Here is a 72,089-nt window from a genome sequence, read left to right as displayed (position 1 = left end):
GCCATAGCATATGAGAGCCGAAGGCTCAACACAGATGAACCGGTCTTAGGCATTTATGAGAAAGAGATGTTAGTTGTTCTACATGCCCTAGACACATGGAAGCACTATCTATTGGGGACTCCATTCGTTTTACGAACAGACCATCAAAGTCTCAAGTATTTCATGACGCAAACAAAGCTTTTCGACAAACAAATGAGGTGGGAAAATTTTCTTTCACAATTTAATTTCCACATTGCTCACGTTGCTGGTAAGCACAATCAAGTGGCTAATACACTTTCACGACAACCAAAAGTTAATGATGTGTCAATAGCAACTCACAATGATCTATCTTCTATGATAGATGAGTATGCTACTGACCTTGACTTTAAAGACATAATGTCAGCCCTTGCTTTGGGGAAGAAAGAGGAACCATTCACCTTGCAGATATGGTTATCTTCTCCATGGCAATAGGCTATGTGTTACCCACTCCCTTCATGAGAAAGTCATGTATGAATCCCATGCTCCTCCCTATGTGGGGCATAGAGGCATTCAACCTCCTCTTCGAGGAGTAGAGACGCACTTTTATTGGCGTACCATGAAAGTGGACATACAAGAGTATGTTTCAAAATGTGTGGTATGCCAACAGACTAAGTACAATAGAGGGAAGCAACTTGGATAACTCCAGCTGTTGCCAATTCCTAATTCACAATGGGAGAGTATATCCATGGATTTTATCTTTGGATTCTCCAAGTCTATCCATGGGAATACGGGAATATGGACAAGAGTCGACAGGTTTAGCAAGCAAGCACACTTTATCCCTGTCAAGAAGACTATTAAGACACACCAAATGGCAACTCTCTTCATATCCCAGATTTTCAAACACCATGGATTACCAACATCCATCGTGTCAGATAGAGATCCTAGAATGACCAGTAATTTTTGGAAAGGTCTCTTCAAAACTCTAGCTACAAGATTTAATTTCTCTTTGGCCTATCACCCACAAACGGATGGCCAAAGTGAGATAGCTAATCTTACGATTCTTGATCTACTAAAGACCTATGTTACAGAAGTAGATCAATGCTCACAACGAAAAAAGTACTTACCTCTTGTGGAGTATGCGTGTAATAATACTAGCCATACTTCTATGGGAAAAGCACCTTTTGAAATCATAGAGGGAAGACCTAAAAGTTCCTTGCTACTTAAAGTACATGGGAAGATCTTTGCTGCTGATGATGAGTATAGTCGTGACCTGCAAGCATCTTTTCAAAAAGATTAAAGAGGCTATATCCATCTCCCAACTAAGGCAAAAAGCTGCTGTTGACAAGCACAGAAGGGCCTTAACGTTTAAAGAAAATGATTGGGTCTTACTTAAGTTTCCTAAGGCTCGATTGAGGCAAACAACGGGCAAAAATCCTACGGGCCATTGAAAGTATTATGCTAAACTAGCAAAAAGATACTATGGTCCTTTTCAAATTTTGAAGCCAATCAATGAGGTGGCTTATCAACTCAAGTTGCCTAACCATTGGCATACACAATGCTTTTCATGTGAGCCTACTCAAGCCCTACAAAGGAGAGCCTCCAAATGAACCAACTATTGAAGACCCTCCTGAAATCAAAGATCAAGAAGAGGTACTACAACCCGAAGCTATCCTTCGGCATGAAGACAAGGTACTACAACATGGTAAAGATTATCCGATGGTATCTTATTAAGTTCAAAAATTATCCTTTTGAAGATGCTAGATGGATACAAGGAATCCAGCTTAAGGATAGTATGAACCTTGTCAACGCTTACAATGCTACATTAGAGTAATAAAATGTACATGTTTCTTTTAAATGATCAATGTTTTTATCTTATAAGACTAATTCTCTCTTTACTGTGCACAAATTTAAATAGTATGCATACTAAGAATCACGTTTGGGATGAAGACATCTCTCAAACACCATGTAGAAATTTGTCACTCTACTTGGGAGGATGAAATGGACTAAAGAGCAGACATGCTTGCGTCAACTATGTCTCCCAAGCACCAAATGGATTAGTCATCCATCTTGGAATGATGTCATAGGTAAAAAGGGATCCTCTACTCGCTAAGACAAATTGACTAGTGACTATGGATTTATCTCTTTTACCTCATAGTCGAGGACGACTATGATTTCAAGAGAGAGGTAATGTCATTAAATCTAATATCTAACCGGGAACAAGGGTTAGAATATAGACATGTTCTTACGGATCTATCTCAACACGGGGCCAATGGTAAAGGGGCCCAAATGAGAGATGGTCTGTCAAAGAGCAAGGTTAACTAATGGAGCTTAGAAGACCTTAGGGTTAGCTTCATTAAAGACCTCCAATGGTTAGTGTTGAAAGTCCTTTGACCTTAGGCAAGCTAGGGTTGAGCTTGAGGTGGAAACCCGACCTAAACTTGCCTTTGACCTTAGGCAAGCTAGGGCTGATCTTGAGGTGGAAACCCGACCTAAACTTGCCTTTGACCTTAGGCAAGCTAGGGTTGAGCTTGAGGTGGGAACTCCACCTAAGGTGCTTGCCATGCTTGATGGCTAAGGTACTTAAGGTACTTGTCATATTTAATGAGGAAGGTGCTTGAGAAGCTTCCCATGCATGGGGGGTAAGGTGCTTGAGTCAAAAAGAGACCCTACAAACTTAATAAGGAAAGTGCTTGAGAAGCTTCCTATGCATGAAAGTCCCAAAGTTAGGGTAATCTTTGACCTAACCTTCCACTCATCCAAAGGGCACCCCTTTTCTCAAAGGGCACATGGAACACATGTCGGACTCTCATTAAGCTTAACCACATGTTGTGCTTGAATGCTATTGGTTGGGCTAAAGAGGGGTCCAATGAGCTTCTAATTCCATCCAACAAATATCTAAATATTTTCAAGCTCTCTCTCTCTCTCTCTCTCTCTCTCTCTCTCTCTCTCTCTAAGCGGTAAGGAGGACACTTGTCAAAAGACTACCCATGTACTTGAATGCATGTTGCATGTGATTGGCTAGGGGGAGAGGGGTCCAATGAGCTTGCAGCATGTGGAAAAGTCACAACTCACCCCAAGCAAGCAAGGGGGGTGCTAGGGGGATATACACCACACACACACACACACTCATTTGAAGGAGCCATTCTCACTTGGTGAAAGTTGAGGAACTCCACCTCCTTCTCCAAGCTTGTGAGAAGTGAGAGACTACACCAACTCTTGGCTATGGAATGCAAATCCAACCAAGAGCCATGCTTCAATGCTTAAGCTTGTCATCTTCTCCATCTTCATTACTATGCTTAAGAGCCATCTTCATTACTATGCTATTATGTATGCTAGCAAGAAGGGTGATGATAAGTGAGGAGCTATTTCTTTCTCCTATGAGATGTTTCTTCTTCCTCTTCCCTATCCTCATTTCCCGCTAGCTCTCTCCACCTTTGAAGGTGTTTGAGGCCTTGGGACTGAGTCTTGGGATAGTTAATGCTTTCTACAAAGTTTATGTTATGCTTGTGATGCATGAAGCTTTCCATCTTCATTGCATCGCCTAGGTCACAAGGAACACAAAGATTGTATTGTACCAAGTGTCTCTTGATGGGAGAAACTATAATACAAATGCCTATTGGAGGGGGGACCGGCTCCATATGAATCCAGTCCTCAATTATTTTCATGTTCTCTAAACTCTCTCTCTCTCTCTTGCAAAAGTATTGTTCATGCTAAGTTAACTAAGTACCATGTTTATGTTGCTACCATCAATTAAGTTCACCCGCTATGCTCACAAAGTAATCTCACAAAAGTGCTTCATCTAATTTACTAATTTCGCTACTCTCAAAATTCATAGGCCATTTCCATTACAACCTTTGCCTTTGAAATAAGAAATGTCCTCTTCTAAATCAAAAAATGGTTGATCTCTATCTGTGCAAGCATAAATGGGGGAATCATGATGAGGAATGTAGCAACCGACTACAAAAATGGGTGCTTTTTTTGGTATCATAATTTTCAGTCTCAGTGACATAATGTTTGTGCTTGTCATCTTTCACAATTGATACAAAATCTTCCAATCCTTTCTTAGCCATACATGCTACTCCTCCTTGTCCTCTTCGTTGCTTGAGATTCTTTGACCATATCATAATATAATCCTCCAAGCCGTTAATCCTTTGTGTATCATGCTCCCAAGTTTCAACAAGAAGTACAACATCGGCTTTGCTTGTTAGTTCATCAATGCCAACCCCCGCATTCCATGGGTATCCATTGCAATTCCAAAAGCATATTTTCAATTGTAACTCGGCCTCATAGGTCGTGCATCCCTATTTGCTCGAGAGACTTGCCTCCTCCTTGGGCTCATTTGCTTCGTGAGAGATCTCCTTGTTTTTCTTATTATTATTTTTGTATGCCTTGCGACACATATTTTGTTGCTTAATAGTGCGATCTTCACATACAAAACATTTTGTATCCCTCAAATAGATTCAACTATTATCAAGGATAATCTTTCATTTGGTCTCATCCAACATGGTGCATACAATTGGTCGTTCTCCCGAGCGAGGAGCTCCTTGCTTACCCACTATATGTGCTCCATAGACCATAACTCCGGACATGCCAAAGTGGGTCTCTAACTTCTCTTTGGGAATTCCATGAATATCAATGTTCTTGGAACCTCGCTCCCGTTCCTTCAACTCATCCACATCCACATTCTCAACATTCTTTGTTTGAGCCATCGCTTGCATGAGTGAGGAATTAGGAACCACATTGTTATCGGATACATCAACCCAAGACTTGTTTGTGCATACATTTTTCATGCCGCATACAATCCGACTCATGGTGTTAAATTTTTCCACTTTCAATACATGATCATACTCTACTTTGCTCATGTGCTCCTTCAAAGCATTCAAGCCCACAAGAGAGCATTTACATTCCTTGACTTCCTCTTCAAGTTGCATCAAAAGTGTTGTTTGCATCTCAAGTGTCCTTTTGAGATTCTCATTCTTAACCACAAGTACTCTTAGCGTGCCATTCTCCATTGCAAGTGCACGGAAGTCTTCGCCTTGTTTGTTTACGATCTCTTGCAATGATACGAAGTATGCCATGATCATGGTTTTCAATGTCGTTGATTGAGTGGTTGTGTTGCTATCTTCACACTTAGGAGATTTGGGATCATTTTCCACAATGGTTGTGGACCTTGTTGGAGAAGAGGAACCCTTGCGAGTGCCGGAAGACATTGTATGTAAAATAAGAAATGAAAGTCAACTTTCTTAAACCTATTCACTTTAGAAATGCTGCTACAAATATGCCTTCCATAACCTCAAAATTTCTATCTTTACATCAATGCGTAGAAGGCATCGTGCTCTTTGATTGAAGCTATAGATCACCCAAATCGGAGTTCGGATGAAGAAGTTATGATCAAAAGAGTGAACTACTATCTATTAGGTCAAAAAAAGGTTGCACTAGAGAGAGAGAGAGAGAGAGAGAGAGAGAGAGAGAGAGAGAGAGAGAGAGAGAGAGATAAATAGTTCTATTATCGTCCTCGGAGGTCAAATATGACCTATGGGACCAAATGAACATGTCACCTGGTGTGAGTGGAGGTCATAAGTGACTCTCGATGCTCAAAAATGGTTGAAATGAGCCTCGCAATAGAGAGTCCACATCGTGGTTGGGAGACGAAGGTATGTAGGGAGAGCTCATAGCTGAATATACGGGAAAAATAAGACCTAATGTGGTCAAAAGTTGAGCACTCAAGTAGTGTGTGGTACTCACTCTCTCACACTTGATGAGGGCATAAGGTGCAAAGTCGATGACACTCCTCGCCAATGCACGACCGTCCTGTCTCATAGTGTAACATTTGATGGTCTAGTAACTTGTGTGTAGGGGAAAGTAACATGAACATAGTGAGAATTTCATTAGAATAACTTCCTAATGAGAATAACAAGAATGCTTGGGTGGAGAGAGCAACAAAAAGCATAACACCTAGTTAGATAGCATGAACAATACTTCAAAAGAGAGAGAAAGTAAGCAATTGACAACATTTGAGGACCGGATTTGCATGGAGCCAGTCCCCCTCCAAAAGGCTTTGTATTAGGGTTTCTCCCATCAAGAGGGACATTTTACAATACAATTTCTTGTGTTCCTTCAATACAAGCTAGTGCAATGAAGATGGAAACTTCATGCACTACACAAAACACTTATCAAACACAACATCAATTCCCTCACGGTCTCAGACCCAAGACCTCACACACCTTTGAAGATGGCGAGAGCAAGCGGGGTATGAGAGTAGTTGAGAGGAAGAAGGAGTATTCTTACGAGAAAGATGTACATCTCCTCACATAATCACTCATATTAGCATAGCTTAGCTTAGAAATTATCATGGTAGAGGAGATGAGCATGCATTGAAGCTTGGCTCTTGGTTGGATTTGCATCACAAAGCCAAGAGTTGTTGGTGTAGGCCTCCCTTCTCACAAGCTTGGAGTAGGTGATAAGCTTTCCATTAAAGCTTGAGAAGGAGAGAGAGTCTTCTTTTCTTCACACATGGATTGTGTGAGTGTGTGTTTCAATAATGCCTTGCAAAATCCAGCCCCCTCTCTCTCTTGGTCGACCCCCCTTGATAATTACTCATGCTAGCATCCTATTGAACCTCCCAGGCTTAGCCAATGACAATTAAGCAGCATAAGTGATAGCCTTCTTACATGTGTCCCCCTTTCCCCTTTTGTGAGAGCTTTAGGTAATTTAATAATTCAACTAAACTCTCATTGGACCCCTTTGCCTCCTGGCCAATAGGAATCAGGCAAGCCATTGGGCTGTTGAATGCTCATTGGTCCCCTTGGGAGACTGTCCAATAGTCTTCTAGAGAGCTTAATTCTTATTGGTTCTTTTAATAAGTGTTTTTAAATTAATTAAACTAGATTTACTCTAGCCTAATTCTCATTGGTCCACCTCCAAGGCCATCCAATAGGATTTGAGTACACCTTGTGGGCATCTGGGCTAGGGAGCTGACAGGTGTCCCTCTTTCCCCTTGTGTACAAAGGGAGCTTGTGTGTGTGTGTATGAGTTTCTCTCTCATCCCCTACTTCTTGGGCTCGCCCCCTCCTATGTGGTGCTTGACAAAGACTTTTGGGACACACACAAAGCATCCAATTTTCCCTAAAGTTGACCTTTGGACACAACCTTTGAATTTTGGAACCTTAGCATTTTGGAAGTCTTAATGGGCTGAACCTTAGGGTCTTTTAAGCCCATTGTTGCACATGGATCTTTTAGAGATGGCCCTCCCTTTGGATCCCTATTTTCCCTCCTTTGGATCCCTAGTTTGGCCGATCTGCTAGCTTAACCAATATTCTAGCTTTTTCCAATGGCACTTCCCCATATTAAATGATCAGTTTAACATGAGAAAATCATTTAGGAGAATTAGATATTAATTATTATGACATTACCTCTCTCTTGAAACCATAGTTGTCATCGACTATGGGGTAGAGAAGATAAAGCATATTCATTAGTCCTTTTCTTAGCGGGTAGAGGATCCCTACGTTACCCTATGACATCATTCCACAATGGATGACTAGTCCATTTGGCGCTTGAGAGCCTGAGCTTGCCGCAAGCATGTCTGCACATTAGTCCTATCATCTTCCATAGTAGAGTGACAAGCTCTACTTGGTGTTCGGGAGACGTCGTCTCCGCAAACTTGATATAAGCATGCATACTACTTCATTTTTGTGCACAATAAGAAAAAGAGAGTCTCATAAGACAAATTTTTTGTTCATTTTAAACATTGTACATTTGCTTACTCTAGGGAAGCATTGTAAGCATTGATAAGGTTTAGGTTATCCTTTAATTGTATGCCATCCGTTTAATTTGATCTCTATCAAACACTATGGACATTGGCAAGCCATGGTACTTGAAGATTTGTGAAATGAAGAGGGTTGCCATTTGATGGGCTTTGATAGTCTTTTTGACAGGTATAAAATGAGCTTGTTTACTAAACCTGTCTACTATCGTCCATATTCCCGTATTCCCATGGATAGACTTAGGCAATCCAAAGATAAAATCCATGGATATGCTCTCCAATGGTGAATTAGGGATTGTCAAAGATTGAAGCAATCCAAGTTGCTTCCCTCTATCAAACTTCGTCTTTTGGCATACCACACATTTAGAAACATACTCTTGTATGTTTGGTTTCATGGTAGGCCAATACAAATATGTTTCAATCCCCTTTAGGTATTGAATCCCTCTATGCCCTGCATAAGGAGGAGCATGAGATTCATACATTACTTTCTTACATAGTGAGCTAGTAACACATAGTCTATTGTCATAGAGAAGGTAACCATCTTGTAAAGTAAATGGTTCCTCTTTCTTCCCTAGTGCAAGGGATGAAATCACATCTCTAAAATCGGGATCAATAGCATACTCATCTATCATAGAAGATAGATCTTTGTGAGTTGCTATGGAAACCGCATTCACTCTCGGCCGTCTTGAGAGTGCATCGGCTACTTGATTATGCTTGCTAGCAATGTGAGCAACATGAAAATGAAATTGCGAAAGAAAATTTGCCCACCTCATTTGTTTGTCGAAGAGATTGGTCTGCGTCATGAAGTACTTAAGACTTTGGTGATCCGTTCGCAGAATGAAAGGAGTCCCGAGTAAATAGTGCTTCCATGAGTCTAAGGCATGTAGAACTGCAAGGAGTTCCTTTTCATATATGCCTAGAGATTTCTCAACAGGGTCGAGCCTTCGACTTTCATAGCCTATGGCGTCCCCTTCTTGAAGCAAAACAACTCCAAGGCAACACGACAAGCATCACATTGGACCTCAAATGGCTTTGAGAGATCTGGTAGTGTAAGCACATGTTGAGAGATAAGCTTTTCGAAAGCATTGTTCTCCTTGGCAGACCATGTGTACCTAACATTTTTCTTTGTTAGGTCATGTAATGGCCCTGCTATTAGTGAGAACTTTTCTATGAAGCGTCTATAATATGCACACATACCTATAAAGCTTCTTAGCTCATGAAGATTCCTTGGTTTAGGCCATCCTTTTATTACCTCTAACTTTGATGGATCCATTTGGATGCCATCTTGAGAGATAATGTGACCTAAATACCGAATCTCTTGTTAAGAAAAATTCACTTTTCTTTCGATAACATAAAGTTTATTCTCTCTTAGAACTTGAAATATTACCTGGAGGTGTCACGTGTGTTCGTCTAATGAATTAGAGTAGATGATGATATCATCAAAGAACACTCCAGTAAACGTTCGGTGAGGCTTGAATAGCTTCTCCATCAAGTGGTTGAGTGTGGCTGGTGCATTGGTCAAGCCAAAAGGCATGACAATGTATTCATAAAGACCAAACGTAGTGCGAAATGCAGTCTTTACAATGTCTTGATCAACTATCCTTATTTGATGATAGCCACGTTTTAGGTCAATCCTACTGAAGTAGGTGGACCCTTGTAGCTTATCAAATAGGTCTTCTACCCATGGAACGGGAAACCTATTCTTGATAGTGATCCTATTTAGTGCTCTATAGTCGACACACATACGATATGTGCCGTCTTTCTTTTGCACCAGTAGCACAGGAGAACAAAATGGAGATGAGCTGGGCCTAACCATGCCCTTCTCAACTAACTCATGCACTTGTCGCATAATCTCCTCTTGTTGAGCTTGAGAAACTCTATAAGGATGTTTGTTAGGCGGTGAACTTCCTGGAAGAAGCTCAATTGCATGTTCATCATTGCCTCGTTTAGGAGGTAGCTCACAAGGGATGTCGTCCTTAAAGACATCTTGAAACCCCTTGAGAAAATTGGATAGCTCTAATTCCTTTTGATTGTGTATATTTTCTTTTGCTAAAACATTAGGTTCATTTTGAGAATATTTAACAAAAATCATGTACACGAAAATAGAGCTCTTTATTGACTTGTTGAAATCTTGTGTATGTACAATGGGTATAGTGTTACCCATTTCCTTAGCATCTATATACATATCTTTTTCCTTGAACTTAAAGGAGATTCTCCTTTCAGGGAATTTAACATTGGCAGCCATGCGATCAAAACATGGTGCCCCTAGGATTACATCCTCATGCTTGAGAGGAGAGATAAAGAAGTCCTCTTTGTCCACATAGCTTTGGACATGGAGCCTCAATTTTCCGATTAAGGGAGTGATTGGAGTTTCTTGCCCCTTGAAAGCACCGTCTGCGGGTAGGACACCTCCCATCTCGTAGGTTTGTATGCCTAGCTTGGTGGCCAACTCTATAGATATAAAATTGTGAGTAGAACCGGGGTCAAAGAGAATAAAAGCATCATGTTCTCTTACCTTTCCCCAAGCATGGCATAGAGGAGATCCTTTGTGGTGAGTTTCCCCCTCTTGGATTTTGACCAAGGTAGCTCTAGGAGGATCATGGCGGTTGTTCTTTTAGGGACAAGCGCGGTACGCATGCCCTTGTTCGCCGCACTTGAAACATCGGTTATCCTTGCGATAACGCTCAAGCTCTTCAGGAGATAGTTTATTTTTGCCATTATAAACTCCCTTCTCTTTAGCTTTGTTGAAGTTGCCCTTAGGAGACTTTTGGACATTGTCCTTCCCCTTAGGCTCATTGAAACCCTTGTTTTCAGGGGGCTTAGAATTCCTCTTAGCCCCTGTTTGGAAATTGATTTGAGAGGCCACCATAGTATGATGTATTACCACCGATATGGTGGGTGGCCTTTGGGAGTTGACATACTCCGCCATTTCTTCGATTAAGCCCGCACAAAATTGCTGCTTTTGCTCTCTAAAATCCAACTTTTTCAAGACAGTGGCTTTGAGTTGTAGGTCCCAAAACTTGTCTATATATTTGTGGATGGATTCATAGGGAGAGTGCTTTAAGCTTCGCCATTCGGTGAGTACTTTGTCTTTGGCATCGGTGGCCAAAAACTGCTTCATAATGGAAGCTCTTAAAGCTTTCCATGTTCGTGGAGCTTCACCGTTGGCCCATAGGCTAGACCACCGTTGTCTGGCGGACTTTTGAAAGTGCATAGCTTCATGGCGTAGCTTAGAGGACTCCGTGAAGCCCTCATCTCCGAACGCCACATCAAATTGTTGGATAAAGGCCAAGAATTTGTCCATAGCACCAAAAGTGCCATCATAGGTAAGGAAAGAGATGCTCTTCCCTCTCTCTTTGAACTTCTTGAGCTTGGATGACCTCTTCCACGCGGCATAGGATTTCCTATGGCCTCTTCTTTTTTATGGTTCAAAGTTGCACCATCACTTTCTTCAGAAGATGAAGAATTTGAGGAAGATGGAGAAGAGGGTGACCTATTTCTTGCCTTTTTCTTGCCTTGATCTTCGCCTCTGCCGAGGTGGCGGGAGACTCACTTCTTTCTTGTTCCTTCGGTGGAGGCTCTTGAATTCTCCTTTGAGAAGGAGATGCGTCATCAAGGAGCAAATGTCTGAGCCCTTCATAGGGATACTCTTCTTCTTCCCGAATCGGAGAGAGACCTCTTTTGGAAGTCTCGCAAGGAGGCTTCCTAGGTGTTCTCTCGTCATGGTGGGGAGCTTGGAGAATCCCATGAGCACAAAGCTGTCGTTGCACTTCACTTTGGAGGGATGGATTGCCCATGGCTTGTTGAAGCCTAGAAACAAGATAGTTAACAAGCATCGGGGCATCATTAGTAGCTTGCTCATTAGCAAAATCAGAATTATCAACATTAATTTCACTCTCTTTACTATTGTCAGCCATTCTAACAACTTTTAGGTGTAAACTTTTTAGGTGTACTTTGGCACTGCAAGCCCTAGTTGCTACTCCTCTTTACCCCTTTAGAAAAAGCACTCAAGTTACTGTACCCGTGGCTCGAATACAATTAATTGCAAGGAATAGAAGAGAGAGTCGTTCAACACCAAAACAGCACCGGCTCCTATCAAAGCTTCTAAGAGCTCAATAGTGGTTAAGCCGTAGGCAAGCCTTGTAGGACTCCACTATTAAGACCATAGCTCTCGATGGTGATGCCCCGTTAACTGCACAAAGGCAGGCACACTGCAAGGCTGAAAAATCCTTATTCTACTTACTCACATGCAATTAATAGTACCAACCATTTATAGCTTGCTTGAGGACCTCCCTTCTTGAGCAAGAAAAGAGAAACCTTGTGCTCTGATACCAATGTAACATTTAATGGTCTAGTAACTTGTGTGTAGCGGAAAATAACATGAACATAGTGAGCATTTCATTAGAATAACTTCCTAATGAGAATAACAAGAGTGCTTGGTGGAGAGAGCAACAAAAAGCATAACACCTAGTTAGATAGCATGAACAATACTTCAGAAGAGAGAAAAATTAAGCAATTGACAACATTTGAGGACCGGATTTGCATGGAGCCGGTCCCCCCTCCAAAAGGCTTTGTATTATGGTTTCTCCCATCAAGAGGGACATTTTACAATACAATTTCTTGTGTTCCTTCAATACAAGCTAGTGCAATGAAGATGGAAACTTCATGCACTATGCAAAACACTTATCAAGCACAACATCAATTCCCTCACGGTCTCAGACCCAAGACCTCACACACCTTCGAAGATAGCGAGAGCAAGCGGGGTATGAGAGTAGATTGAGAGGAAGAAGGAGTATTCTTACGAGAAAGATGTACATCTCCTCACATAATCACTCATATTAGCATAGCTTAGCTTGTAGACATGTAGTAGTGTTAGTGTGTATACGCGCTTCACCAGGGGCACTTTTCTCCCACTGGGTTTTTCCCCCTGGACATCTGGTGTGAAAGGACACCTTATCTCTTAGGGTTTCATATAAGCTTTGTAGCTCTGAGTTTGTACAAATTATTATTCTAATACAGAGAGAGAGACTACAGAGATCTCGTACACAAGCTCTGTGTCTTCTCCTTCTCCATCTTCTTCCTACTCTGAGTTGCTGTCTTCCTTCTGTTTCCTGTTTCATCATCTTCAACATAGCTTAGTAATTATCATGGTAGAGGAGATGAGCATGCATTGAAGCTTGGCTCTTGGTTGGATTTGCATCACAAAGCCAAGAGTTGTTGGTGTAGGCCTCCCTTCTCACAAGCTTGGAGTAGGTGATAAGCTTTCCATTAAAGCTTGAGAAGGAGAGAGAGTCTTCTTTTCTTCACACATGGATTGTGTGAGTGTGTGTTTCAATAATGCCTTGCAAAATCCAGCCCCCTCTCTCTCTTGGTCGACCCCCCTTGATAATTACTCATGCTAGCATCCTATTGAACCTCCCAGGCTTAGCCAATGACAATTAAGCAGCATAAGTGATAGCCTTCTTACATGTGTCCCCCTTTCCCCTTTTGTGAGAGCTTTAGGTAATTTAATAATTCAACTAAACTCTCATTGGACCCCTTTGCCTCCTGGCCAATAGGAATCAGGCAAGCCATTGGGCTGTTGAATGCTCATTGATCCCCTTGGGAGACTGTCCAATAGTCTTCTAAAGAGCTTAATTCTTATTGGTTCTCTTATTAAGTGTTTTTAAATTAATTAAACTAGATTTAATCTAGCCTAATTCTCATTGGTCCACCTCCAAGGCCATCCAATAGGATTTGAGTACACCTTGTGGGCATCTGGGCTAGGGAGTTGACAGGTGTCCCTCTTTCCCCTTGTGTACAAAGGGAGCTTGTGTGTGTGTGTATGAGTTTCTCTCTCATCCCCTACTTCTTGGGCTCGCCCCCTCCTATGTAGTGCTTGACAAAGACTTTTGGGACACACACAAAGCATCCAATTTTCCCTAAAGTTGACCTTTGGACACAACCTTTGAATTTTGGAACCTTAGCATTTTGGAAGACTTAATGGGCTTAACCTTAGGGTCTTTTAAGCCCATTGTTGCACATGGATCTTTTACAGATGGCCCCCCCTTTGGATCCCTATTTTCCCAACTTTGGATCCCTACTGTGGCCGGTCTGCTAACTTAACCAATATTCTAGCTTTTTTTCCCCTGGCACTTCCCCATATTAAATGATCAGTTTAACATGAGAAAATCATTTAGGAGAATTAGATATTGATTATTATGACACACAGCGTAGAGAATGGGAGCTAAGACGAATGGAGGCAATGGTGCGTATCGCACTCAATGGGATGGGCTCAAGGATGTAGGGATTCAGTTATCGCGTTCAGAGAAGAAGAGAGATTTGTAGTTTGGGGCAATGTGTGTGGTGTAATGGTTGAAGCGAGAATCTCCTGATTTCTCCCAAGCCGTGATACATTGGCGTTGTAAGAAGGCCTCATTAACTTGGGAGCTGATTGACGCGTCCTTGACCAAGTGACATGCATCCCATTTTCCAAACCATTTCTTGATGTCAAGCATCCACCCCGAACTTAGTATTTTGCTCTTGCATGTCTTTTGGACCTTTGGATTTGCTTCATATGCGATTCTAGGAAGTCGATACAAAGGGCTACGTTGTGTCTTAAGCATGTACTCCACAACCCTTTGCATGCCCAATACCTCAATGGGAAGCGATCCAGACTCAAGAAGTAAGAGCATGTAGGGTGTTTGTGTCTTGACTTGGAGAAAGTTGGTGAGAAAACGCTTTTGGACATTCTCAAACTCTTTCCAAGTAGACTTCCCGATGCTACCACCCCATACATCCACTCCATAAAGAAGCACCGGTGTCACCAATGTGTCAAAGAGGATCTTTTTGAGAGCCCAACACTTGATCTCTCCAGCATTGCACATGTTCTCAAATGCATAATAAGCCCTCTTTCCGGCTTCCAAGTGATGCATTACGCAATCCTTCCATCTATGATTGGATGGAACCTCAAGGCCAAGGTACTTGAAGCTATCTACCACTTCAAGTTGCTCATTGTTGTATACAATGCACGGATTTTCATCATCGAGGGTCTTTACAAGCATAACCTTGGTTTTGGATCCATTCACGATCAGCCCGCTATGTAGGCAAAAGCATTCCAAGACACTCATAAGCTTTTGTGCATCTTCTAAGGTATGTGCCAAGAGCACTACATCATCGGCATAAAGCAAAAGCATGATCACCGCATTTTCAATCTTAACCTCTTCTATGTCTTCTTGTTGCATAAAATCAAGAACCATGCATTCCAATTCATCAATGAGTAGCCCAAAGAGGGCTGGGCAAAGTGGGCATCCTTGTTTGACACCAATGGTGCTTGCAAAAAATTCTGAAATTCCATCTCCCATACGTAGTCGACATATCACTTTTTGGTAGATGCGAAAGACTACATGCATAAATTCTCTCAGCACTTGAAGGCTTTGCATACGTCTCCAAAGATTTCCTCGCGGTACCATGTCAAAAGTTTTCTTGAAACCCACAAAGCAACAATACAACTTTTTTCCTTTCAATCGAGACGCTTCCATAAGAATTTGAAGAGTGATAAGGTGATCAATAGTGCTATGATGCTTTTGAAAACCTGCTTGGCCTAGTGCACATTTGCCGTTCTTTTCAGCCCATTCACTTATCTTCATCTCCATGATACGTCCAAATAATTTTTCCATCAAAGAACCAACCATTATAGTGCGATAGTTGTTCACATTGTTTACATCTCCTCCTTTGTGCAAAGGTTTGATCCAATTTTCACTCCAATCATGAGGCATGCCATCCTGAAGTGCAAGGTTAAACATATCGCATATCCAATATCGTGTTTTCTTGCTTGTCCATTTAATCATTTCAACCTTGACACCTTGAATGTCCCTTGCCTTGCGGGTAGCAAGTTTCTCAAGCGCGCAACATACATCTTCAATGGTAAAGAAGGAAGGCATAAACGGAAGGGAGCTACAACACTCCATCTTATCAACATTGGTTTGCTCATAGAGGTTCTTGCAATGTGTATACATATCCTCAAGAGTCAAGTCACCAAAGCTCTCAACACGCTTGCCTTTTAGATTTTGCCAAAACTTGCCACATGCATGTGCTTTCTCTTGCGTAAAAGAAGTTGTTTTTTGACTTCCCACATTGTCCTCTTTTTTTTTGAACAAGTGCTTTGTATGTGTGTGAATGTTCCAAGTAACCTTCTTTGTCTTTGCTTGCATCCAACCTTAGCAAGTGTTTTTGGGCTTGACTACTTTCCATGTCGAACCATTTCTTCTTGGTGCTACCCTTCTTAGATCTTTTGCAAAACATGTGTTTCACCGAAAAGCATTCCCTCGCACAAGAGCAAATAACTTCTTTGAAAACTTTCCACTTGCATTCTAATGTTGGGCTTTCTTGATGCTCTGTCATGCTTAACATTTGGTCCACCATATCAACATATATAAGTGCTCGTTTGAAGTCTAAACGTAGGTACGAATGATTCACATCATGATTGGAGGCTACATGCTCGGGTCTTTTACCACACTTGAGGTCAATACATAGCATCCTGTGATCCGATTCCGGATTTCATTCACTAAGTGTAAAGCTTTGTATGCATTCTAGAGTGGCTTCCGAAAACAACATATAGTCGATCACACTATCACCATTGTGCTTTTTACATGTAAAGTCATTGGTGCCTTGCCATAAAGATACACCATTTGCAATGAACATTCTGATACTATTGCACATATATAGAAGTGACTTTCCATAGTGATCCAATTCTTTTGCATCATTAGAACTTTGATTATACATGTATGAATCATCCATTCTTCTTAATACATGCGGGCAGAGAGAGAGAGAGAGAGAGAGAGAGAGAGAGAGAGAGAGAGAGAGAGAGAGTATTATCGTCCACGGAGGTCAGACATGACCCATGGGACCAAAAACAAACATTACAACGGTTTTGACTAAGTAGAGGATGATGATGACCATACATATTAATTAAGGATTAAAAATCCATTGGGAGGGTAAAGAAGAAAGGAAAATGGGGAAAACAAAAAACCTAGGGAGGGTCAGCTGTGGAGAGAGCTAATTTTGGGTCTCGAAATTCTTGGATGATGGCTTTATCACCTCCATAAACTGCCCATTTACACACACACACAGAGAGAGAGAGAGAGAGAGAGAGAGAGAGAGAGAGAGCCACTTCCTGCGATCTCTCGTCGCACAATGTGTGAGATATCTCGCCGTCGCCCAGGAACTCGCCAACCTGCCAACACACCCAAAAAAAGGTGGAGAGAGAGAGAGAGAGAGAGAGAGAGTTTTTACCCATTGAAAGGGCACCACTTTGGTGACCCATAATTCGACGCAGTTCTAACTTAGCTTTTCAGCATGGCAGGCCAAAAAATTGCCTTTGAAATTTAAATTGGCCGATTGAAAACAGAAGAATCATGTGAGATTCCACAATAAAGGATGTCCGTGTTGCCACTGAGCTTTCAAATTTTAATCCTCTCGCTAACCAGCCACCTGTAGACAGGAAGGAAGGAAGAAATGGTTGAAGAGGCAACTCTATCGTCTTCGACACGCCCATCTCTGCAGCAAAGATGGAAAGAGTTGCAGGGGAGGCTGAAGTCTCTAGCGCAAGGCAACGAGCTTAATGCGTGGCTTCGACAGCAGTCGGCCCCCGTAGAGATCGCCCTCACCACCGCTATAAATGGTACCCAGGGAGCTGCGCTCGGAGCCCTCATGGGCGTTCTTACCCGTGACATGCGCACTGCATTTCCCACCCCTACTCAGGGTCTCAGCCCTGAAGCTATGGCTTCCTTTCAACAAGCCCAGGTCCCTTTTTCTCAAGCTTTTGATATTTTTTGATGAAGTGTATTTGTAGGCGCACTAATTTTTTTGGATGCTTGATACAGTCGTTATGATTTCTCTTATGTGAGATTAAGTTGTTTGAATGTTTCTACTACATGGCTTGATGATTTGGTGAGCTATCCTCACGACTTGTATTACAGATACCAATGTCCATCTTGAAGTTTGATTTATATGTTACAATCGTCTAATATGCTGATCTCAAATTTTGAAGTTTTTGAACATCTGATATTACATCTTTCTATCTGATGTGGTGTGTGTTTCCTATCACGTACCGTTTTTTGTACTCCTTTTTCTTTTTATTGCTTTGTGTGGTAGTGGGATTTATTATCGTTGAGTGTCGAGACATTGGTGGGGATGTTATGCTATTTATTGATGCAATAGGTGATGGAGCTGATGTGGTTATATTTCGGGATTCATTTAGGTGTAAGCAACAACTATATTAGATGGAGATGCTAACTTTGCATTGCAAAGTTTTTTGTCCTAGTTGAAAGTCGAGACTAGTTGATGAGTGTTAATCCTTCCCTATTGTTTATGGTGAGGTACGTCTCAACACCTACCTTTTTGTTGTGTAAATTGTTCTAATTGATGCTTTCTTTTATGGACATGCTAAAACCACTTCGCCACCCAAGTAAGTCAGGAGAGCCCATGGTATAGCGATTCATGAGAATGTTCGCAGCCTGCATTTGAATAGCCTCTCTATGCTCTTTCTTGTAGAACTAGACTGTCCGTCTCCCACCATCAAGCAAATTGTCCATCAGTGGTCCTTAAGTTTGCACTAAAGAGCATCAATGCTCAGGTGGATGAATTGGGAGGGCGCAAGTCTTTGATGGTGAGCTTACAGCTAAACAAAGTGCTTGGTCAGTTATTTCCAGTTGTGTTTGAAGTATTAAAATCATTCAAGTATGCAAAGATCATTAGTTCATTGTTTTCTTTCGGCCACTTGCTGGAAGTGGTTATAAATGTCAAGTTTGATAATCACAATGGTGAGAGAGCTGTCTCTAAAGCTCTCTCTTTGATTCGGTAATTAGAGGTTGCTTTTGCCAAAGGTATCTTCTCGGAGAAGTCCAAGTTATGACATGTGGCTATGTATCTCAAAGATAGGGTGAGTAGTTGGTGGCTTCTTAAGATCTTGGCAGGATAGAAGCAACTCAAAAGTTCTACAAACAATTTCTACCTTGCAGCTCTAAATAGGATATTTGCAAAGAATGGGATTGGCTATCTGAGAAGGAGGTATGGGGCAGGAAAGGGCAGTAATTGGTGGCTTCTTAAGATCTTGGAAGGATAGAAGCAACTCAAAAGTTCTACAAACAATTTCTACCTTGCAGCTCTAAATAGGATATTTGCAAAGAATGGGATTGGCTATCCGAGAAGGAGGTACGGGGCAGGAAAGGGAAACCATGCATGATCTCATCATCACTTTGACGGTGCGATCCGATACCTCTTCTTTGGAGCCGGATTATGAAAGGCTTGCCAAGTCCATCGCGGAGGCGACCATTGCTACATGGACAACCAACGAACCCATTCCCAAGAAGATTACCTTTAGTAAGTATGACGATAAGATGGATGCTATTGTCATTTATTTTTGGTTGCATCAATTTACATCCTATTTTGCGGTTGTTAAAAAGTCTGATATAACAAAGTTCTCTGGCTTCCATGCATCTCACGTGTGATGCCATCAACTGGCTCACAAGGCGGCTTATCTCGAGTCTCTTCATTCCTCTTTTGAGCTTAGTTGGGAGGAGTTCGAGGAGGATCTCAAGACTCGCTTCTTGCCTCTGCAGTACCTGAAGCGATTATAGGAGGATTTTCGGGCTTTGTCTCAACAAGGTAAACTTGTGATGCTATATGCTAACTGTGTGTCCTAGTTAGGTGGACAATTGAGGGAACCGGATGAGGAAAGGTTGGAGGCCAAACAAAAGAAACTGTTGGTGGAAGATTATGCTTATCAATTTAGGAACCTGATGAATAGGTTGCAAGCAAACCAATTGCAATCCTGGGAGAAATTGGGTAACTACTTTTGTAGGGGATTGAGGAAGCAACTGAAAAGTGCTATTGTAGGACATGCACCTCTCACCCAACAGGATTTTGGCAACCTGGTAGATGTAGCAATGAGAGCTGAAAGAAGATGTCACAAGACGGGCACCACGTGCCAATAGAAAAGAACAAACTGAATAAACTTTTTAGCACTTCAATAACAACTGAACTGAGAGAGAGAGACGACACGCGACACGGAGTGGCGGAATTCCACCCAAGAGAGTATTGGCCCCAAACCTTGGCGCCCCTTTCGGTATTTCTTTATATTGCATCAACACAGTACAAGCCGGTACCAGTGTAAGGTGCAACGGAAGTGAATGTTGAACTTTGCTCAAGATGAGTGCTCCGAACTGTGCTCAAGGGTTCCTTTTACTTACGGAAGGGAGAGCCTTCCGTTCCTTTAGTGAGAGAGTGCAAATGATCACAAACAAAGTGGTGAATACTGTGAATGAAGGTATCGAGACTGAGAGATAGAGTGAGAAGAATACGACACCAGAATGTTGTCAAACCCTCCTCCGAAGTCCCCACTCTCTATGGCGAGAGCGGTCTACTATTGATTGCACAAATCTCTACAATGCTTGGACTTGCCGACGATGTCGACGACGACGAGACGGGCTGAAATCTGAAAACGCTAATGGCTGAAATCTTCAAATCTTTATCTGCTGGATTCTGACTCTATGTCGATGACGACAAAGTGAAGACGACGCGCTGAAAACGCAGATGCTGAAATCTGTGTTTTCCGGGCTGAAACTGCAAACTTCGATGGATCCGACCGTGCGGCGAGGATCTGCTGTGGGAAAGGTGAGATCTGCGAGGTTTGGGACTTGTGGTACTGTGTCTGAATGTTGAAAACTGAAAACGTTGGTGCTAACTGAGGTTCTGTCGCGATGGATCTGCAAAACGTTGAGGTGCTCTATTGATCCTAAACGCTAGGCTGAATTCTGTGTTGATCTGCAAAAACGCTATTGATCTACTGATGCAAACTGTGAATGCTAGGGCTGATCTGTTATCTTCTATTGCTAGAGGATCTCCAAATGCAAAACGCTGGCTGATCTGCAATGTTGAAAACGCTGCCTCTTTTGCCAGAAAGTGCTAGCGCTAGGTTTACTTATATACATGCTTGGTAAATTTGCCCTACCTAGTTCCCAACAAAAGGCACTTAAAAATAATAAGTGAAAATTGGCTAAAATAGGAAAAATAGGTCCATGCACTGTAAAAATGCTCCTGATGGGTTCAGATGGAAACCTGATGATCATGCTGTGTGCAACCAAAGGATATGCATCTATTCTAAGTGTTTGGACATGCATGGTTTGCGAACAGACTCACAAAAGTGCCAGAACACTTCTTAAGCTAATTGAACTGAACCCATGTCATGAAGTAGCTTGTCCACCTACATAGGGTTAGATGTGCACGTGACATCCAGACTCTGTACCTTCTCCAAGAAGCATGCCAGAGAATGAGCCCTAGCCTCATATTTAAAGGCACTTGGCCTGAAAAGAAATTACAGTGAAAAGCTTCAAACTCAAAAGCAACTGGCCCAAAAGCAATGCCCAAAATTTGCCAGCGTTATTGAGTTCACTTCCTAGTATCCACCAACTTGCTAAGTGCGACGGGGGGACCTACATGATCTTGAACTGAGCCTAGACATCCTCTTACTATACGAATACGAGTGCTGATCAACTTCCCATCTGCGGGTGAAACTACCGTTCACATTGGTCATACAATGTCCGACCATTTGTAACTTCAAAAAGAGGGTCTCAAAAATAAAGTAAAAATTATTGGAAAGAAACCAACAACTAAGGTTAGCAGTTGCCACATCCTCGTGACATAGTTAATAGTTGCCACGTCCTCGTGACATACCCCCCTCTTGAAATCGCAAACGTTCTCGATTGCATACCATAAATACACGCCACTGATGATCGTGTGTTATTAGCACTCTTTTATCATCGCATGTATCCGCAAGAAAGGTCGTAACACATAGATACAAATGACTTAATGAGACCTTCATACTTTTGTCATTTCCATCTATTACAGTGAATTCATATGTACATTTGATGTGCTAGCTCTATCATTACCCCTCCTTTGCACACGTTGGGTTGGGGCATAGGTAGGCTGTAACCCAAAGGCTTCAAGGTAGAGCTGCAATACATTTGGTGACTTAGACAGTTCATGATATAAAATCCTTCTGTGTCTACATATGACTAAATATGCAGAGGTAGCTTTCCAATAATGGAAGTAACACACTCTGAGCGGCTAGGACATGCCAACCCTGCCTCTGCTGTGTACCCCATCTCTGCAGCTCTGATGCCCAGCTTCATAGCTAACTCTGGTGAGATAAAGTTTTCTTTGGCACCTGGATAAAAAAAGATGAGTGGCATCTGATCTCTAACTTTACCCCATGCTCTGCATAACTTGTTGGCATCTGTACTGGGCCTGTCACCCACTATATCTGGCACAAACTTGCCGTGGGTTTAGGCTTCTTGCCTTTCTAGTCTTCTTTATCATCTGAGTGAGTCCGTCTTTTCCTTTGTGGACAATTGGTAGCAAAGTGACTAGGTTGCTCGCATATGAAGCATTTGTTTTCAGCCATTAGGACCTTCTTTTCCTCGAGCGACTTACGCACAAAAGGATTCCTTTTTTGTTTCTTTGCCTGCGCTTCAAAGTCCCGGCTGAATCCTTGTCTTTGTTGGCCTTTTCTGACCCTTGTGACGCTTCAAGAGCCCTTTTCACAAAGGGCTTCTTCGCTGAATTTTTCTTTTGTTGCCCTCCTTTCTCGTTGCTCGGAAACCCACTGTCCTCTCCTTTCAACAAGGCAAGATTGGTGTTAGCAACTTCCATGAGTTGGGTGAGGGTAGCTACTCTGTTCTTGGTACAGTAGTCCCGAAGCCCTTTAGGCAGCCCACAACAATACTTCTCTATTTGCTTTGTCAATGGCTCAAATCTTTAGGAGGTCACTGAGAGTAACGCTTTACAAATCTCCGATTGTACTCCAGCAAGCTCTTGCATGCAACCGAAGTAAGCTGGTGCCAATCTATCATGACGTTGGCTTCAAATTCATTTGACAACCAAGCATATGCAAATATTTGTTTGAAGTAGATCCAAGTGGCGGGTGCCTGTCCTTGCATTAAACAATGTCGTCCACCATGTAAGCCCATTGTCCTTCAAGAAAGTGGCAGCTTTCCTGACCTTAGAGGCCTCTGTAAAATTCCCTCCTACATAAGTTGTATCAAACTGCTGGAGGAAAGTGAGAGCCTTTGCTTTATCCTTGAAGCCGCTGAAAGTGCTAAACTTTACAGCTGCACCAGTTTGTTTGTAAGCTTTCGGCTTTTCCAGTGCCTCCAAATTGTCATAAGGAATAGTCTGCAACATGGGCACTGTAGTAGGCATCATCGACACATCTTGGCCATTAACATTTTGCGTCAGAGGTGCCATATCTGGCTGCTGTCCAGAAAAACCAGCCATGCCAAAATGGCCCTATGGCACCCCAAACTGGCCGTGGTTGCTCTGAAAACCTTGCTGCATGCCGATGCTACCATACATGGGTTTTGGCATCATGCCTTGCATACCCCTAAACACTGTTCTTGGCATGTACGGCTGACTTCCAGGCACATAACCAGCCATACTCTGGAACACAGATCCACCCCCAAATACCCAGGATGTACCGTGGGTGGTGGAAAAACTGGATGCATTGCCGGGTAACGAGTTCCCTGTCCATTCAAGACAACATGCGGGCTCTAAAAGGTGGCGGGCTGAACTGGCATAGCCTGTGGAGTAGGCGTCCTAACCACCTATTCAAGGACGGGAGGAACCTGTTTTGGAGCCACTGACTCCGCAACATGCGAGTGTTCCCTATTGTAAGGTGCATCGGAATGAATGTTGTATTTTCTCAAGATTAGTGATCTTTATTGCTCAAGGTTCCTTTTAGTTCTTAGGGAAGAAGAGAGTCTTCCGTCTTATGGAGAATGCTATGATCACGAACAAAGTGAGTGGATATTGTGCGTGCAAGTGAATGAGACTGAGAGGAGGAGAGAGGAGATACGACACCCGAGAGGTTGTAAAACCCTCCTCCGAAGGCCCCACTCTCGTTGGCGAGAGTTGTCTACTTTGATTGCACAAAGGTGTACAATGCGTATGCAATGGACTGATGCAATGGGAGTATGCCGATGACGACGACGACTTGATGGCTGAAATCTGTGATCTTTTAATCGCTGAATTCGGGACTGTTTCGGTGGCTGAAAATGACTGTTTTGGCTGTGTTTTTATGGCTGAAAATGGGGGAACATTTGCAACCGGCTGGGGGCTGATCTGCTACTGAGTCATAGGCTGAAAACTGCGAGGATCTGCTGCTGGTTGGCTGAGAATCAAAACGCTGATGTGGCTGAAAACAAAACGCTGGAATTTGCAAGTGGGCTGGCGTTTTTATGAAGAAAACGCTGGGCTGGTCATGTAGCGTTTTTGCAAGCCAAAACGCTAGGCCTTGGGCTGATCTGCTGGGGGACTATCGCCAGAAGGGGGGAACTTCAAGGCGATGGAAGATGCTGTGAAAAACGCCAAGGGAATGGGAGGTGATGGCGATGGATCTGATGCTGTGGGGGGGTATTGTTGAGAAGTTGCCTGTTGAGCGGGAAGCTCCTGCTGCCTCTTCTGCCAGAAAGTGCTAACTTGGGTTTGCTTATATATTAACTTGGCAAAATTGCCCTACCTACTTTTATTGGAAAGTCACTTAAAAATAATAAGTGAAAATACCAATAAATAGGAAAATAGGCTAAATGCACAGGAAAATTCCCCTAACTTATGCTAAATGGATTCTGATGGGAATTCCGATGATCATGCTGTGTGCAACCGGAGGATATGCATCTATGCTAAGTGACTGGGCATGCACAGTCTACGAATAGACTCACAAAAGTGCTAGATCACTGCTAATCTAACTTGATTGGACTTGACGGAAACCCTGCTATGGTGTAGCTTGTTCACGGACACATAGGGTTGGGATGTGTCACGTGACATCCTCTCCTTTTCAAAGTGAGGTACTGGTACCGAACTGTATGGCGTCGAGGGAGATCGCCAACAGCATCCGGAATCCTGGAAGTGACTCTTCGCCGGCCCACTCTGATGTGTGGGTCGTGCGGTACTTGAACTTTGTATGGCGTCGAGGGAGATCGCCAACAGCATCCGGAATCCTGGAAGTGACTCTTCCCCGGCCCACTCTGATGTGTGGGTCGTGCGGTACTTGAACTTTCTAAAGGTCTGCAATGCTTGCTTCTTTGGGCCGCGCTGAAAGCGACACAATCTTCTGTGGCTCCTTCCTTGTTTCAACTTCGTCTAGAGTCCTGCTTCTTTCGTCTTCAAGAATCTCCATGGCTGAAAATTCTTGAAACCATCTCCAACACAAAACCATGAACATACCCATTCCATGTAAAGTGAAGGAAAAAAATCTTGTCTTCTCTAAAGACTGTGTATGCAATGTAGATGAACATAGAGACGGAGTGACAACCCGTCCATCAAACACATGCAAACAATGAGGTCGAATCTTTTTTGTTTGATCGAAATCAATCAATAGTGGCAAATCACAATAGAAATGCCCATGCTTGGTGCTCATACTATCATGTGCTCTTTCGGAAACTGTGTCATGCCAAGGAAGAGACATGAAATGTGACTTCCGTACATATATACTTTTCAGCTTTTCATGAACAATCCGCATACATTCGTGCTCATCCATGAGAGAAACGTGCTCAACATACCATATGTCATGCCTAGAAAAAGGGATCACATAACGATGTTGACTAAAATACAGGAAACCTTCACGAATGAAACACTCGAACAATGCGTGCGTATCAATCATGCGAACACACAATACTTCCTGTGATGGTTCTTTGGACCAAGGCTCGAGAGCCAAGATCTCTTCTTTGGGATCTATCGAATCGTCTTGTGGGGGATCTGTGGACCTCGACTCGAAAGCCAAGATCGATTCTTGGTGATTGATCGATTCTACAACGAGGTTAGCTTCGCTAGAAAAAGCATCAACTAACACATCATCCTTGTGAACAATCACATCATCTTCATGCAATTCATCATGCTTGTCTTTTTCATCCAAATCATCATGTAAATCATTATCATTCAAATCATCATGCTTCTCCTAATCATGCAAATCCTGTGTGTCATGCTGTGGAGAAAAAGAGATATAGAGAATCTCCTTATCCCGAATCCTTTCAACCTTGTCCTGCATATTAGCAATGAGAGATGGAGAAGGAGCAATGTCCTCTCCATGAATGACAATAGGAGAATCACTGTCGACATTGAGAGTTATAGTGTTAGCCGAAAAATTTATGAAAGCATTAGTTTCACGAAACCATTTAATGTCTAAAATCATATCACATCTTGAAAGAGGAGAAACAACAAATCTTCTAGTGAAGGCAGTCGGTTGAATCACAAACAACACATCAAGGCACTCCTCCGTGATGAGAACGTCCATACCGGGACGAAAGCCAGAGACCTCGATAGGAGATCTCGGACTAACTTCGAGGTGGGCTTTCTCAACAAGAGAGGAACTGATCACATCATGCATACTACCTGGGTCAAACAATATGACAAAACGGTGCCCCGACGTACGACCATAACATTTAATGAGAGAATCATCAATGGGAGGGTCCTGAGAAACTTTGGGCACAATCGTGTTATCATTCATTGCATTGACAGATGTAGTGGGTGCTGTGGGTTCTTTAGATTCATTCGATTCAAGCTTAGGACATGTTCGTTTTATGTGACCCTTAATGTGACAATGAAAACAACTACCTTCCTTAGAATAAGTGCTTTGTTCTTCCGAAGTGATGTAACCTCCTACAATTCCTTGTGCTACCTTTTCATCTGGAGTAAGCTTAGGTTTAGCAGTTGTGTTAGCCTTACCCTTAGATTCAGTGGAAGAATTCTTTGATGAGAGACTGTTGGAAGATTGGTTAGAAGAGTTATCATTCTTACCATTCTTACCGTTCTGAGGGTTCTGAGAAGTCTGCGAGGTACTTGTGGAAGTCTTGTTCTCCTTAGGCTTTCCCTTGTTGTGCTTTATCTCCTGTGCGAGAGCAATCGCTACCGCCTTGTTGAGATCGATTGGATTGAATACCTTGATATCGTACTTGATATACTCGTCCAATCCAGAGAGAAAAGCCTCTTTACGCTCATCGTCCGACATGCGTAATTGGGTACCTAGCTGCAAAACACGATTAGAAAAAGACATAACCAGCATACCATTTTGCTTGAGAGCGCGCCAATCGTCCTTCAATCGTGCCATGTACTGAGGTGGCATAAACCGCGCCTTGAGCTTGTCTTGGAAATCAGCCCAACTAAAAGAGAGGGGCGTGAAATCGTCGGTTGCCTCAAGGTGCGCGGCTAGCTGTGCCTCTTGCCATGCGTGGTACCAATTGATGGCATCACTGGCAAGGTATATAGCTGCCGTCAGAACTTTGCTATTTCCTGTCTTCTTAGTTGTCGCACAATAAGCATTAAATTGATGCAACCAAGAATGAATTACTGTAGCATCCATCTTACCATCATACTTTACTGAAAGTCAACTTTTCTGTGACTGGATGATTGGAATCCGCGTCGTGGCTTGCGCCACTTGACGAACTCCCACGATCTTTGGGTGGTTCGGTCTTCGAGGCTAGGATGTGGGAAATAAATTCTTGATGACGAATCTCCCTTTGAGCCTCTCATTCATCGCGCTCGTGTTCGAAAGCAAGTCGATTTTCTTCTTGTTTTGCGGCAAGAGCAAGGTGCTCACGGTCCTGAGCAAGACGATTTTCTTCGCAAGTATGGCGTTTCTTTCATCGCGCTCGCAGTCCTTGGCTTCTTGTGCACGGTCCTTTGCTGCTTGTTCTTCTGCTTTGATTGCGAGTTGTGCCAATGCAACTCGATTCGTTTCTTGTTGTTGTGCCATCATGTCCAACATCGACTTGACCATCATCTCCATAGGAGTGAGGACAACTCGTGGCGTAGATGGCGAAGGGGGAGGGTTGGAAAAATCTCCTGGTGGGGAGAATCCTTCGTCGCCTCTCTCATGCTCATCACCTGAATGCGAAGTATCCATGCCGCTTCGGGTGACGACCATGCACTAGGATCTTTGGTTCTTAAGTTCATGAGGAACTTGGTTCTTGAGGGTCTTGAGGTTCTTGAGTTCTTGGGTTCTTGAGGATCTTGAGGTTCTTGAGGGTTTCTTTCGCTTGCAAATCGCGTTGGAGAAGGATCTTCTCTTCACCCGAGTTCTACCCTTTTCTGCGGGCTCACCCCTTGGCGGCCTTGTGCTCACACCAAGGTTGCTTTCTCCCACCTCACGTCGATTGGCCGGCCGCTAAGTGCACGGTCCGCTCTCAATGAGTGAAAAGAGACACAAGGGGAGGCTGGACAAGCCCTTCTTTCTTGGGATTCCTGTCACTCTTCAATAAAACACGATTAGGAATCGCCACGCCCAAGTAAACTTTGGGTTCGTGCGATCGCAACAAGCAAAAAAAATTATTGTGGTTCTTTCCTTGAGTAATGCAGAACACTTCCAAAGCTCTGATACCAATGTAAGGTGTAGCGGAATGAATGTTGTATTTTCTCAAGATTAGTGATCTTTATTGCTCAAGGTTTCTTTTAGTTCTTAGGGAAGAAGAGAGTCTTCCGCCTTATGGAGAATGCTATGATCACGAACGAAGTGAGTGGATATTGTGCGTGCAAGTGAATGAGACTGAGAGAAGGAGAGAGAAGAGATACAACACCCGAGAGGTTGTAAAACCCTCCTCGGAAGGCCCCACTCTCGTCGGCGAGAGTTGTCTACTTTGATTGCACAAAGGTGTACAATGCGTATGCAATGGACTGATGCAATGGGACTATGCCGACGACGACGACGACGACGGTGATGACGACGACGACTTGATGGCTGAAATCTGTGATCTTTTAATCGCTGAATTCGGGACTGTTTCGGTGGCTGAAAATGATTGTTTTGGCTGCGTTTTTATGGCTGAAAATGGGGGAACATCTGCAACCGGTTGGGGGCTGATCTGCTACTGAGTCATAGGCTGAAAACTGCGAGGATCTGCTGCTGGTTGGCTGAGAACCAAAACGCTGATGTGGCTGAAAACAAAACGCTGGAATCTGCAAGTGGGCTGGCGTTTTTATGAAGAAAACGCTGGGCTGGTCATGTAGCGTTTTTGCAAACCAAAACGCTAGGCCTTGGGCTGATCTGCCCGGGGACTATCGCCAGAAGGGGGAACTTCAAGGCGACGGGAGATGCTGTGAAAAACGCCAAGGGAATGGGAGGTGATGGCGATGGATCTGAAGCTGTGGGGGGGTATTGTTGAGAAGTTGCCTGTTGAGCGGGAAGCTCCTGCTGCCTCTTCTGCCAGAAAGTGATAACTTGGGTTTGCTTATATATTAACTTAGCAAAATTGCCCTACCTACTTTTGTTGGAAAGTCACTTAAAAATAATAAGTGAAAATACCAATAAATAGGAAAATAGGCTAAATGCACTGGAAAATTCCCCTAACTGATGCTAATGGATTTTGATGGGAATTCTGATGATCATGCTGTGTGCGACCGGAGGATATGCATCTATGCTAAGTGACTGGGCATGCACGGTCTACGAATAGACTACCAAAGTGCCAGATCACTGCTAATCTAACTTGACTGGCCTTGACGGAAACCTTGCTATGGTGTAGCTTGTTCACGGACACATAGGGTTGGGATGTGTCACGTGACACCTATCCTGCTGAGACGCATGAAGTACTTGGCCTTGAGCTTCAACAAGCTCTGTTCGCGGTGTAGGTTGCCTATTTTGCTGTGGCACTGATGACGCTTGCAAGAACTCCATAAACCTTGGGTTCTGCACCAGTTGCGAAAAGACATTCACCACGGCAACTAATTGAGTAGTGAACTCATCATCCTCAAGTTGCCAAGTCATAAAGCCCTGTACTGGAGGGACATTCACATCAACAGGAGGTACAAAGAGGCGTGGCCGTGAGCTTTCGCCAATCTCGAAGACCATAGGAATTTCCCGTCTGTCCTTCGAAGAGGAACCCTCTTCCATAATGCCCTTCCCTTTGTCAGCCATAGTGTAATCCCGCGTTCCTGTACTCTGTGTCTTTACCCAAAACAATCGAGGCTCACTTCTTGAGGAAAAAGTGATTGATGTCCCGGCAACGGAACCTTGAAACCAGCCCGTGGGGCGGTAGGCTTTGGCTTTCACCCGAAATTCTTTAATTTGGACACACACAGAGAGCACTGCACAAAGGTAACCTGCAACGGGAATTAGCACTTAAGCACACACACGGCTCGGAAGCTAGAATGCTCCGAGCAGACGCCGACAACCTGTAGGCCCCAAAATTGACGTCCCTTTCGGTATTTCTTTATTTTTTAAGAGGGTAATTACAAAGAAGAGTCCTGGGAATTCTTTGCCTGTATCCAGCTAGATACCACCTGTTTTGGCAAAATTTCGGCAGCATAACAGCCCCAAAACTTGCCCTAAACCAATTCCCTTGCTGGAAGTTACTTCCACTGGCATAAACCCTCTGATTTCTTCCCAAAAACAGTAAATTCAGCTCGCTGTATTTACTGGTTTTTGCCCTGTTTTCAGCCCTAAACAGTCCCTGAACTGTCCTCTATCAATGGGGCACTATTTCCAATGGTTCTGCCATGCATATGGTTGAAAAACAGTCAAAATTCAGCGCATAACCAGCGCTGAAAACGCACCTGTACGCACCTGTATGGTGAGGTTATCACCCTCACCGGTGCCTGCTTTTGGAGTAGCAATTAACTACCCCCGTTCCTGCTCAGAGAAGCTCTTGCCTCAACAAAAACGCATGTAACTACAATGCTGTACATGAGTCAAATGAAGAGCCCTCTTGTGGAGCATCACATTACTGCATGTAGGGAAGAGAGAGAGCAGTGTGAGGTGTGCAGGACATGACTTCTTGCACCACACTGTACATGAGAGAGAAAGCTTGCAGTCAATAGCTCTTAACACTAGAATGGTAACAGGACACTTTTGTGTCCTGTTAAGTGACCATTTTGCTTGAATTATTTGAAGAGTATGAAAATGAATTTCTAGGTGCTATATATCCACAAAGTTGCCTTATGAGCTGAAAAAAACTTAGCATTTTTTTTTGGAGTATCGATCTCACCATTAACCTTACTCTTGCACAACATTTTTGAACCTAAACTGTGTGAAAAAACGGGTCCTATTTTTGGCTTTTTTTCAATTGTTGGCAACTATACCACTCTAAACTTCATGTTTGTGAGGTTTAGATGGCTAGAGGTTAGGCCTTCATAGTTCTCAACATGTTTTGATGCTTGTAGGGAGAGCTAAGTGTTAAAATTGAAAGTTATGACCAATTTACAAGAATTGCATAATCCTGTTTTTTTGGCCAAAATTAGCACTTTTATGATTTTTTTGGTGGCTTTCTTGATATCCAAATTTAATTTTGATTGTGTAAGTGTAATGTATAACACAAAGCTAATCTTCCTTGAGTTTTGGGGGACCTAATATGCTATATACCATAGTATATGATGATGGTTGAGTTTTTTGATTGCTGAAGAATACGATACATTTTAGAGTAGCAAGTATAAATTTCTCAATATTGCTAGTTTCTTAGGCCAATTGTGTGTATTTTGTAGGTAGTTGAAACCGGCCTGTTCAATCCAAAAAGGGCGGTAGACTTTACTTTAAACCTTGATTTAGCTTTCACCCATTATTAGTCGTCTATTTTACCTGTACTTTAGTGACACAAGAGAGGGGAATGGGATACAGATGCTAGAATGCACCTGTATGAGAAGACCGACACCAGATTGGCCCCTAACTTAGGCGCCCCTTTCGGTATTTCTTTATTGTTCAAAAGAGGGAATAAATGCTGTGGATCCCTACAAGCTGCCCCGCACAAACTTGGCTGAATTTCAACTGTTCCGGCCTGATTTCGGCAGCATAACTGTACTAGGACCCTTCACAGTTAGTATTCCCACGCATTGACTGACTTTCCCGACGCATACGGGCACTTTGCAAAACCTGGCGAGAATCTGCAGCACGCTGAATTCTCTGTTTTCAGCCCTGAAAATGCGCCAGATCGCCTGTACAGCGGTCCCCTTGCATCCCCGAACCTCCTGGGGGTATTAGGGTCCGTTTAGGGCCAAAACCCTAAACCTGCAAAAATACACAGCAGGCTGTAATTTACTGTTTCGGGCTCCGTTTCGCGTGCCGGTCGCATCCGTAGCAAGTCCTCGAGCTCCCGCACCTGTAGGGCTACTTGCCCTTTGAATCGGACGAGATTTCTGGCGTGAAACCTCTCCGAATTCACCTGTACCTGCGGGGGGATTAGCCGCTAGCTAATCCAGTACCTGTGCAAGAGGCTCTTGCCTCGGCAATTGCGCATGAACCCACACAACTGTACATTGGTCAAATGAAGAGCCCACTAGAGGGGCATAACATACTGCCAAAGGGGAGAGAGAGGGCAGTGCGTAGCGTGCAGGGCATCACTCCTGGCACCGCACTGTGCATAAGAGGGAAAGCAAGCACTCCATAGCTCTTAACCTGTGACAAATTCCGAAAATCAGCCTCCTCTCTCATTTTAGGCGCCCCCTCTCTAGCCAGGAGTAGCAGAATGCTCACAGAGTGCCACATGGCACATTTTCCGACTTTGGGCATTCCCGGCTAAAAATATCTCAACTGGTGCGTCAGTTGACTTTGTAGTAGAGCAAGAAAATGTTCCCTTTGTCATTCCGGAGATAATGACATCAACACATTTTCAGGTCCCAAAATAGGAGTTCCCTAAATTTTAGGAGATGCTGCCATTGTATCTTTCTAGGTCATCCGACCCTCTTTGTACACTGCGGCCACATCCAGAACTGAAATGAAGCCTCTGTAACAAAGGATTCCACTTTGGCTAGTCAATGACCCCACTTGGCTAACCATAGTCCTTGTCCAACCTTAGTGCTCTCTTGCCCTCAGGCCTGGACTCCCTCTGGACAGTTCCACACTAGCTATGCAATGCAGGGCAGTTAGATTTCCCGAGGGGTGTTTCCAAAAAGTGAAAGTAAATAGATAATAAGAAAGAAATCAACAAAAAGGATAGATAGTAGTCACACGCTGGTGACATACCCCCCTCTTGAAATCTCAAACGTCCTCGTTTGCATCTATGTCGTACATGCTTACTGTCAACACTGATGTATTCAACACCTGTTGACACATATACGACACATACATGCTCATTGTCAACCCTGGTGTATTCAACACCTCGTCGACTCATGTATTGCCTGCGTGTGAACCCTGTCCCAATGACATAGTGGTAGCTTCACACTCTGCCATTGCTTTGAGTCACTAACTTGCCAATGACAAAATGGTAGCTGTACATTTTGCCACTGTCTTATAGTACACGTTGGATTCCGTAACACTTTCGAGCATACCCAAACCGACAGTTTAAGAATGCAGTTACACATGTACTCTTTAATAGAAGCAATTACTGTATCCTTGACAAACTGACAAGAAATACTTACTTCTATAGCACTAACCAAACTTTTGGACATTCCATAAGAGCAATTGGCAAACTGACAATCTGTACAGCTCTAACATTCATGTAACACGTATTTGATTTGAGCTCACTTTAAATACCATGTACATCATTTGTTTCAGAAGACATTGTCACACTGACAATCCATTTAGCTTTGAAACTCAAGGGGTCAAGGTAGGTTGCAAATCGAAGGCTTCCAGGTAAAGTGATAACACAGTTGGTGACTCTGCAAGTTCACCTTCTTCCATCCACTTAGCATCCATTGGTGGATAGTTTCTGAACTTTACCAAGTAACGCCTAGCAACCTTGCCTTTCACTTTCCTTTCTTTGTGTGCCAAAATTTGTTCCGGGACCAAGATCTCGTCAAGTTCCTCGACTTCCGGCTGATCTTCAGCTGGCATATCTTCTGGCACATCACCCACATAGGGTCTGAGAAGACTCACATGAAACGCATTGTGAATCTTCCAACTCTCGGGCAATTTCAGCCTATATGCAACATCACTGATTATGTCGCACACTTGAAAAGGTCCATAGTAACGCATGCTGAGCTTTGGAAACAGTCTTTCCTTGCCCTTCATCTTCTTTAACCTTGCCTTTTCAAAGCGTAAAAGCACCCAATCACCAAGTGAATATACCACTTCACGACGGTGACGATCAGCTGCTTTCTTTTGCTTTGCCTGAGTCCTTTCTAAGGCCACTTTGACCTTCTTGTACATTTCATCCATGTCCTGAACATACTTATCTGCTTCAAATATCTTGTCCTTTGTATGCAGTATGGGAGGAACTTTCTTGCCGCCTTCAACTATCTCAAAAGGTGCCTTGCCAGTTGATGAATGCACTGTATTATTGTATGCATACTCCACCAATGGCAAATACTGCTCCCACTTTCCTTTATGCTCTGACACATAACACTTCAGCAGATCTAGGACAGTAGAATTTGCTTCTTCTAACTGCCCATCTGTTTGAGGATGAAATGACGAAGAGAATTTGAGCGTGGTGCCCATATTCTCAAACAAGCCTCTCCAGAACAAACTTGTCATGCGTGGATCACGGTCGCTAACAATCGACTGTGGCATGCCATGATACTTGAAAATATTGCTCATACACAAGCGTGCCATCTGATCTGGCTTTATCTTCTTCCTGACAGGAATAAAATGAGCCTGTTTGCTGAATCTGCAAATAATGGTCCAAATACCATCGTTTCCTGTCTGCGTTCTCGGAAGATCAAAGATAAAATCCATAGCAATACTTTCCCATGGTTTATCTGGAATAGGTAGTGGTTGCAATAACCCTGGTGCCTTTTGCCTGTCAAACTTGACCTTCTGGCATATTAGGCATTCTCGCACAAAGGCATCCACATCTCTTCTCAATGTAGGCCAGTAGAAGAATGTCTCAACCGCTTTAACTGTAGCATCGATACCACGATGCCCTGCATACGGTGGGACATGACTCTCTTCCATAACTTTGCGTCGCAATGGCTTTGTGACACAATCTGCCATGCATCATCATGAACCCGTCTTTAAGAAGATAGTGTTCATGACATTGTCCATCCATTAGCTGCTCGAAGGACCCTTGCAAAATCTTCATCATTTGCATACTGTTCTCTCATATCATCAAGTTCATGATGATAAGGAATTGACACAGCTGAAATTTGTGGCTTCCTTGACAAGGCATCAGCCACAACGTTCTTCTTGCCTTCCACATGCACGATCTGAAAATAGAACATGGACAAGATATTTGCCCATCGCATATGCTTCTCTTTGTTTGTGTCAAGAAGTATCGCAAGGTCTGATGGTCCGTTTGGACAACGAAATCTGCACCTAGCAGGTAGTGTTTCCAACTTAAGAGCGCATGAATCACATCCAGTAACTCTTTCTCATAGACCTGCATGGTTATCTCTGGCCCTTGCAAAATTCTGCTCTCATAGGCTACTACCCTGCCATCTTGCATTAGCACTGCATCAATGCTACTACCGCAGGCATCACACTGGACCACAAATGACTTCCTAAGATCTGGCAACACAATGACTGGATCTGAAGTCATCTTTTCCTTTAAGAGATTAAAAGCTGAAATCTCTTTCTGTGTCCATCTAAAGGTGACTGCTTTCTTTTGAAGAGCATGTAAAGGTGAAGCAATCTCAGCGAAATTTCGGATAAACCTTCTGTAATAGGAGCATAGTCCCAAAAAGCTTCGGACATCATGCACCGTCTTCAAATTTGGCCATGACTTGATCGCTTCAACTTTTACAAGATCCATTCTGACACCATCCTTTGAGACAATGTGTCCCAGAAAGTGAATCTCTTCCAGAAAAAACTCACTTTTCTTTGCATCGATGAGCAACGTATGACTGCGTAGCTCTTTGAACACAATGGCCAAGTGATGCCTATGCTCCTCTTCATTCTTTGAGTAGACTATCATGTCATCAAAGAATGTACCAACAAACTGCTGGTGTGGACGGAAAATTCTGTCCATCATCCTATTGAACGTAGCAGGAGCATTTGTGAGACCAAAGGGCATCACTAAAAATTCGTAAAGGCCAAACGTTGTTCTAAAAGCAGTCTTGTGCACATCCTCTGATCTAATGCGGATCTAATGGTACCCACTCTTTAGATCTATCCTGCTAAACATAGCTGCTCCTTCTAATTTGTCCATAATATCATCAATTCTAGGTATAGGGAACCTATTCTTGATGGTATTCTTGTTCAGTGCACGGTAGTCAATGCACATACGCCATGAGCCATCCTTTTTCTGCACCAACAACACTGGAGAACAGAATGGAGATGAACTGGGCTGAATCAGCCCCTTTTCTAACAACTCCTGTACTTGGCACATTATCTCTTTCTTCTGAGCCGCACTAACCCTGTACGGAGGCTTATTTGGTGGGCTACTGCCTGGCACCAAATCTATCACATGGTTCTCGGGTCTCTCTGACGGTAATTGAGACGGTAATGAATCGGGAAAACAGTCACTATACTGTTGTAAAAACATTGACCTTTCTTTATCTAGCACAGATAAACTTGATTCATCACAATCTGACACTTCACGTGCAAAAAGCAAGTACGCGGAAAGATGCTTTTTCATTACAGAAGTAATAGCAGAAGCTGATACAGTAGGAATAGACTCCCCTTTAAGCTTTACATCCAGAATGTGAGTCTTTCCCTTGCTCTGTATAGTGATCTTTTTGTTGTAGGCATCCATGATTCCCTGTACACGAAACAACCAAGGAATACCTAACAACACATCACATCCGTCCAGTGGCATGATGTAAAATTCTTCAGCATCTACATAGGACTGGATATGTAGACGCAACTTTCCAATGATGGGTGTCACAGCCTCTGTATGGCCAGGACATGCCAAACCTGCCTCTGCTGTATACCCCATCTCTTCAGGCCTGATTCCCAACTTTGAAGCCAATTTTGGGGAAATGAAGTTGGCTTTGGCACCTGGATCAAAGAAGATAAGCACTGTTTGATCCCTGACCTTTCCCCATGCTCTACAAAGCTCACTTGCATTTGAATTTGGCTTGTCGCCCACCATATCTGGCACTAGACCAGCCATGGGTTTCTTTCCTTTCCTGTCCTCCTTGTCTTCAGAATCAGCTGGCCTTTTCTTTGTAGGACAGTTGTAAGCAATGTGGCCAGGCTGCTCACATATAAAGCATTTGTTCTCTGTCCTAAGAGACCTTCTTTTGCTCTTCTGACTTGCGAGGAAAACGTCTTTTCCATTTCTTTGCTGGTCCTTTTTCTGATTCAGCTGTAGCTTTGTCTTTCCCTGCGTTGGCTGACTCCTGAGTCCCTTTAGGAGCCTCATTGGGAACGTGTTTCTTGGCTGAATTTTTCTTGCCTGATCCTGCCTTGACGCCAGTGTTAAATTCACAATCTTCTCCCTTGAGCAAACCATTCCCAGTGTTTGCTACCTCGATGAGCTGCGTCAAAGTAGTGACTTTTGTCTTCGTGCAGTATTTTCTCAATCCTTTGGGTAGGCCACAACAGTATTTTTCAATCTGTTCTGTCAATGGCACAAACCTATAGGAAGTTACTGGAAGTAGAGCTTTCCAAAACTTCCGATTGTAATCATCCAGATTTCTGCAAGTGGCAGCATTTAGCTGGTGCCATTCTGTCATGACATCTGCTTCAAAGTCATCAGATAACCATGCTGCTGCAAAAATCTGCTTGAAGTAAATCCATGTGGACGGAGCTTGCCCTTGAAGCAATAAAGTTGTCCACCATTGTCCCGCATTCCCTGTCAAGAAAGTGGCTGCCTTGCGGACCTTTGAAGCCTCTGTAAAGTTTCCCCCTGCATAGGCCTTGTCAAACTGCTGGAGGAATGAAAGAGCCTTCTTCCTGTCATCAAACCCTGTAAAGGTTGTGAAAGACACACCTTTGCTACCTTCTTTGTACGGAGTTGGCCTCTCCAGCGGCGTTAAATTGTCATATGGAAGTGACTGAAACATGGGAACACTATTAGGGTTCATCTGTGTGCCTTGGCCGCTATTAAGTTGACTTGGAAACGCCATATTTGGCTGCTGATTTGTAATTCCAGCCATACCAAAATTTGCTTGTGGCATCCCAAATTGGCCCTGAGTGCTCTGAAACCCTGGTTGCATACCCATGACACTGTACATGGGGTTGGGCATCATCGTTTGAGCACCCCCAAACACTGTTCCTGGCGTATAAAACTGATTACCAGGTGCATGACCAGCCATGCTCTGGAATATGGATCCACCTCCAAAAATAGCCAGGGTGTACTGAAGGTGGTGGGAAGACCTGTTGCATAGCCTGTAGGTTGCTTCCCTGTCCATTAGAACCAGCTATAGGCCGCTGAAAGGTGGCGGGCTGAACTGGTACAGCTTGAAAGACTGGCATCTCAGCCACCTGTTCTTGCACCTTAGGCATAGGTTGTGGAGATTGCATGTTCTCCATCAAGTGTACAGGTGTTTCCATTGACTGTGCGGTATGAATCACTTGTGCTCGAGCCTTAACAGGCTTTTGAATATGATCCAGTGACCCAACTTGCTGAGACGGAACAGGAGGTTGCAGAAAGGCTAAAAACCTCGGGTTCTGCATGCTAGAATGCACCTGTATGAGAAGACCGACACCAGATTGGCCCCTAACTTAGGCGCCCCTTTCGGTATTTCTTTATTGTTCAAAAGAGGGAATAAATGCTGTGGATCCCTACAAGCTGCCCCGCACAAACTTGGCTGAATTTCAACTGTTCCGGCCTGATTTCGGCAGCATAACCGTACTAGGACCCTTCACAGTCAGTATTCCCACGCATTGACTGACTTTCCCGACGCATACGGGCACTTTGCAAAACCTGGCGAGAATCTGCAGCACGCTGAATTCTCTGTTTTCAGCCCTGAAAATGCGCCAGATCGCCTATACAGCGGTCCCCTTGCATCCCCGAACCTCCTGGGGGTATTAGGGTCCGTTTAGGGCCAAAACCCTAAACCTGCAAAAATACACAGCAGGCTGTAATTTACTGTTTCGGGCTCCGTTTCGCGTGCCGGTCCCATCCGTAGCAAGTCCTCGAGCTCCCGCACCTGTAGGGCTACTTGCCCTTTGAATCGGACGAGATTTCTGGCGTGAAACCTCTCCGAATTCACCTGTACCTGCGGGGGGATTAGCCGCTAGCTAATCCAGTACCTGTGCAAGAGGCTCTTGCCTCGGCAATCGCGCATGAATCCACACAACTGTACATTGGTCAAATGAAGAGCCCACTAGAGGGGCATAACATACTGCCAAAGGGGAGAGAGAGGGCAGTGCGTAGCGTGCAGGGCATCACTCCCGGCACCGCACTGTGCATAAGAGGGAAAGCAAGCACTCCATAGCTCTTAACCTGTGACAAATTCCGAAAATCAGCCTCCTCTCTCATTTTAGGCGCCCCCTCTCTGGCCAGGAGTAGCAGAATGCTCACAGAGTGCCACATGGCACATTTTCCGACTTTGGGCATTCCCGGCTAAAAATATCTCAACTGGTGCGTCAGTTGACTTTGTAGTAGAGCAAGAAAATGTTCCCTTTGTCATTCCGGAGATAATGACATCAACACATTTTCAGGTCCCAAAATAGGAGTTCCCTAAATTTTAGGAGATGCTGCCATTGTATCTTTCTAGGTCATCCGACCCTCTTTGTACACTGCGGCCACATCCAGTAGTGAAATGTAGCCTCTGTAACAAAGGATTCCACTTTGGCTAGTCAATGACCCCACTTGGCTAACCATAGTCCTTGTCCAACCTTAGTGCTCTCTTGCCCTCAGGCCTGGACTCCCTCTGGACAGTTCCACACTAGCTATGCAATGCAGGGCAGTTAGATTTCCCGAGGGGTGTTTCCAAAAAGTGAAAGTAAATAGATAATAAGAAAGAAATCAACAAAAAGGATAGATAGTAGTCACACGCTGGTGACAGTAGTAACCATATCTAATCATAGACTACAAACTTGGCTAGATATTGAGTAGTTTTTATGGGTTTCTAGAGGTCATAATGCTAAACCCAGTTTTTTCATGTTTGCTGTATTTAACACTTTATCATTGCCCCCAAGGTTCCAATTGTAAGAGATCCATTATCCTTTTGACATGCTCCATGGCTCCTTTTGAATCCAAAGGCCCAAAGGGAACTAAGAAAACATGTATATAGTATATGTATTGAGCGTGACTATAGAAACTTTGATGATAGGTCCGCAGAATGACAAAAATGCAACTTTTTTGTACCTATTTTTTTTGCCCAAAAAAAAATTAGTGAGGTAAAAGCAACCATATGTTTTGGTCACCAACCCATTGAAGTTAACGGGGCATTTTATCTCATGTCCTACAAAAATCCCCACTCTTATTTATATGCAGTCAACCGTAAGAAATTGCTGTTTTGGGCAAAATGCACTGGTCCACCAACTTTGGAGACTTGTAGTGACCAAGGGATGAGAAAAATTACAAGTTTCTCATTTTTTCCATATGTAGTAGTTATTGAACTATAAGCTCATGAAAGGATTTTTAAAAATGAGTGGATCTACTATGGTTTTGGAATTTTTTTCCAAAACCTTGAAAGGACACTTTTATGTCCTGTTAGGTTACCATTCTAGTGTTAATATGTGGCATGAGCTCTCTCCCAGCTAGAAATCGAGCGCCCAAGTTTCTGCATGAGGAAACTGCACCAGAACGCGCCACTTGGCACATTTACAAGCATTTTCCCGTTTTGGGCTTCCTGGTTAAAAATCCCCCGATTGGTTGCGTAGTTGACTTTGCAGGAGAGTTCTAAAATGTTCCCCTTGTGATTCCGGAGATAATGACGCGAACTGATTTCATGGCCCAAAATAGCAGTTTCCTAATTTTTAGGAGATGCTTCCGTTGGGCTCCCACTGGTCTTTTGACCATCTATCCCCATTGGGTCCGCATCCAAAAATGCAATGTGGCCAATTGTCGAGTACTTTTCTTTGGTGACTCCACCTTGGCTTTATGCCTTTATTGAGTTCACTTCCTAGTATTCACCAACTTGCTAAGTGCGACGGGGGGACCTACATGACTTTGAACTGAGCCTAGACATCCTCTTACTATACGAATTCGAGTGCCAACCAACTTCCCATCTGCGGGTGAAACTACCGTTCACATTGGCCATACAATGTTCGACCATTTGCAACTTAAAAAAGAGGGTCTCAAAAATAAAACAAAAATCATTGGAAAGAAACCAACAACTAAGGTTAGCAGTTGCCACGTCCTCGTGACACATCATTAGTAAAGACGGAATTGCATTTGATCCAAGGAAGGTGTAGGCCATAACTGCAAAGGCAGTGAAACAACTGATGAGGTTTATTAGTCAAGTGTAAGGTGCAGCGGAAGTGAATGTTGAACTTTGCTCAAGATGAGTGCTCTGAACTGTGCTCAAGGTTCCTTTTACTTACGAAAGGGAGAGCCTTCCGTTCCTTTAATGAGAGAGTGCAAGTGATCTTGAATGGGTGTAAACATGATTGAATGGATGTTGTCTACATGTAGGGTCTGTTTCGCTTTTTTAATCTGAGTGGTTTTTACACACTATGGATTCATCTTCGTTATCTCCCAAGTAAGAGGGTAGTGTTTTCAAAGTCATTGGTTTCGACATTCCTGAAGCTTTAGAGCCGCATTCCTCATACAAGGATTGTACATCCATATCCATATCAAGAGGTAGATTGTCTAACCAAATGTCCTTTATAGGAGTTGACTTCAGAGTTAGGCTCCTATCATTAATCTCTCTAACTTTTTCCCATAAGTATCCTGGTCAGTCTTCTTCTACGAATGGAATTCCCTCTTAAGGCATCTTCACTGTCAGGCTCTATGACTTCTGGTTCTTTAGTTTCAAGGTGTGATTTACCACCACTTTGGATTTCTCTTTACTGGTTCCTACCACAAGCTCCTCAGGTTTTGCCATACTTTCAAGCTTGGGTTTTTGTTTTTCCAGCATCTCTTGAGTAATTCTTACCAAATTTTGATCAGCTTCAAACTTAGCTTCTCCATATCTGGAGAAGGATAGTTTTTCCATTTGTTTTCCATGTTTTGGCCTGCTTTAAGTCCCGCTTGGTAAGCTTCCAAGGATGCATTAATTGACTCAAAAATTTTGTCTACCAAAATTGATCCTCCAGATTTCACGGTGGTTTCCTTGATTTCACTTCCAGTTTCTTTCACTTTTTCTTGGAATAGTTTCTCTGCTTTCTCCTCAATTTCAACCCTTTGTTTTTGTTTTCTTATCTCATACCTTTTGCTTCTGCTTCTCTTGGTCTTTTGAGAGGAAATTTCAGCATTCTCCGAATCATTAGAGGAGTTATGTTTCTTTTTCTTAGCCCGGGCTCTGGTGATTACCTTGATCGGAACAATCGGTTCACTCTCAAATGGGCTATTAGGTATCACTTGGACTACGTTCACTACTGTTTTATCCTTGTTTAAAGGATTTTTGGGACAATCTTTAGGAAAGTGTCCTCCCTTTTTGCAACATTGCATATAAAAAGCTTCAACTGGCTTAATGTTTTTGTCAGGCTCTGGGTATTTCTTTTTCCAATGATCATTTGCACCACAGTTATGACAGCTTCCAGTTCTTGGCTTAATCATGGGTCTTACCATAGGACGTCTAACACCTTGGTTAGCTACATAGTACATCGGTGCAAGTTCTGGTGTAGTATAAGTCACATGTTCTTCCATTGGTGGTGGATGTGAATTATAGCAATCTCCTTCTACCATTATTGTAGATGGACTAGTCTCAGCATAGGGTGTAACAGACACTAATGCTTGTTCATCTATGACTCCCTTTGAATGCATGTACTTTATAGGCACTTCATTATGTCCAGGATATGGAGGTTGTTGACCCAACACAGGTTGAGGTCTTTCCATACCCATCGATGGTCTTTGAGTTGGGGCCATTAGACTGATATTTGTACATGGGTTGTCCTTGTGGCCTCATAGGCATGTATTGAACATTTCCATCATACTTTGGTCGGTAATAGCACTCATTGGTCTCATGGTTGGTCCATTTTTCCTCGACTGCACACCATTTCTGTGGCCTAATTGGTTGTCCTTGTTGAGGTATCTCTTGCCCTTGTCCCCTTATAGATGCTTCTTGCATGTTATTCATCATGTCATTCAACCTTTTGAGCATGTCTTCTATGGCTGTAAGAGGTGCTGTAGCAGCCGTTCCCGTTACCATATACATGTGGTAGTGATGTGTGTGAACACACTTAGGACCGTTGGGGCATTTTTTCCCTCACTAGGAGGTTTTTCCCCTGTGCATTGTATATACGTCCGTCACTCTAGGGCTATCTATCTTTCCATTGCACACTAAGTAATATACTCTCTGTTGTGTGCCTTGAGCTTCCTTCATCTTCTCCAAGCTGTGTGTTTTCCGACAACCCTAATTCCAACAATTGGTATCAGAGTAGGTTGCGTTCTCCCGGGCTTAGTCGCCAGCAACTCCAACATACGCCTGCTCACTGTCTCCTGATTTCTGTGAGCTTTGGCGAGTGTCAACAGGTCGACAAACACTTCGGGAAGAATTGTAGAGCTCAGTCTGCTCAGATTATCGATTCGGTCTCATTTAGGCCTTTCTTTCTACTAGAGGCAGTGCTGCACAGGTAATTTCGTCATTTTGTGCAGGATTTTTGTTAGTGCCACTTTCTGCATGACAGGTTACTTACAGTTTTCTACGGTTTGTGCTATATAGGACGTGTTGTTTCCGCTTTGTTTCTCCTCTTTTCAGGCAATTTTCAGATTAGGTGCAGCATTTGTCACGGCTGACAACAACACAGATGTGTTCAAGATGTTTGCTGCTGCTGATAATAAATTCGATGGGGACAATTACCCTATGTGGGCTTATATGATGCAACATGTCCTTGTGTCAAAGGGCGTTTGGAATATTGTGCAGGGCATTGATGTATGCCGTGGTTCTGAGGATGTAGGCGATGTTGAGTATGTTGCAGGTTTTGGTGGCACGATTGTTGTTGCCAGAGCTGTTTTGCCTACGGCTGAGCACACTTGCTAGGATGTATTAATGCGCAGGCTCATGCGTCTGTGAAGCGCACTATTACTCCTCATATTTGTTCAACAAAATCTGCAAAACAGGCTTGGGATATTCTAGTTGTGGGTCTTTATGCAAGTCACAATGAGGCTAAAATGCATTGTTGCGTAAAGAGTTGGAGTCGAAGATTATGCATGAGGAAGATGAGATGGACACTTTCCTTGCTCGTGTCAAGGATATCAATGAGCAACCTTTTTCTTGCAAGCGAAGTCATTTCTGACAGTTCCCTTGTGCAGACTGTTCTTGATGTTTCGCCAGATTCTTACCAGACTTTTGCTAGTACTTCGAGACGGAAATCCAGAAGTTGTCAAGTTTGATGCATTATGCACATTGCTGTTGCAAGAGTCACTTTTCAAAAAAAAGAGGGCTAAACAGCGTGTAGTTGAATAGGCCTTTATTGCTGCTCAAAGAAAAGGTGGTAACAACAATGTAGCCATTTCTCATGGTTCTTCTGCGAGTGGTAAATCACCTATTCCTAATCCTTCTGCTGGCAGCAATTCGTCTGGGAATTCTGGTGAAAAGGGCAAAATGAAGATGCGTTGCCATTATTCTAAAGCTACTGATCACTTGATCAAGCAGTGTCCTAAGTTGAAGGCAAAAGAGGCTAAGAAGAAAGAGGTTGGTTCTACTTTAAATGTAGCTATTGTTGAGTGTTTTGTGAAAGAGATTGTGATGTTGATGTTGATGAAGAATGGGTTCAGTTTTTAATTTTGTTACCATATACATGTGGTAGTGATGTGTGTGAACACACTTAGGACCGTCGGGGCATTTTTTCCCTCACTAGGAGGTTTTTTCCGCCATGCATTGTATAGACGCCCATTGTCACAAATTGGTGACGTGGCTGCCCAGTACACACACACACACATCCTCTCCTAGCATGGATTGCAGGTTGGCCAACACCGGGAATTTTGCGAAATGCTGACGTGGCATGACTGTACAGACCGCCCGGAAAAAGCGGCGCATACCACGGAATTCTGTACTGCTGTTGACGTGGCAGCCCGCAAATCTTGACGGATTTTTCGGCGTTGTTTTTACAGCTTTTGGCTACGCAAGTCTTGCTTTATTTTATGAGAGAGAGAGAGAGAGAGAGAGAGAGAGAGAGAGAGAGAGAGAGAGAGAGAGAGAGAGAGAGAGAGAGAGAGAGAGCCTTGATGCTTTATTTTTAGAAGGCTTTTGATTTTCAGCTTTTAGGGGCTCTGCTTTTAGCATCCCTTGTAATCTTTAAATATGTGGGCAGGGCCTCACAACTCAGAGCATTTGGACGCAGAGTCTGAGTGTGAGCGCCTGCCTATACTCTTGTACTTTGAACATAGATTAATACAAAAAGAAATACCGAAAGGGGCGCCAGCTTTTGGAGCCAATATCTCTAGGCACGGAACTCCGCCGGGCTAGTGTCGAATCAATTGTGAATTGTGAACTATTTTGAAGTGATTATTCGTGGTGTCGCGGTAGATTCTCGACTTGGAGTGTCCAAGTTTGCTATAGTGGTACCGGAGCACGACCGATTTCTCTCGTACAGGAAATCCGATCCTTTTTACGCGGCACCTATGGCTTCAGGCAAAGATCAGTCGACTTCCTTTGCATCCAGAGATGCGGGAAGAGATCACAATGAAGATTCACGCGAGGAGTACGACCTGCCTCGGTCTACTCCGGCGGAGCGTCGACAATTGATCGGCGATGAAACAAAGATGATGCTTAATTTTGCAAAGGACCCGAATTTGCAAAATATATGAGCCAAAGTTCTTTTGATGAGGTGCACACGCAGTGGCGGCAGACAACAAAACCACCTTGCAAACCCGCTCTCAAGAAACCTCCTACTTCTTGGAAGTATACAGAGCAAGAATTAGAAGAGGTGGTTGATGCACGAATTGCTCAGCTTTTTGATGCGCAGAACAAAGCTAAAAAAGCACGACAAAAAGCAGAAGAAAGGCGCTGACTTCCCGGGTTATTTGGGTCGTTAGTCTACATTTGAAAAGGCAGAGAAACAGAAGAAGCGTGTTCGATTTGAAGGAGTACCCAGTTCTTCTTCTTCCTCTTCTTCTGAGAGTTCTTCTAGCTCCTTTGACTCGAGCGAAGAAGACAGAAAAGGCAAAAAGCGAAGCAAAAAGCAACGCTTCGGAAAGGGCAAGAAAAAGGTAAATCTCGCCCCGTGGTTGACAGTTCTACAGAGGACTCGTCTTCAGATAGTTCGGATTCTGTTGACAGCAGCTTTTACGCAGAGAAGAAGAATTTTTATAAAGCCAACCAGTATGACTTTCTGGAAGACAAAGCAACTTTTACGCAGAGAAGAAGAATTTTTATAAAGCCAACCAGTATGACTTTCTGGAAGACAAAAGCAAGAAAGTCCGAGAGTTTAAGGAATGTGGAGATTCAATTAAATCTGACACGTTTTTTGGTTATAGAGATGCTTCGAAGGATTTGTCTTTTGTACAACAGTTTGACATAGCTTTCTTCGGAGGGCGTTACTCAGAGTACTCTAAGATTCGGAGAGCTGCCTCTTACTTTAAGGGGAATGCTCGAACTTGGTGGTCCACGCTTCTATTAAACAAGACAGCGCCAATTAAATGGCTGAAATTCAAGAGGCTTTTTATTTCTTCTTGGTTGACTCGAGAGTATAAACGCGACATACGAATTGCTTGGAACCATCTTCAGATGACCAAGAAGGATACAGTGGATGCTTATTGTGAGAGATTCTGGAGCTCTTTTCTACTTGCCTCTTCATTTAAGATCTCGTTCAAGGAACTAATTGAGCGGTTTACCTTGGATCTTCCTACAGAGATCCGAGATCACTCTTGGGAATTCCTTGGTACCACAAGAACAACGCCGTGGTCGACTATTGGGCGAGGAAAGTGACTTTGACCACAGAGAAGGGCAGAACCATTGTACTTGATGTAAAAATTAAGGGCGAGTCTGTCCCTATTGTATCGGCTTCGGCCATTTCAAAATTAATGAAATCCAGTTTGTTTGTTTACTCGATCTTTATGAAAGAGTTGAGTGATGAGGATAGGACAAATATGTCTAAACTTAATAAAGAACGCCAAGATTTTCTCCACTTTCATGCCGATTGCTTCTTAGAGGGCCTGCCAGGCGAGTTACCGTCCGCTCGTCTTGAAGATCATACTATTGATCTGATACCTGGAAACACACCACCGAACCAACCACCTTATCGTGTGAGCCGAGCCTAGAACGAAGAGATTATGAACCAAGTGAAAGACCTCTTGGAAAAAGGGTCTTGTCCAGGCTAGTACTTCACCGTATTGCTCTCCAGTGTTGTTGGTTTTGAAAAAAGACGGATCTTGGAGAATGTGCATCGATTATAGAGCTCTCCACAAAATCACCATCAAGAACAGATTTCCGATTCCTAGAATTGATGATATACTTGACCGACTTCAGGGATCCTCGTGCTTTAACAGGATCGACTTGAAAAGTGGATATCATCAGATCCGAATCGCGCCGAGAGATGTCTACAAGAGAGCCTTTCGGACGACTTTCGGGTTATTTGAGTTTTTGGTGATGCCTTTTGGCCTAACCAATGCTCCTGCGACATTTAACCGGATGATGGACAAGATTTTTTGAGAGTATAGACTATTTATTGGCACTTTCTTTGACGATATCATTGTTTTCTCCAAGGACGAGGCAGAACATAGAGAACATTTGCTTCAGGTCTTTCAGGCATTACGAGATCACAAGTTGGTGATTAATCGAAGAAAAGTGAACTTTTCCTACCAGAGATACACTTTTTGGGACACATTGTGTCAGCAGCAGGAGTGCAGATGGATCCGGCCAAGATAGAGACTATCCGTGATTGGCCCGATTTGAAGAATGTCCATGAAGTTAGAAGCTTCTTGGGATTGTGCTCGTACTATAGGTGGTTCATTAGAAAGTTTGCAGAGGTTGCTTCCCCTTTGCATATCTTGACACAGAAAGGAGTCCCTTTCTCGTGGGGACCCATAGAGGTGACTGCCTTTCAGACATTGAAAGAGAAATTGACTACGGGATGAGTTTTGACTTTGCCGGACTTGTAGAAGTCTTTGAAGCATATTGTGATGCTTGTGGTCGTAGTATGGGTGCGGTCTTAATGCAAGAAGGTCATGTCATTGCTTACGAGAGCCGATTGTTCTCAAGGCCGGAATTGACAGCACAGATTTATGAGAGAGAGCTTTTGGCGGTTATCCATGCTCTTACTCATTGGGGGCATTACCTACTCGGAGCGGATTTTAATGTCTTTACAGACCATCGCTACTTGCTATCGGAAAAGCAGATGCGGTGGGCGAACATCTTGTCACAGTTTCACTTCCAGATTGTCCATGTTCAGGGACAGAAGAATTTGGTGGCAGATGCTTTGTCTCGGAAGCCGTTGGTTCTGGCTATTTCTGCGATTCACCATAGGAGCTTCGAGAATATGGTCGATCAATATGCCACAGATACGGATTTTGCAGACGTTTTCACATGGATACAGGATGGGGAGACTGTAGCGGGATATTCCATTCGGGATGGCTACTTGATGAGGAAAACCATGTTGTGCGTTACACAGCCGTTGAGGGAAAAGGTTATGACGGAATGCCACTGTCCGCCTTTTACGGGTCACCGCCGCATTGCTACCATCTTGAAAGGGGTAGAGAGATACTTCTTTTGGCTGAGACTCAAGAAGGATGTGGACGAGCTGCTTGGTATTCCTGAAGGTCAAGTTTGACAAGCATAAAGCATAGGGATTGTTACAGCCTTTGCCCATACCGGCCCCTTGGGAAAGTATTGCAATGGATTTCATTTTTGATCTCCCGAGAACACAGAGTGGTCACGATGGTATCTGGACTGTTATTGACAGATTTAGCAAGCAGGCTCATTTCATTTCAGTGAAGAAAACAGTCAAGCCAGATCATTTAGCGAGACTGTTTGTGGCCCAGATTTTCAGATTACATGGCATGCCTAAGACGATTGTCTTCGACAGGGACCCCAGATTTACGAGTTTGTTTTGGAAGGCAATTTGGGAGAACATTGGCACGCGGTGGCAGTTCTCGTCATCTCTCCACCCGTAGACTGACGGGCAATCTGAGATAGCCTACTCAGTGGTTTTAGATTTATTGACGTCTTACATCTTAGATCAGGAGACACAATGGGAAAAGTATCTATCTTTGGTGGAATTTACCTACAACAACACGATACACTCTTCGACGGGGAAGGCGCCATTTGAGATTATTGAAGGTGTGGCGAAGGTTCCACCCTTCCTAAGCACGAAAGATAAGATTTTTGAAGCTGATGAGTATACGCGCAACTTAGACACAGCTTTTGCCAAGGTCCGCGAGGCTTTGCAGAAATCTCAGGAAAGATAGAAAAAGGCAGCAGATCGCCATCATCGTGATTTGAAATTGAAGGAGTGATTGGGTGCTCTTACGTTTTGAGAAGGCACGCCTGAGAAAGAAGAAGGGAAAGGAGAGGCTTTTTCCAAAGCTTAGTATGAGATACTATGGATCTTTCCAGATCTTCGGAAAGATCAATGATGTCTCCTTTCGACTGAAACTGCCTGACACTTGGAGGATTCACAATGCATTTCATGTGAGTCTCTTGAAACCTTTCAAAGGTGATGTGCCCGAAGATGGGGAGTTTGATGAGCAACCTGAAGTGGAAGAAAACGAGGAGATCCTTGTTCCTGAATAGATTTTGGCACATAAGGACAGAAAGAATAAGGGCGGTTCTTGGTTAAATTCAAGAACTATCCTGCATTGGATGCGAAGTGGATGGAGGAGGAGGACCTAGCAGATACTCCTCAGATTGTGAAACTTTACCTTGAAGCTTTTGATTTAGCATAGTCTATTCCAAATGGAACCCCGAATTCAGCTTGGCCGGAGATCTGGTGCAGTGGGTGTGCACAAGAGGGGAGTTACTCCGCTCTTTTGTCAACAGATGCCTCGATTTTAGAATACTAGAGTCATTGATGTCTCTTTGAGCTTCAGGGATACTGAGAGCTAACAGTATTCTGCTGTATGACTTTATGAAATGGAATTCCCGAATATGAAACTGATTTGTTCTCGACTTGTTTTTAAGTGCAGGAACTAATAGACGAAATGATTGCAGCATTTTGGTCTGAATGATCTTGATAGACATGGTTGCAATAGGGATTAATCAATCGGGCATCTTTGAGGTCTGAGTGGATCTAGATGCGATTGCTAATTGCATTGCCGATAAATCATGGTCTGAGATCCGAATGAATGTTGAATGTGATTTGTCATGTGATGTCCTGTGATGTCTAGTGATGTCGTGTGATGTGACTGTCGATTGGTACATGTGCTAGATGTGTGTTCCTAGTGCGTAGGTACTCACAGTCAATGTCTGCTAAGACAGTTTATGGCTTTTGTCTGTTTTGCAAGCGTAATCGAGGGCAATTACAATGCTTTAAAGAGGGGGGTATGTCACAAATTGGTGACGTGGTTGCCCAGTACACACACACACATCCTCTCCTAGCATGGATTGCAGGTTGGCCAGCACCGGAAATTACGCGAAATGCTAACGTGGCATGACTGTATGGACTGCCCGGAAAAAGCAGCGCATACCACGGAATTCCGTACTGTTGCTGACGTGGCAGCCCGCAAATCGCGGCAGATTTTTCAGCGCTGTTTTTACAGCTTTTGGCTACGCAAGTCTTGCTTTATTTTATGCGAGAGAGAGAGAGAGAGAGAGAGAGAGAGAGAGAGAGAGAGAGAGAGAGAGAGAGAGAGAGAGCCTTGATGCTTTATTTTTAGAAGGCTTTTGATTTTCAGCTTTTAGGGGCTCTGCTTTTAGCATCCCTTGTAATCTTTAAATATGTGGGGAGGGCCTCACAACTCAGAGCATTTGGACGTAGAGTTTGAGTGTGAGCGCCTGCCTACACTCTTGTACTTTGAACACAGATTAATACAAAAAGAAATACCGAAAGGGGCGCCAGTCCTTGGGGCCAATATCTCTAGGCACGGAACTCCACCGTTAGTGTCGAATCAATCGTGAACTGTAAACCATTTTGAAGTGATTATTTGTGGTGTCGCGGTAGATTCTCGACTTGGAGTGTCCCAAGTCCGTTACATCCATCACTTTAGGGCTATCTATCTTTCCATTGTACACTAAGTAATATACTCTTTGTTGTGTGCCCTGAGCTTCCTTCGTCTTCTCCAAGCTGTGTGTTTTCCTGCAGCCGTAATTCCAACAAATTAAGTGGGTAAAGCCTCGGACGATTGGGCAAGCACACGGTAACAAGAATTATTACCCTATTTCAAAATGTAGAACACATTCAGGAACCAACAGATTAAATGGTACCTTGACAGGGTTTGTTTGTTGGTGAAACTGGAGTATATTTCAAAAAAGAATTATGCTATCCTTCATGGAGCAAAAAAGGGTAGGAAAATTAGATGGGCAAACCTGTTGTTTCAAAGGTTGAACATAGAGCTGTATGTTAAGAAGAAAAGTTTTTATGTAAAACCATCGTTGAAGCTGAAAAGGAGAAAGCTAGACTTGCAGGAAACTGAAGAATTCAAAGGCACTTTACTTGCAATTGGAAAAGGGGAGAAATTAGGTTTGATTGTCAGATTGGACTTGCACATGCATACAAAGCTTTGGAATTAGTGAAGAATTTCATTGGTCAAGGACTACATTGTGTTGCAAAGAGAGAAGTTTCAATTGCAAGGACAAATTTCAGAGTTGCAGGAAGTGTCAAAAAGATCTGAAGAGGATGCAAAGTTAATTCAGGACATGGATAGTCTATAGCTGCTTTGAGAGAAGACTTGAAGAAAGCCAAATGTTGTCACTTTTTATAAAACACATTTGCACAGAAGGGAAAGCACTGCAGAGAAATTTCAGGAATCGAGAGACAAGTGATTAGAGGCATTAAGTGAACAAATGCATTTGCTGAGTTCTGATCACTCAAAGTTGTATTCAGAAAATGGTATTTTATTGAGCAAGGTACAAGCATGCAAAGAGCTGGAAACAAAGCTTAGGGAAGTATGTGAGGATGACATTGACCTGGATGGATGGTATTTGTCCACACAAGAAGTAGATGTTTTGAAGTCAGAGGTGAGAAAGCAAGGTGAACAAGTTTGGGTGGAATTGAAGAAGAAATTATTCTCCTTGGGAACAAATCTCACCAAATTTTTACAAAAGAAGTGGCAAATGCTGAGTAGATGGTAGAGCTAAAATCAAACACAACAACCAAGAAACATGCAAGTTGCAGCTCAGGGATAGGACACAGATATAGGAAACATGCAGGGGACTGCAACTGAACATGATCTTTTTACTTTGGTAGAGGTTGCAAGACAACAAGATTTAATGAGAGGAGCAAGGATATGGAAGAGGTACAACAATATGTTGAGGAGACTACAAGAGGGGAAGCTGAAGCAAAACAAGGGATTGCAGAAGTGGTTCAAGAAATATTAGGGGAAAAATCGGTTCAGGTTCAAGGTAAAAGCTTGGGAGTAAATCATGAAAAGAATTCAGAAGAAGTTGAGAACTTGAAGGCACAGCAATTAGGGGATGTGGTAATGATTGAAAGTGCTTACTCTTTGGGGGAGCCCTCAGGGGACCAAAGGTAGCAATATGCATGATTGACTAAACAAAAGTGTTTTTAAACACTGAAGGGTTTTGAAAATGGAAAAGGTGGTAACTTTAATATGTGAATACATCTTGGATTTGGTTCCAGGTACTGCAATCCATGTGGAAGAACTTACCAATACCTGATTTTGATGGGTCAAGGGATTTATGGGATTCAAATCAAAAGTTTTGACTTTGAAAAACTTTTTGGCCACCGGGCTGTGCCACGTGTTAAAGTCTAGTAGGTTCTATATTTACAGTTTGGTTTTTGTAGTTTTTCAGTACGTGGTCAGGATTTGTAATGGGAAATGAACATGCCTCTTCATGGGGAAATAAAAATGTTTTGTACGGCATAGTTGTAAGGCACATGAACGAAGAAAGAAGAAGAACCAAGTTCTCTATATTTCCATGGTATTCTTTGAGTTTCCGTGTTTCAGTTTTTGTTCAGTGCCTTTAGTAATCTGCAGTAACCCGCGTCTTTAAGGAAAGTTTACTGTACATTAATGGAAAGCTTTAGTGTTAATTATTCTCTATGCTCTATTGTTACGGAACCCCATAACATCAACGCAGTCTCAGTGTGATGGCTAACTTAGCCATAAAAAAATCATATTTTCTCTTTTAATGTTTATGAATTATAAGGTTGAAAAATGGAATAGGGCATGTGCCTTTTGTCTACTACAAGCAGATCTGAATCCTACTATTGATCTAGAATACACGTGTGATGTTTGACATTTCATACAACTATTTTTCAATACATATACATACATGCATAATGTATAGTGGCGTTTCAGTCAGGCGTTTCACCAAGCCTTCATAGTGGCTGAGACTTTTTGGGGTGAAACACCCCATTTCGGCCATGAAATGTTTCGGGGCTGAAACGTTTCGCATGTCCAGTTCCTCTCCTAGATACCACCCCTCGCGGTATTTGTTTATTACATTAAAATTTAGTTCAATACATAAAGTATTGAGAGAGAGAGAGAGAGAGAGAGAGAGAGAGAGAGAGAGAGAGAGAGAGAGAGAGAGAGAGAGAGAGAGAGTCACAAAGTGATGACGTGGCATACCCAACTGGAAGAGAAATGGCCGACTAGACAAGAAAAACTGAACCGAGAAGATGGGCTGTGGGCCTATGAGCTGAAAAGAACTTATTAAGCATTGGTCGTGGGCCCAGAACCCTAAAAGACGAAAGCTTGGACTTTGTGAGAGATTTTCGTAAATAGTGCTGACATGCTGACGTGGCAATCTGTACGATGACGTTGCAAGACAATACAGACTTTTTTGCATTTTGCGCTGCTGGTGCCACATGGTAGGCTATATGGATTTCCACGATTTGCGTTGGGCTGATGACGTGGTAGCTTTAGTGCTAGCTTTTGGGATCAGATGCTTTTGGGTCAAAGTGCTTTTGATCGATGCTTTTGGGGCTCTGCTTTTGGGCATCCCTATAAGAATAAAAGAGCCCTTGGGCCTTTCACTTTGCAGAGCATATGGACGCAGAGTCTGAGAAAAGAGGACCCTCAGGAGTTGTACTTTGTAGTGATCAATAATAAAGAAATACCGAAAGGGGCGCATGTCCTTGGGGCTAGTGCTTTTGGGCGCGGAACTCCGCCGTGCTGTGTTGGCTCTCTCTCTCTCTAAAGTTTCTGTTCGTGTGTTGCTATTGATTTCTCGTTTGGAGTGTCCAAGCTTGTAAGAGTGGTATCAGGGCTCAAAAAGATTCTTCTTCTACGAAGGATCCGATTCCATCTGTAGCACGTAGGTTCTCAATGAGAATTTGACAGAGCAGACAAGATTTTGTTTGTGAAAGAATCTTCGTGTCCTGACCCCGGACTTATTAGCCACTCCCACCCTTAGTCCATTGCGCATCGGGCGTGCTCCCCGTTTTCATTGCTTTGTCTTATGGGGCATAAGCCATAAAGAACCCAAAATCACACATGGGTTCTCGTGGAGAAGCCGACAGGGATCACACCTCTCATCGGGAAGGCAAAGAAAAGTTGAAACCATGCGTGGGAACTGAAGAAAAGAATGAAGAATTGGGCAAATTTTCAACGGGGAAGTTTGAAAGAGCGGAGTACAAAAGTTGATTGCAGGTTGACACGTGTGTGGAAAGATTGATGAAGTACTCTAGAGACCCAATTTGCGAAACACTTGAAGAAGTACCCGATGGATGAGATTCACTCGAGATGGCAATAGGCCATTGATTCTCCTCTGAGGTCGGGAAGAAAGTTGAAAGCACAGACCAGTCCAAAAAACTGTACTCGCAGAAAGAGCTAGACAGAGTTCTTGACAAGAAGATGAACCAGATAATGAAATGCTTGAAGCACTCTAGGGAGAAGAGGAAATCGATGGATTTGCCTGGTTATTTGGGCCGGAAGTCGAGTTTTGAGGTGGCAAGCAGATCCAAGAAGCATGCTCGTTTCGAGGATACTCAAATTTTTCTTCGTCTTCAAAGAGTTCCAACAATTTGTCGTCCTCTAGTTCCAGGGAGGATGAGAAAAGGTGGAAGAAGCGGAGAAAAAGCAAGAGAAGTAGATTTGTGAAAAAGTCTAGAAGTCATGGGAGGCCATCTAGCAGTTCGGAGGAGGAGAGCTCGTCCTCTTCTGATAGTGAACAGATGAGTAAGAAAACCAAGGAGTTCAAGGAAGGGGGTCATGCCGTTATGTTTTGAGACGTTTTCAGGCACCGGGACACCCATTGAGCCCACGAGTTTGTACAAGAGTTTGACGTGGCCTTCTTTAGAGGTTGGTTCATGGAACATTCAAAGGTGCGAAGGGCGGCATCCTACTTGAAAAGAACTGCACATACATGGTGGTCTACTCTATTGTTACATATAGCGCCACCTGCAACGTGGGTAAAATTCAAGAAGATTTCTAGGTCGACTTGGATATCAGACGAATATGAAAGAGATGTCATCATGGCTTGGCATCACTTGAGAATGACTAAGAAAGATACATTGGATGACTACTGCTAGAGGTTTTAGGATACTTATTTGCAAGTGTCTTCGTTTTGGATGATTACTTTGGAGACGAGATTGAGTGGTTTTGTTGTGGATTGACAAAAGAGATTCAAGAGTATTGTCTAACCTAGACGTCTGACTCTATTCAGAGACTTATGGGACATGCTAAGGCAAGGATTTGGAATGCATGCAAGCTCATTGATTTATCCTATTGACAGGATAGTATCCACCTCAAGAGGGCAAGAGTCTTCAAGAGAAGATTAGATCCATCTTACGGTCATACTTATTGAACGTCAACTTCTCAGTGACTGGATTGTTGGAGTTTGCATCTCTACTTGTGCTACCTGAGAAACTGCCCACATCTTTGATCAACTCGGATTTCGAGGTGAGCACCTTCAGGACCAACTATTGCATGCGTTGGTCTCTCTGCGCCTCCCAAGGCCGCTCCCCTTTCTTCGGCCGCTATGCGTTGGGCTTCGTGTGCTTGTTGACGCTCAAGATCCATAGCTGCCTTTCTTTCTTCAGCTGCCAAGCGCGTTTGTTCACGCTCACGCTCCAAGGCTGCCTTTCTTTCTTCAGCCGCCAAGCGCGTTTGTTCATGCTTACGCTCCAAGACTGCCTTTCTTTCTTTGCGCTCGCAATCCAAGGCGGCGCTTGTTGTAGCATCATGTCCATCATCGACTTGACCAAAGCCTCCATAGGATTTGGTGCAACCCGTGGCGTAGATGGGGATGGGGAGGATCATAAAAAAATCCTCCTGGTGGGGAAACTTCTTCGTCACCATCTTCACTTTCATCACCTTCACGCAAAGTATCCATTTCGCTTCTGGTGATGACCATACGTTGAGATCTTGGGTAATTAAGTTCTCGAGAAACTTGGGTTCTTGAGGTTCTTGAGTTCTTTAGCTTGCAATCGGCGTTTGAGAAGGCTTGTCTCTTACCCGAGCTCGACTCTTCTCTGTGGGCGCACCCATTGGCGGCCTTGCGCTCACACCAAAGTTGCTTTTTCCAACCTCATGTCGATTGGCAGGCTGCTAAGTGCACGGTCCGCTCTCAATGAGTGAAAAGAGGAACAAGAGGAGGCTGAACAAGCCCTTCATTCTTGGATTACCTGTCACTCTTCAAAAATATGATTAGGAATCAACATGCCCAAGTGGACTTGGGTTACGTGCGATTGCAAAAAGCAAAAAATTTCTTGTGGTTCTTTCCTTGAGTGATACAGGACACTGTCAAAGCTCTGATACCAATGTAAGGTGCAGCGGAAGTGAATGTTGATATTGCTCAAGATGAGTGCTCCGAACTGTGCTCAAGGGTTCTTTTTACTTACGGAAGGGAGAGCCTTCCGTTCTTTAGTGAGAGAGTGCAGTGATCACGAACAAAGTGAATGCTAGTGTGAATAAAGGTGTTGAGACTGAGAGAAAGAGAGAGAAGAATACGACACCAGACGGTTCTCAAACCCCCCTCTCTATAGCGAGAGAGGTCTATGCTATAGGTTGCACAAATATGGTACAATGGTCTAGATGCAATGGACTTGCCGACGATGTTGATGACAATGATGACGACGGGCTGAAAACTGAAAACGCTAGGGCTGAAATGCTGAAATCTACAAAATGTTGACTTTTTGCTGAGTATTGACACTATGTCGAGGAGGATGGCGATGATGACGACTCGACGACGATGTGCTGAAAACGTAGATGCTGAAATCTAAAAACAACGGGCTGAAACTGTAAACGCCGGCTGACTTGACGAAGGATCTGCTACAGGTAGGTGAGATCTGCGAGGCTATGGCTAAATCTGCAAATGTAGATGGCTGAAAACTGAAAACTGAAAACGCTGATCTATCTGCAAGTCTAGAAAATGCTAGGGCTGATCTACTTAAGTTTGCTTAAACGCTAGGCTGATCTGCAAATGCAAAAACGCTAGGTTCGGTGGACTGAAAACGCTAGGTTTCCTGCCGGTCTTGCTGAGAAGATGCACTCCAAGTTGCCTGAGCTCCTTTTGCTGCTTTTGCTTCTATTGAGTGACCACTGGGTTTCTTTTATATTTCCTTAGCAATTTGCCCTACTTACTTTTCCAACAAAAGTCATTTATTAATAAATAAGTGAAAAATGTGTATTATGGGAAAAAAGGGGTCTATGCTCTTTAAAATGTTCATGATGGGTACTGAATGCCATGCTGATGATTATGCTGCGTCACGTGACACATTTAACCCTATGTGTACGTGGACAAGCTACAACACGACCAGGGTTCAGTTCAGTCAAGTCAGTCTAGAATAGGAAGTGATCTGGCACTTTTGTGAGTCTGTTCGCAGACCGTGCATGTCCAGACACTTAGAGTAGATGCATATCCTCTGGTTGCACACAACATAATCATTAGATTTCCATCAGAACCCATCAAGAGCATTTTTACAGTGCATAGACCTATTTTTCCTATTTTTGACATTTTTCACTTATTAATTTTAAGTGATTTTTGTTGGGAACTGGGTAGGGCAATTTTGCTAAGCTTGTATATAAGAAAACTTAGTGCTAGCACGTTCTGGCAGAAGAGGCAGTAGGAACTTCGGTTCAACAGGCACCTTCTCAGCAGGACCGCAACAGGCCTAGCGTTTTTGCAACACAGCAGCAAGGACCTAGCGTTTTGCAACCACAAATCAGCCCTTGGCTTTTTTGCATTGCAGATCAGCCTCGGCGACCACAAGACACAGCAGATCAGCCCTAGCGATAGCAGATTCCCCAGTGACAGCAGATCAACCCTAGCGTTAGCAGTTTCCTCAGCAAAGATAGATTTCAGTCCCTAGCGTTTTTGGTTTGCAGGTCCACCTCAGCGTTTTTGCAGATTTTCGCGACGGAATCAGCCCTAGACTCGGCGTTTTCAGTTTTCAGCAGTCAATTTCTGCAATAGAATCCCCAAACCTCGCAGATCTCACCTTCCCGTAGCAGATCCTTGCCGCACATAGAGAGAAATAGATAGAGAGAGAGAGATAGAGAGTGAGAAGATCGACACAGTACTGGGGACCAGAAGATGGGCTGGTTCCCCCCCGTAATAGTATCTTTATTACCGAGGAAAAGTCTATACAAGCACTTGAACCGAACGTATTACCACGTTCGTTCTAGAATAAGACTTGATGGTTCCTGGAAGCCTCGGCTTCCTATTCCTAGGGCAAAACCCTATTCCAAGGAACTTCCGTTCCTTATTCCAAATCCTCGAGAATCAAGGTTCTTGCCTCTGGATCTCACCTTCTAGACTCAGGGCATGACATCCCTGCAACTCTTTTCTAACTCTGTTTCCGGAGTCCTCTTCCTGCAGATTAACTCCGCTTTTGTGGACACGAAGTCCTTCCCTTGGGAATTTCAACTTCCGGATCACATCTCGAGAGTCTACCTCTCTTCGATCCGTGGATCTGCTTCCCAAACTTGGGTACGAAACCCTTGGGCTGATCTGGCTCTGGTTCCTCATAGCGCTTTTCTTCTGCAGAGGCTCATGCCTTCCTCTGCTCCTACTTCCTCACGAAGAGGAAGTACACCTGCAATCAAATACCTAGAGATCATAACATGAAAATCGTACCTTCAAAGTCTCACGCTCGTAACGCAACTCGGTTCTCGAAAAAGCAATTTCCCGGAAGAGATCTCTACATAGAAAATCCTCTCTTCCAATCCTACACACAAAAGAGGTGTGTTCGAGAGTTCCTTCTCGTAAATCAGCCCCGTCTACGATGTTTATGGGCTGAAAACAGAGAAAAACAGCAACTTGTCGCAATGGAAACACGCTCCGTAAGCACTTCTTCGCGAGGGAACTCGCGCACTGGGTCTTGGCGACATGTAGTACACTGGGGGCAGTCATGGGCACCACCGGCAAACGTCTTCTTTGCGAGTGAACTCTGCAGCACCTTCTCCTTCTTGCAAAAACTGATCCTCCCCTCTGAGTGAGGGCATGTGATGCTTTTATAGCTCCTAGCCACGGGCACAATAGCTGTCGCGTAGAGATCGCGGCCATTTTTTTTTTTTAATAAATTTTTTTTCTCCTTTTTTTTTTTTGGCTGTTCTGCCGGAAAAAGAGAGAAAACGCTGGCTGATCAGTTGCCCTATTTATCAGATAGCTGCCCACTTATTAAGTGGGTGACCGGCGTATTTTAAAATAGTCTGAATCTGCCAAAAAACTCAATAAAACCTTATAAGTTAAAACAATGCTTTCACAACACTTCCCAGACGTCACTGGATGCAATCACATGCGCAGTTGCAATGCAGACACAGACTTCTTCGCGGGAAAGCATTTGCTTTCTCGAAAAGCAATTCCGCTTCCTTAGAAAGCATCTGTATTTTCCTCAAAGTTTCCTCTGAACCCATCTTCATTCAAGTGCTTGCTTTTCCTTGTGCACAATTCTAACACAGTTCGGAATTTCCTCCTGACTTTGGATATTCCCTTTCCGATGCACTCGTCACCCACCTTGTGACGCATCAGGAATACCCATCACCTAGTCCTTTCCTACGGAACTTACGGTACAATCTTCTTCATGATGTTGTATGTCACCCATTCTATGACGCATCAGAGATGTCCGTTCCCGGATGGTCGGATACTTCTTTCCGATGCTCCCTGTCACCCATCCTATGTGACGCATCAGAAGTACCCGTTCTTGGTGGCCTTACAAATATTCCCGTTCTCAGTGCTCCCGTCATTACTTTGAATGATGCACTAGGAATATTCTGTACTCGGATGTCTCCAGTGAGAAAAACCCTCTCACTTAAAATTCCAATAATTCATTTAGAATTATTTTTCCTGTTGTTCCAAGCGAGAAAACCCTCTCACTTATAAATCCAATTATTCATTTAGAATTATTTTTCTAGCAGATAAAGCCCATTTAGCAATACCATTGTTTGCGTGTGTTTGATGAACGGTTTGACACTCGGTCTATATGTTCATCTACATTGCATGCACAGTCTTTAAAGAAGACTAGAATTTTTCCACTCACTTTACATGGAATGGGTATGTTCATGTTTTTGTGTTGGAAGTGGTTTCATGAATTTTCATCCTCGGAGATTCTTGAAGAAGGTAGATGCATGACTACAGACGAAGTTGAAGCATTGAAGTAGCCTCAAAAGACTTTGTGTCGCTTTCGGTGCGGTCCAAAGAAGAAAGCGTTGCAGACCTTTATGAAGTTCAAGTATCGCATGACCCACGCATCAGAGTGGGCCGGCGAAGAGTCCTTTCCAGGATTCCAAACGCTGTTGGCGATCTCCTTCGACGCCTTATAGTTCGGTACCAATACCTCACTTTGAAAAGGAGGGGATGTCACATGACACATCTAACCCTATGTGTACGTGGACAAGCTACAACATGACCAGGGTTCAGTTCGATCAAGTCAATCTAGAATAGGAAGTGATCTGGCACTTTTGTGAGTCTGTTTGCAGACCGTGCATGTCCAAACACTTACAGTAGATGCATATCCTCTGGTTGCACATAGCATGATCTTCAGATTTCCATCAGAACCCATCTGGAGCATTTCTACAATGCATAGACCTATTTTTCCTATTTTTGACATTTTTCACTTATTATTTTTAAGTGACTTTTGTTGGGAACTGGGTAGGGCAATTTTGCTAAGCTTGTATATAAGAAGACCTAGCGCTAGTACTTTCTGGCAGAAGAGGCAGCAGGAACTTCGGTTCAACAAGCACCTTCTCAGTAGGACCCAAGCAGGCCTAGCGTTTTTGCAACATAGCAGCAAGGACCTAGCGTTTTGCAACCACAGATCAGCCCTTGGCGTCTTTGCATGGCAGATTAGCCTCGGCGACCACAAGACATAGCAGATCAACCCTAGCGATAGCAGATTCCCCAGTGACAGCAGATCAGCTCTAGCGTCAGCAGTTTCCTCAGCAAAGACAGATTTCAGCCCCTAGCGTTTTTGGTTTGCAGGTCCACCTCAGCGTTTTTGCAGATCTTCGCGACGGAATCAGCCCTAGACTCAGCGTTTTCAGCAGTCAGTTTCCGCTGTAGAACCCCCAAACCTCGCAGATCTCACCTTCTCGCAGTAGATCCTCGCCGCACGGTCAGATCTAGCGTAGTTTGCAGATTCAGCCCGGAAAACGCAGATTTCAGCATCTGCGTTTTCAGCGCGTCGTCGTCCCATCGTCGTCACCGACATAGAGTCAGAATTCAGCAAATAAAGATTTGCAGATTTCAACCATTAGCATTTTCAGATTTCAGCCCGTCTCGTCGTCGTCCTCATCGTCGTTGACATCGTCGGCAAGTCCCAAGCATTGTAGAGATGTGTGCAATCAATAGTAGACCGCTCTCGCCATAGAGAGTGGGGCCTTCGAAGGAGGATTTGACACCATACTGGTGTCGTATTCTTCTCTCTCTATCTCTCAGTCTCAACACCTTCATTCACAGTGTTCACCACTTTGTTTGTGTCCATTGCACTCTCTCACTAAAGGAACGGAAGGCTCTCCCTTCCGTAAGTAAAAAGGAACCTTGAGCACAATTCAAGCACTCATCTTGAGCAAAGTTCAACATTCACATCCACTGCACCTTACATGCTGTGTGCAATCAGAGGATATGCAACTAATCTAAGTGCCTGGACATGCATGGCCTGCGCACAGGCTCACAAAGGTGCCAAAACACTACCTAAGCTGACCTGAACCCTAGACCTGAGATAGCTTGTCCACATGCACATAGGGTTAGATGTGCACGTGATATCAGGCACCTGCTATTTTTGAATCGCCAAATCAACCACTTGCTATTTTTGGGTCGCTTAGTCAACCACTTGCTATTTTTGGATTGCCATTTCAACCACCTTCTATTTTTGGGTAGTTGAGTCCACCACTTGGTATTTTTGGATCGCCATCTCAACCACCTACTATTTTTGGTCGGCAAGCTCCTCAAGCTCCTCTCCACTAGGCGCCCTATAAGCTGCTCAAGCTCCTAAAGTAAAGTTTGCGTAGTCAACAATTGTCACATTATGAGATATGGGAACGATTTCATTCTCTCTTCAGAGTGGGATTTGGGCCTTTGTCCAGGATGATGATTTACACTGATGAAGGATGCCTTGGGATATTCTTGCTGGAGCTACGCAGGCACAGACATGCTTCATTATGGAGTTCTACACACTCTAGCAAAGGACCATTCAGAGGTAGCTGACAGATCTCTTCCAGAGCAGCAGCTCTCAGCAGGACCCCATGACACGTTAGTTTTCAGCTCATGGGACTCTCCTAGATAGAGCTACATAGATTAGTAGATCTTGACGCTCTCATGCTTCTGGGAGATCACCTCACCGACATATTCACCATAGCCACATCTAGGCCATTACTGAGAGGCATAGAGTAGCTCCTACGAGGTTCTTTAGAGGAGATTGATGCCATGATGCATCAGCCCTTGAGACTGCATGTGATGGTACTTATAAGGGCAGCTCATCAGGCTTTGGCAGATAGGCAACCAGCTGGCTCTACTGGTTCAATTATTTGTTCATATTTTAGCAATTGTTACCTTAATCTAGTGTATTTCTTTAGTGGACATGTGGATTGTATGACGACAATGTAATTTTCTGGTCTCATAGGCTGAGCTCGTCTACTCTCTCAATTCCGCTGTATCCGACATTGGGCCATGAGCTTGTCATCTTGTTTGCCTTGTTTGCTGCAAATTATGCAAAATTGCAGTTATATGGTTTGATGGTTATGTCGTATTGTGGCAACTCTAGGACCAGCATCTCCTCATAGGTCATTTTCCGCTTTTCCTCACATTATCTAAGGTATATAACGTTGCAGCTGTCTGTTTTTTCCTAGTTAATTTCTTGCTTTAGCTTTGCCTCGTTAAAAGATGACAAATTAGTCTGGCTGTATCTGACCAGTTGTGTTCAAATCTAGCATTTTTCTCTTAGGGTTTAGTAGTTCGTATGACGATGGTCTCTCTCTCTCTCATGCAGGCTTTAGCAGGCGGTCCTCTAGTTCAAGCTCGTAATTTTGCAATAATGACTGGAGTAAATTCAGGATTGGCTTGTGCAATGCGGCGAGCAAGAGGAGGCGTTGAAGATTTGCAGACAAGGTTGGGTATTTGTTTGGTAAAGTTTTGTGTTCTGTCCTGGACAGCTGAAAAGGATTTACATGTTTGTGTTACATTTTACAGTGTAGTATCTGGTTTTGGATCGGGTGCATTGTTCTCTTTAGTCAGTGGTGTGGGAGGTCCGGATAGATTCTCCAATGCTGTTATGACCGGAGCATTGTTTGCTCTTATACAAGGGGGCATGCACAAGGTGTGCTACAGAATCCTCAGTAAAAAGCATGATTACAACATTATCAATAAGGACTTCTTCATTCCCTCTTCCATGCATATTGTGCATGTTTGTTCTGATTCACCTTCCTTCGGTGGGTTTGTAGCTGGGTAAAGCTGCTCAACCTCCTCCAAATGATATTTTCTACATCAATGGAAAGATGATGCTACACAATCTTGGCTTGGACCGCTATGAAAAGAACTTCAAGAAAGGCCTACTCACAGATAGCACTTTGCCTTTATTGAATGATAGGTAGGTTGTACTTTTGGTTCAGCCTGTTTACCTGAAAGCTCAATTGCTCTGATAAGAAAAGATAAATTTTTACTTGCTGCTGCAGTGCATTGCAAGATGCAAAGATCCCACCGGGGCCTAGGCTTCTCATCTTGGATTATGTGAAAAGGTGATATTGACTTTACTTCGAAAATTTGATGGCTGGTATGCCGCGTTATTTGTGTTATATAATTTGGGTATTCTTTCTTTTTGCAGGAACCCACAATTGCGCATGGGATGAGGTCCAAATTATCCAGTACGGCGTGCACAGACAAATTAGTGCATTCTTTACTGATTTCTCGCAATGTGAGAGTATTCAGCCTTGTCAACTTATCTTGTGGATTGCAGCAGAGAGGTGAATTTATGCTAGCAGATTATGTCTGTAAATACCAAGCCATTGGTATCAAGCTCTCGCTCTGTTATACTCTTGGTTTCTAGTCTCTAGGCTTGTGGGCTTGTTTTTACCTTCACGCTTTCAAATCTTAGCTAAGTGTTGTTAGCACCAGCCAATTTTATGGCTAATTATATGAAAGAATGCTAGAAAGGCAATTGATTTTTAATTCTTGCAGTACACAATGGTTGGAATCTTCGGGAAAGGCTGTAAGGTCCTTTGGAAAGCTTCATTGGGGCAATGCATGACGGCACCTTGTTAGAACTAGCACTGTTGCTTTTACAGAGCACAGAGGGGATGATGAAGGTTGGATGTTTGATAGAACAAAAATAGGCACTTAATTCAACGTAACTGTCATTTAATAATTGATACTTTTAACTCCTCTCAAATGGCATTTAGGGAACTGCTAAGGCTCACTTAATCCCTTCATTTTTATAAAAACGGATGACTTAGGTGAGAGGCTTGAATTCTATGTATTAATGTATTCAAATCCTCAGTTGGATGTGTTTATACAAGTGATTCAGCAACCAGAACGAGGGCACTTCAGGTGTTGATTGATAATAAGACGGGCCGCCTCTTCGTACTTCCAAATTCTTTTGAATTAGTATGTTGATGCTATCATCGGTTCAAATGAGACTCTGGTTCTATAGGATGCTTGTGTCCGCAAGAAGTGTGACATCTATAACGGATGAAACAGAAGTGCTCCACCCAGGAATAAGTGGCGGCAAACGGAATATTGGGGCTACTAAAGGCTTGCAGTTGTTTTTGTTTTGGTGCCTCTCATTGTTAAGTAACGTTTGCTGTAACATGATTCTTAAAGGCCTAGGTGGTGAACTAATACAGAGATCTTGATGATTGCATAGACCGATATTGTATCACCATTGATATATTCCAGATAAGTAATGTAGACTGGGCAAACAGCCCTCCCCCCCCCCCCCCCCCCCCCTTTTTCCGTATTGCATTGCAACAAGAACTGTCTTGACGTTATTAATCGTGTCTCCACCATTAATGTTTTGATTATGCATGTAAGCAGGCCCCCCCAATTCATTCTAAATGGAAAATCAAATTGAAGTTGGCATCTCAAGGGTTTTAGCCTTAGAGGATGTGTTTGAAGTTTAACCTATTCTCTTGATTTTCCAAGTGAGGGAGCGGGTAAGCTTTCTCTAGAAGTGGTGTCTTATTTAATTTTGCCTTCTTACCCGATACTCGTTCTTAATTTGGGAGATATGCATACTCAATAGTTAATTACTGGTATTCTGCTCATCTCTCCTGTTCTCACTCAAGATTTCATTGCATCTCAACTCTGACACACAGCCATATAATTTTGTCGTTCAAAACAATTGTTATAAATTTTGCAATGCTTATTATCTTTGGAGTGCACTGCATTTTGATAATTTTACAAAGTCTGACTACTTATGAGAATGAGTAATAATAATAATAAAATAATATATATTTAAAGCCTTTAAAATACTAGAGTCTGTAAGACCAGGAATCTTACATCCTCGTGCACTTACAAAATCAAGGTGTCCTCAACCTTGCTCTGGGAAATTAATGATAAGTATATCTTCTCATTCCCAAGTGACATCTATTGAATAAGTAGACCATTTTATCAAGTGCCCATTGATGGTGTATATCTAAGTGGTCTAAAATGAGTTTGAAGTATCTCCGCAGGATAGACTTGAGAGGCACCATCGAAAGTGGTGAGAAGATGAGAGTCATGTAAAATGTGAGCAGGGGCAGGGATATAATTCTTAAGAAGAATAACATGAAAAACATTATGCTCTTTAATGAGACTAGGAAGTTGCAATTTTAAGTTGGATTATTACTCTTCAAGATCGGATACGGTCCACAATACCTAGCATTGAATGTTTTGCACTTTCGCACAAAAAGAGAGCTTCTTTTTTATTCAACTATGAGAAAAGACCATATCTCATTTGTCAAGGATCTTGAGAAATTTTTTTGGACGTGTAACTTTTTTGCCGGTCTTGAGATCCTTTGATGTCTTGATAAATGAGCTGTGTTTGAAGCTCCATTTCATCAAACATTCCTTTGGAAGCTTGCATTCTTATCAGAGGACTCATCCATTTGAGTGGAGTGTTCCCTTGGCACTTGGAGTTCTTCCATACGTCTCCAAAGCTTCTCTTGAGGAACCATGTCAAAAGCCTTCTTGATGTCCACAAACAACAATACAATCCTTACCTTTTAAACGACTTTCCTTTGTGAGAACTCAAAGAGTGACAAGTTGATCGCTATGATGTTTTTGAAAACCTACTTGTCCACATGTAAATTTTCCATTCTCTTTAGCCCATTTACTTATCTTTGTTTCCACAACACATCCAAACAAGTGTGCCATAAGAGAACCAACCATTATAGTTCAATAATTGTTTACATTGTTTGCATCTCCCCCTTTATGTAAAGGTTTGATCCAATTTGTGATCCAATCAAGAGGCATACCATGCTAAGTGCAAGGCTAAACATATCAGGTATCCAACAATGTGTTTCCTTCCTTGTCCATTTCAACTACCTTGCGAGTGGCCAATTCCTTAAGCCCTCTGCATACATCTCCAATGGTAAAGAAGGAAGGCATATATGAAAAACAACCATGACATGGCATCCTTTTGTTAGAGTTTTGGCATCTCAAGTGAACCGCCCAATGTGACCCATTATTTATTTTGTCTTTTAGGTATTTGTTTTACTTATTTGTCAAAGTTTGGGTAGAGCAATTTATTGAGGTTGTTATATAAGCAACCCCTTTCTTCCATTGTATACACATTCAATTATTCATTGCCAAGGTTAATCTCTCTCTCTCTCTCTCTCTCTCTCTCTCTCTCTCTCTCTCTTTGTGTATCTCTACGCTTCCGCATCGTCAACTTTGACATGGTATTAGAGCCATTGGTGGAGCTCTGTGTTTGAAGACTCTTGGAGTAGGTGGAGTTGCACAAAGAAGAGAAGAAGAAGATTATCTCCCTTGTTGTCGACAACACTCTATCCCCCCTCTGCTCCCAACGTTCTAAAACTCTCCCTCTACATCCCTCCCCATCGTGAGCATCTTGGGCGGCACCGTGGTCTCTTCCTTGTTCCAACGTTTTAAAATGCAGCACTTTGATCGCCGATGGAGAACAGCTCTGGACGCTTTGTTGCCTCCACAAAGCCGCCGCCCGTCCTTGCTGCACCTTGCCGCTAGCGTTTTGAAATGCTACACGGCAGCCCCCTTTGGTGATGGCACTGCAACCCCCTCCCGGTCCCCATTCCCTTGCTGCGTTCTGAAACGCCTATTCGGCGACTCCTTTTCCCAGCAACGTGTTAAAACGATGTCTTGCCCCCTCCCCCCTCCCGTCCATTCCCTTGTTGCGCTCTGAAATGCCTAGTTGGCGACGCCTTTCCCCAGTAGCGTGTTAAAATGTTGTCTTGTCCCCCCCCCCCCCTCCCCCCCCCCCCCCCCTTCCTTCTTTCCCGACTTTGCTCTACTAGCGTTTTACAATGCTGGCAGGTGCCCTGTATCGGGAAGCTTTGGAATTTTTCCAAGGGGCACTCAACAGAGGAGAGCCAACCGGAGATGGAGAGAATTACGAAGCAAGGAGCTTGCGAAGCAGTTTGGGAGAAGCAAAGTCTTAAAGAATCTTGAGGATCTTGAGGAGAAACTTAGAGCAGGGAGATTGAAGCTCACGAGGGGGGTCTAAAAGCACCTTTTTTGCGGAGCGTCTTGGGAAATTTCAAAGTGTGGAGCCCACTTCGTGTGGAGCTCTCTGTGCAGAGGAGTGGATTATCTTGGAGAATTTTGCGGCTTGGTCAGTGTGACCATCCTTGGAGTGCGAGAAGACGTCCGAGATTTCCAGATCTTGAAACTTCAACATGGCCCCCCCTTGCTCGAGCGCCAACGACAAATTGAACAACAATAACTAAGCTCATTGGAATTTGATCATGCGACTCTAGTTCTCACGGAAAGGCTTATGGGATATTGTCGAGGGCTCGGAGCCCTGTCCCACGAGGGATCCCAACAACAGGTATATCCACCTTCAAGATGACGAATATCTCAAATCGTGTGTCGATTGGGATGCTACTAATGTGAAGCGAATGTCGGCCATTGCAAAATTTCTTACAAAGGACCTTTCTCTAGCCATTTAGACTTTGAAGACTGCCAATGATATGTGGTTCAGGCTCGTAGGAATGTTTGATCGGGAATCTACGATGTAAACCCTTCTTGGACAATTATTTGCCATCCACTTTCCATGAGGAAGTTCCATGCAATCATTTCTTATGAAGTCTAAAGTTATTCATGATCAACTATCAACTATGAAAAGTGCACTAAGGAGTCCTCAATTAGCTGCTTTGGTTCTCACGAAGTTGCTTAAGGAGTATGAAACTGTGTCTAGGACACTTCGGCTACAAGTCACGAAGGAAAAGCTAGAATTTGATGATCTCAGATCTTTTCTCATTGAGGAGGAACATGTTGATAACTCAAGGTAAAATTCAGATTTCTGAGATAGGTGGGGAAGCACTTGCTGCTTTGGATTCCAAAAAGAGGACCAAGAACCATTGTTACAATTGTGGCAAGCGTGGTCATTTGGCCAAGGATTGAGATCCAAAAGCAAAGACAGAGATTCTACAAAGGACAAAGATAAAAGCAAGCAACAGGAGGAAAGCGGCAATAGTGACCCAGGGCAGGACAACACAGTGACTGTTGGTGTAGTGGAGTCTACACTGGCAAGGTTTCCCACCTTCTAGTCACATGGAGATCAGTGTCACCACTAGCTTCAGCCAGAGAGAGGCTTGTGAGTGGCAGAGAGGGGCAAGCAATGTTCCCTATACATAATTTGGATCCTTGTGTTCTTTGTATGCAATCAAAGATGGTTTTAGAGGATAGCATATAGTCAATTACACTATCTCCGTTGTGTTTTTTACATGTAAACCCATCAATACCATTCCATAGAGATAGACCATTTGCAGTGAGCATTTTGGTGCCATTGCACATATTTAGAAGCCACTTGCCATAGGGATCTGGCTCTTTCTTATCTCTAGAGGTTCGATTATACATGTATATATCCTCAAAGTCTCCATGAAAGATGCGGCATGTCAAATTGTTGTATGTCATGTTGCAAAGTTCTTATACGTGCAGATGAGGAATGTAGAAGTGAACCCCAAATGTAGATGTGCCATTACATGTGACGTTTATGCTGGGTATGCAGACCATGTGGCCGTACCCACATCTTATTGACCCATCTAATGGATAACCTTATCCTTTACTAAATATTTAGAATAAGGACTTAATGGGTTTCCTTCTTCACTGCACGCACATCTGCACACCACATGGCACCGCATTTCCGCCCTCATAAGTGATATCAAAGCCAAACATGACTTTCTCCCCGCTTTTTGCACGCATGCAACTTTCTTAGCCAATGGCTAAGGTTGATGAAGAAGCAGAGTAAGGTGTTGTGTGGAAATTAGCAACTTGCTCATCATTTCTTTCATCAAACTTAGCAACAAAACATTTCTTGCTAGCCATGTGAAACCTCTTTTATCACCCCTTCTATTGTAGAGAGTGACAATACCACATCCCCAATCATATATAGCTTTGGTAATTGCCTATAATCATGGCCTTCCAAGGATGAGACGGAAAACACCAATACCTATGGACACCAAATGGAAATTGACAAGTGCTTTAACATCAAAGACATCCACCTCCAAGTCCTTTATGATATTCAAACACCTCACCCCTCATTGGTTTCCAAGCTATAACCAAAATTTGAGTTCTTTACCATGTTCAATCCAAACTTTGAAACACAATCTTGAGTGATGACACAAGACTGTGCACTTCCATCAATATAGACTTGTCCAATTCTTTGAACAAGAACAACGTCAAGGTTCGCACTGTGAATCTGAGTATCTTGTGTAATGCCGCATGCCTTCAAGGTGCAAGAGCACGTGATTGCATTTGGAGAGATGCCCTCTCTCTACATCAACAAAAATAGCGCACTTTGTGACCTTGACCGTGTTGGACATATCCTACAATCAATTCACTCCAAGAGACAACATTTTGAACAGGAACCTTGTCGGGGACCTTCGCGCTCTAGGAAGTGCATCGCACTTGGCGTACATATTGCCCATCCTACTCTATAAGACAACATTGCGGAGTCGAGGACTTGTTGAACTCTGAGAAATGCACCGTCCTCTCTCTGCATATGTTGAAAACATCCCACAGTTTACTGACCCCGACCACCCTATTAGAGATAACATGGGCTTGCTGCACTTTGAGAAGTACACCGCACTTATACATACTGACTAACGTGTTGCCCAAGTATGTGTTCTTCCCAAGTAATTCACGATAACAAATATCAACAGGTATCCTACTTCCTTGTGTAATGCCACATGCCTTCAAGGTGCAAGAGTATGTTATTGCATTTGGAGAGAATACCTCTCTCTACATCAGCTGAAATAGCCCACTTCGTGACCTTGACCCTGTTGGACATATCCGGCAATCAATTCACTCCATGAGACAACATTTTGGACAAGAACCTCGTCAAGGTTCGCACTGTGAATCTGAGCATCTTGTGTAATGCCGCATGCCTTCAAGGTGCAAGAGCACGTGATTGCATTTGGAGAGATGCCCTCTCTCTACATGAGCTGAAATAGCGCACTTTCTGACCTTGACCATATTGGACATATCCTGCAATCAATTCACTCCATGAGACAACATGTCGAACAGGAACCTCGTCGAGGACCTATCATGCTCTAGGAAGTGCATCGCACTTGGGGTACATATTGCCCATCCTGCAATCAATGCACTCTATGAGACAACATTGCGGAGTCTAGGACTTGTTGAACTCTGAGAAATGCACCGTCCTCTCTCTGCATATGTTGAAAACAGCCCACAACTTTTTGACCCCGACCACCCTATTGGATATAACATGGGATTGTTGCACTTTGAGAAGTACATTGCACTTGACATACATACTGACTAACGTGTTTCCCAAGTATGTGTTCTTTTCAAGTAACTCACGATAACAAATATCAACAGGTATCCTACTTCCTTGTGTAATGCCGCATACCTTCAAGGCGCAAGAGTATGTGATTGGATTCGGAGAGATGCCGTCTCTCTTCATCAGCTGAAATACCCCACTTCCTAACCTTGACCGTGTTGGACATATCCTGCAATCAATTCACACCATGAAACAACATTTTGGACAGGAACCTCGTCAAGGTTCGCACTGTGAATCTGAGCATCTTGTGTAATGCCGCATGCCTTCAAGGTGCAAGAGCACGTGATTGCATTTGGAGAGATGCCCTCTCTCTACATCAGCTGAAATAGCGCACTTTCTGACCTTGACCATGTTGGACATATCCTGCAATCAATTCACTCCATGAGACAACATTTCGAACAGGAACCTCGTCGAGGATCTCTCTCACTCTAGGAAGTGCATCGCACTTGGCGTACATATTGCCCATCCTGCAACGAATGCACTCTATGAGACAACATTGCGGAGTCGAGGACTTGTTGAACTCTTAGAAATGCACCGTCCTCTCTCTGCATATGTTGAAAACAACCCACAACTTTCTGACCCCGACCACCCTATTGGAGATAACATGGGCTTGTTGCACTTTGAGAAGTACACCGCACTTGACATACATAGTGACTAACGTGTTGCCCAAGTATGTGTTGTTTTCACGTAACTCACGATAACAAATATCAACAGGTATCCTACTTCCTTGTGTAATGGGGCATGCCTTCAAGGTGCAAGAGTATGTGATTGCATTTAGAGAGATGCCCTCTCTCTATATCAGCTGAAATAGCCCACTTCCTCACCTTGACCCTGTTGGACATATACTGCAATCAATTCACACCATGAGACAACATTTTGGACTGGAACCTCGTCAAGCTTCACACTGTGAATCTGAGCATCTTGTGTAATGCCGCATGCCTTCAAGGTGCAAGAGCATGTGATTGCAGTTGGAGAGATGCCCTCTCTCTACATCAGATGAAACATCGCACTTTCTGACCTTAACCGTGTTGGACATATCCTGCAATCAATTCACTCCATGAGACAACATTTCGA

General features: G+C 43.4%; 1 protein-coding gene across 1 annotated transcript; it reads left to right on the top strand.

Moving 5' to 3' along the window:
* The first annotated feature begins 17,165 nt into the window (after positions 1-17,165).
* Positions 17,166-64,223, top strand: LOC147443215 (chloroplastic import inner membrane translocase subunit HP30-2-like). Its single transcript, XM_086529126.1, has 6 exons — positions 17,166-17,503; positions 63,033-63,151; positions 63,233-63,359; positions 63,484-63,629; positions 63,715-63,777; positions 63,864-64,223. The coding sequence occupies exons 1-6, from the start codon at positions 17,216-17,218 to the stop codon at positions 63,886-63,888; spliced, it is 768 nt and encodes a 255-aa protein (XP_086385252.1). The 5' UTR covers positions 17,166-17,215; the 3' UTR covers positions 63,889-64,223.
* The last annotated feature ends 7,866 nt before the right edge of the window (positions 64,224-72,089 follow it).

Source organism: Adiantum capillus-veneris, chromosome 14 (assembly GCF_014529385.1).
Source record: "Adiantum capillus-veneris isolate H3 chromosome 14, ASM1452938v2, whole genome shotgun sequence".
Taxonomy (NCBI): domain Eukaryota; kingdom Viridiplantae; phylum Streptophyta; class Polypodiopsida; order Polypodiales; family Pteridaceae; genus Adiantum; species Adiantum capillus-veneris.
This window is presented reverse-complemented; position numbering and strand designations above follow the sequence as displayed.

Bases quoted from the DNA above. Each gene is read 5' to 3' on its own strand.
- LOC147443215 (XM_086529126.1), top strand. From the start codon at position 17,216: ATGGTTGAAGAGGCAACTCTATCGTCTTCGACACGCCCATCTCTGCAG. The intron at 63,360-63,483 runs GTGTGCTACAGA...GTGGGTTTGTAG, and splicing joins TACAAGGGGGCATGCACAAG to CTGGGTAAAGCTGCTCAACC. The intron at 63,630-63,714 runs GTAGGTTGTACT...TTGCTGCTGCAG, and splicing joins TTGCCTTTATTGAATGATAG to TGCATTGCAAGATGCAAAGA.